Source organism: Typha angustifolia, chromosome 1 (assembly GCF_048772165.1).
Source record: "Typha angustifolia cultivar Huaian chromosome 1, ASM4877216v1, whole genome shotgun sequence".
Taxonomy (NCBI): domain Eukaryota; kingdom Viridiplantae; phylum Streptophyta; class Magnoliopsida; order Poales; family Typhaceae; genus Typha; species Typha angustifolia.
The window spans coordinates 9,102,604-9,174,692 of record NC_133239.1 but is presented as its reverse complement, the minus strand read 5'-3'; the positions used below and the strand labels follow the sequence as shown (position 1 = coordinate 9,174,692).

The 72,089-nt window shown below is 38.0% G+C and overlaps 4 protein-coding genes across 6 annotated transcripts in view; 2 read left to right on the top strand and 2 right to left on the bottom strand.

Annotated features, from left to right (window-relative positions):
• LOC140765925 (protein PUTATIVE RECOMBINATION INITIATION DEFECT 1) overlaps positions 1–8,288 on the top strand; it is a 9,204-nt gene extending 916 nt beyond the window's left edge. The window contains exons 2-9 of one of the 2 annotated variants that reach the window (XM_073105262.1): positions 435–547; positions 622–806; positions 3,874–4,182; positions 4,313–5,279; positions 5,356–6,055; positions 6,365–6,645; positions 6,712–7,381; positions 7,880–8,288. In XM_073105262.1, the coding sequence (XP_072961363.1) occupies positions 435–547; positions 622–806; positions 3,874–4,182; positions 4,313–5,279; positions 5,356–6,055; positions 6,365–6,645; positions 6,712–7,381; positions 7,880–8,098 (3,444 nt within the window). In that variant the 3' untranslated portion in view covers positions 8,099–8,288. The remainder of the gene's footprint in view (positions 1–434; positions 548–621; positions 807–3,873; positions 4,183–4,312; positions 5,280–5,355; positions 6,056–6,364; positions 6,646–6,711; positions 7,382–7,879) is intronic. The other variant, XM_073105270.1, reaches the window with a different exon arrangement.
• A 10,481-nt stretch (positions 8,289–18,769) lies between these two features.
• On the bottom strand, positions 18,770–22,355 carry LOC140763617 (putative disease resistance protein RGA3). Its single transcript, XM_073101896.1, has 2 exons — positions 19,561–22,355; positions 18,770–19,494 (listed from the first exon to the last, which is right to left on the bottom strand). The coding sequence occupies exons 1-2, from the start codon at positions 22,312–22,314 to the stop codon at positions 19,018–19,020; spliced, it is 3,231 nt and encodes a 1,076-aa protein (XP_072957997.1). The 5' UTR covers positions 22,315–22,355; the 3' UTR covers positions 18,770–19,017.
• A 16,816-nt stretch (positions 22,356–39,171) lies between these two features.
• LOC140765753 (uncharacterized) lies at positions 39,172–50,865 on the top strand. The gene is made up of 5 exons (XM_073104979.1): positions 39,172–39,511; positions 39,855–40,015; positions 40,450–40,480; positions 44,257–44,359; positions 50,475–50,865. Exons 1-5 carry the CDS (start codon positions 39,215–39,217, stop codon positions 50,579–50,581), a joined length of 699 nt encoding a protein of 232 aa, XP_072961080.1. The 5' UTR covers positions 39,172–39,214; the 3' UTR covers positions 50,582–50,865.
• Positions 50,866–54,168: 3,303 nt separating this feature from the next.
• The window catches only part of LOC140765178 (prolyl 4-hydroxylase 1), a 23,028-nt gene continuing 5,107 nt past the window's right edge, over positions 54,169–72,089 (bottom strand). Inside the window, exons 4-10 of one of the 2 annotated variants that reach the window (XM_073104133.1) lie at positions 64,039–64,113; positions 62,948–63,022; positions 56,787–56,857; positions 56,653–56,704; positions 56,493–56,582; positions 54,579–54,671; positions 54,169–54,458 (exon numbers count right to left, since the gene is read on the bottom strand). In XM_073104133.1, the coding sequence (XP_072960234.1) occupies positions 54,351–54,458; positions 54,579–54,671; positions 56,493–56,582; positions 56,653–56,704; positions 56,787–56,857; positions 62,948–63,022; positions 64,039–64,113 (564 nt within the window). In that variant the 3' untranslated portion in view covers positions 54,169–54,350. The remainder of the gene's footprint in view (positions 54,459–54,578; positions 54,672–56,492; positions 56,583–56,652; positions 56,705–56,786; positions 56,858–62,947; positions 63,023–64,038; positions 64,114–72,089) is intronic. The other variant, XM_073104128.1, reaches the window with a different exon arrangement.

The window sequence follows — 72,089 nt, the reverse complement described above, 5'->3', positions numbered from 1 at the left end:
CACACATTTATACATGAGAACATCAACTCCAAAGTTGCTAACCTAATCGTATACATCTGGACTAACTTTTGTAATGCATTTCTTCTGGAATAACATGGCAATCTTTGTTTATAACATACCCTTCATCCCCAAGAGGTAGGAACGCTATATATGAGCTCTCTCTTTTTTTCTTCTTCTCATCTTCTTGATTAAAATAGAGTGGGTTCTATTAGATGCAATACATGACAATCTTGATATAATTACAGTCATCACTATATTCACCTGTGTAATTGTGTCATATTATAATTCTATAATTACTAACTTAAAGACTTCCATGTATAGCATCTGATACTGCAGTGATTTTTATATTTTGGTACTATGAGTTCTGTGAAGTGTGGACATTTTCAAGTATTTTATTTCTCCACTTATAAAATGGTTTTTGTTTTACAATGCAGCTGCATTGTTTCGGTGTCCTGCTATCTTCTCACCAAAATGCTAACCCTGCAGCACACATAGGAGATAAATTCAGTCTGTTCTCCAACCTTTTAGATGGTCTTCAGCTACCAAGGTGAAATATAGTGCTTCTGCGGTGCCCTTTTAACCAACCTTTCCTTCTAATTCCCTTTGTTTTCTTTCATGCAGTGAAGAGATTCGTGGGGAGATTTTTTTTGTGCTTTACAAAATGTCTCTCCTGCAAGCTACACCATGGGATGATATTTATGATGACAGTGTTGCTGATAGCTCAGCTACTGGAGAGAGGTTGTTACACCTCTCACTTGAAGCTCTGCTAAAATCCCAAAGTAATGATGTGCGCATGAACTGTGTAGGTCAGTGCCACTTTATGAATTATTTGCAATTTAAAATTCCTTGGTTCAATCTTATCAGCTTATTTTCTCATATTAGTAATTTAGTCAGTTACAGGGAGATGTTTCTCGCGGCTGCATTCATTATGTAGATCTTAATTAATTCTATATTCCATACTATTGCTTAAATCTATATATATTATTGCTTGTGGATTTTGTACCTTAAACATGGCATTTGTTTGCAGTTTAGAGCTAAACATGGTTATAGCTACTCTTATTTCTTTTATGCTTAAATACTACACTTCTACTTGGATTTAATTGCTTTGGGTGCTTAGTTGTAAATCATGGATAGTAGTGTTATTATTCTTTGATAAGACATGCATTTCAAATTAAAAGGGTTCATAAAACTAAAATAAGAAGTGTTAATTCAGGATATCTTATATAAATTGATACAAATACCTTTTGTAGTGGATGGATGGAGTACACCCAAATAATATAATTAAAATTACCCTTCTTTTCTGCTCATTTTCTTCGAAAAATGTGTCTATTTTCTGATCTTATGTGTGCAATGTTGGCCTCTATATACAAAATACGTATTTACACTTACGTAATACAGGTAACTCTATCAGCAATGCCTACCTATAGGTTAGAATGTGTGGTAGTTTTTGCAGATTGCATGGTTATAAAGCAGCAACGCATGGTAGTTTCTGCACAGTGCATGGTTATAAAACAATAATGTGCATTACTACGCTAGCAATACATACCTATAGATAGGGAGTGCAGCTTACTAGATATGAATGCCTATTTCTAGTTATGCATGCTTTGAAATGATAGTTACATTGCCTAAGGATATATTTGGTCTTATCATGGGCACATTGGAAATTTCACATTACTAGCTAACCATACTCCAAAAGGGTTTGAAACATGGGCTAGGCCTTGTCAGTACACTTGATGTGACATGGCTAATGAAGTATGGATACATTCAACACGATACCAACATGACGGCACGGTAAATTTTGAAAAAATAAAGGCACAGACATAGCATAGGACATAGTGGAACAAATAAATAAGTAAATAAAATATATCAAATTATTGATAAATCATGCAAAAGTTTGCAATCTGATAGTGTAAAATATTAAATACACATACATTAGGATATAAGAAGTATTCATGAGAATATACTAATTTAGGGATAAGAAAAACTTGAAAGATAATGAAAGGTGTACAAAATTCGAAAAAGCCATCAAAACTACAAAAACATGTTTAAGTAATTGAGTTCTATAAAAGTTCAAAAACTAACAATCATTAGAAAATAAAAATGTAACATTAGGTAGATCATTCATCTTTAGCCGGTGGTGGATCCTCATCATCAATAAATATTATAATCTCCAAATACAGTTCATCAATTGAGAGATCAACAAATGTTAATACTTTAGCACCATCAAAAGAATCATAAGAATTTTTCCTGTCGTCTCATATCTTGGTTTCCTCTCTCAAATAATCTAAAGACCTCCTTACTAGAGGGCGAAGATTATTATGCACATATACTAAATCTTCAACTTTAAAACTCTCTCAGCCCTAAATCTCACTTATCGGAATACGATAGTGCGATGACAATGAGTGGCTGAGCACGGCGAGTGCGATGAAAGATTGAGCAAATCGAGGGTGATGGACAAGCAGTTGAGCAAATTGAGGGCGGCAAACATCGACTGTGTTTCTTGAGATTGGGAAGCGACTTTCTCTTTTTCTCTGCCTCCCTCCCTTCCACCCCACAAGTAGCTTCTTTTTCATTTCTTTTGATCTCCAGCTGTGCTTCTTTGAGACCAAATATACTTCTTTTCAATTTCCATTAGAATTTCTTCTTTGAAATCTCTCTCTCTCTCTGCCTCTCTGCTCTCCTTGAAAGCCTTTCATTTTTTTTATATTGATAGGGCCTAAATTGAAATTTTTGTTTTTATAATGTTAGACTGACCGGCCTTATTTTTTTTCCTTCATTTTTTTCTTATTATGTTAGAGCATTTCAATTTGCAGCAAATACTAATATTTTCTAAATTTTTGTCCCTTAGCTATAATATGTTGAGAACTACATTACTTTAATAAGAAAAAGCAAATATTGAAATGTTGCTAAACCCTATTAGTGCATATGGGGAGAGAAAAGGATGAGCATTATATATGATGGTTAGACTGATGCACAGAGGAGATTGCTTTTAAATTTTTTAGCAGTGACTGTAAGTGACCCTATGGTTTTGATGGCTGTGAATATAAGAACAAATTTTTATTTCTAATTTGATTATTAAAATCATTGAAAAGGTAGAATCTTATAATGTAATTCAAGTAGTTATGAATAATGCACCTATTTGTAAGACAGCAGGAATGCTTCTTGAGGTAAGATTTTCTCATATTTTTTGGACTCTATGTGCAATTCATACTCTCTGCTTTGAAAAACATATAAGTAGCAAAACATGTTGAGGTAAATGAGATTGTGTTTGATAAGTTTAGCTAGATTTCAATAATTGTAAGGGATGTAATGTGCATAAAAACTTCATCATGCAATATTCAATGAGGTTAGTTGTCTTTAATAAATTCGGCAATTTAAAAATTGATTGCTATTGCGAAGACTTGCTTTACCTTAATGATTATAATGTTGAAAAGATTAAGAAAGATCAAGAATAGTCTTCAATCAATGGTATTCAATGATAAATGTTGTTCCTTTAGGGATGATGATATTGGTAAAGCACAATTTGTCAAAGATAAAATTTTCGATGACCTTTCATGAAATAAAATTAAACATATACTTGCATTTACAAAGCCTCTATATATTATGGATTGTATAAATAAATAAACTATGTTTACATTTGATACATGAAATGTGAGATACTATAATTGAAAAGGTGAAGACAGTCATCTTTATACATGAAAACAAGGTGAAGACAGTAATATCTATCATATGTTGGTTCTTGGCCATGTCAGAATATGAATCACTGTTCAATTTAATTCTGGCATTTTCACATGTACCGGTCCTCTATTCAATTGTTTCATTTTGAGGCTACATATTTTTCTAAAATTTGACTAACTGGGTTTTTCTTCTCAGCATTCCTTCTCGTTTTAACTAAAAGAGGTGTCTTTGAGAATTTTTTTGTGCATGATCAGAACAATATTGATGTTAGAGAAGCTGATGATTCCGTGCAATCAAATGAGACATCGTTGCCTACTCCTCTTATAAGTTTGTTTGCTGAAGCAATCAAAGGATCCTTGCTTTCTTCTAATACAGAAGTCCAAGTTGGCACATTGGACTTGATTTTTCATTTCCTATCATCAGATATGAGTTGTTTCGGTCAAATCCAAGCTCTTCTTAATGAAAATATTGCAGATTATGTATTTGAAGTACTGAGACTATCAGGTAACGGGGTCAGAAGTTTTCTCTGTCTTTACCTAGTATATCTATAGAAAGATCTAAATGTTACCCTGCATATTGAAGTTGCAATAGTTGAAGATGCTCACAAGGTAGAGCTGTTCATTGCTATTTGCAGGAAACAATGATATCTTGATTGTTCCTTGCATTCAAGTACTTTCTCTTCTAGCAAATGCAGTGGAAATCTTCAAAGAAAGACTTGCTATAGGATTCCCCACACTGCTTTTTGTTCTTCATTACGTAGCAGAGATACCATTTCATCCAGTTCAATCACATGTGTTAAAGCTCATATGGACTTGTATCTTGAACTGTCCTGGAATCATGTCAATCTCTCAAGCAGAAGAAATAGCAGTTTCCTTGACAGAAATCTTCAGAAGGCATAGCACTGGGGAACTAGGCATGAGTTCTGAAGCCTTCACTCTAGCCTGCTCAACATTTGTCGAGATTTTGAAGTCATCTTCTTCTTTTGATATCCAGAAGTTATCATTGCTCATCAAAGAGGCATCAAGAAATGCAATTTCTTCATGTACCAAGTCTCATGAATACTCCGATCTTCTCCTGTATTCTCTTTACCTTCTGAAAGAAGCACTCTTGTATAGTCGGGAAGAATATACCAATCCAAACTCTCACAAAACGGACATAGAAAACAGCATCATAGAAACATGTGAAACCTATCTTTTACCTTGGCTTCAAAGAGTTTCTTTTGATGGGCAACATGAGGAAGCATTACTGGGAGTTTTTGAAAATTTTCATATAATTTTGCTCAAAGGATCTGACATCAAGGCACGGAAGTTTGCTGACATGCTTGCTTCATCATCTTGGTTTAGTTTATCATTTGGATGTCTGGGTCTATTTCCATCAGATCATATGAAATCAAGGGTATATTTGATGCTTAGCTCTGTCATCGACAAAGTTTTAGGTACCGACTTTGGACAAGCAATCAGAGATGCTTATATGTATCTTCCATCAGACCCTCTTGAATTGATATATTTACTTGGGCAGAAGAGCTTGCAAGACATTAACCTGGTTTCGTGTCAACATGCAGCTCTCATAATCTTATATGTTAGCTCATTGTATGGTGAAAGGTACTCTATCATCTGCCACTTTGCTCCACTATTTAAGAAATCTCAATATAACTTTACTGATTGTTAATCCCATCAGGCTTGCTGATGAGAACCAAATGCTCGCTTCGATAGAGCAATATATCCTTATTAAAAGCAACAGCTTCTCATGTGGAATTACTGATTCCATGATGCTGACACAACTGGTGAATCTTTATGGCTTTGTTAGAGGTGCTCCATATGGCTACGCAATACCATACAGTCCAGAAGCAGAGAAAGCAGTGTTTCGTTTGATAGCTGAAAAGGAGTGGGATTTATTGGTAATGCGAATCCATCCAATAGCACTTAAGTGGCTCTTTCAGCAAGAAGAAATAATGAAACCAATGTCACAACAGGTCTTGAATTTTTGCAAATTCTATTTTTCAAACAAGACCCAGAGTTGTGTATATTTGGATGGCATTCAGTTATTGGACATCCAAATGATTGCAGGACTGGTTGTTTCTGGAGATAGCTATATATCATCAGTACTGGTGTCATTGTTGAGGCAGCAAATAGAAGAAGGTAGAGAAGATGATTGCATATGTGTGCTTAATGTCACGGCAGAAGTCTTGAGCATCTTTCCTAATGTTTCTGACCAGTTTTGCTTGTGCAGCATTGCTGATGCATTTCGTTCTCTGCATCACTCAGTACACTCTTCAGAGATCTTTGTGTCCTGTTCCCGCTTGGTTTTTAATGTTCTGTATTCAGCAAGCTATAGAACACTCTCCCAAGATGATGACTGGCTTGCAGTTACTGTAGAGGTACTCTAGAGTCTAGTCTTTGTATCTTAGAAGTCCCACTTGAAAGTCAATTGTCCTCCTAGCTATGCTTTGACACTTGGTGAGAATATAGTAAGTCATTAATATCATCAAGAGTAAAGGACAAAAGGTACATTTTATTTACTAGGGAATGGATTGATTGAAATCCCCTGGCTTTGACTAGTTTATTTTGGACCAGAACTTCGTTGCAACTGATCCAACCAAAGGCAAACTTAGACTTAGATTAGGTTGAGAGAAATTTACACAATATAGAAATATGTTGTTTTCTCATATTAAGACTTTTTTTTGCAGTTTCTGGAGTATTTAAACCCTAAATTAGCTTCCCAGTCATGCAGTCAAGAAGACAATGTAATATTGGGAATTTTTTGCCTCATCTTGCATCATTCTACAAACAAAGTTCTCCAAGAAGCAGCAAAAGCCATAATCTTGAGCAGCCCTCTGGTTTCTTTGATGGATAGTGTAGTCCAAACAGCCTGTTCAAAAGGTCCTGCTTTGGTGGAACACGACGAGGAGACAGCCCTGGGAGAGTCCTTGGTGTTTGTTCTTTTACTATCTTTCTTCTCTTTAGAAAGGTTAGTAATGTCATCTTAAACCTTGAAACGATTTGTGTCAGATGAGCTAACATTATCTCTTCTCAGTTTACATGTGATTTTCGAGGAGAATATGGACTGGCAGGACTTTCTTGAATTCTCAAATGAGGTTCACTCTTTATCAGTTCTTGGCATAGCATGCCATGACTTGTGCAGGCTGATACACTTCGGTTCTTCTCTTATCAAGCTAATTGCTTCACAATGCCTGGTGGAACTGCTTGCAAGAATTTCAGACCAGAGGATCCACCAAAATTATGACCTAAAATGCTCCTTTAGGTACCTAGAATCCATAATGTCTGTAACAGAAGGTTTCCTTTTTTATGAAGACATTAATGTTGCAAGAAATTGTAGCATCTGCTTTGGTACAATTTTATGTTGGGAGAAGCTTGGATTGCAAGAGAAGAAGGCAATTAAAGGGACAAAGTGGTGTAGGCTAGTCATGGAGGAATTGGCAATAGCCTTGACTGCTCCAGGTTTGGCATCAAGATCTTTCACTAATCAGCAGAAGTCTGCAGCTCATATTGCTGTGTCGTTGCTCAAACTGGACCAAGTACCTGGGTGGATCAAAACTTTGTTTAACAATTCCTTTATCTCTGGAATTATTAAAAACATTTCTGCTAGAAATGTAACTGCAGAAGTTGTCAAGCTTTTCACGGAGCTGATGGCCAAGAAATATCTCAGCCAAGAGCAGGTTGCTGCTTTACATCACTTGTTCCAGGTGTGTACCTTATAGTTCTATTCTTAAAAAGGTTAGTTAGCATGTACTGTTCCAAATAATATCTTATTTTCCTACGTCTCCTCTCCAAGAATAAGCTAATCTAAAACCAGTCTATAGTTGAATAAATTTGAACAGTCAGCTATCTTTTATATTCATGATTGTCTCCTACATATCACAGATTGATCCATTGATGTGCAGTACCGCATGCATTTTGCCTCTCCTCTTGTATAAATAATTATTTTCTTTTCTTTATTAAATGAAGTCCACCATATCGACATTCTAATTAATAGCAAAAACATACCAATATATACTGTGATTTTCAACAAGGAAAATTAGGAGTCACTTGTCAGTGTAGAGTTAAGACTGCAGAACGGTGGAACAAATCGAAATTTTATTTGGAGAGATAGTGTCACAGCATGGCTATCTTAGAAATGTTACTTATACTTTCTTTTCAATCAATTAATTTTGGTTAGTAAAAATTTATTTATGATCTTTCAGATTTGCAGAAAGCAAGTCTACAAAGACAGTACCAATATGCAACATGTGGAGGAGAACTCTGGAAAGGTGGTCACTGCCCATGATGATATAGGTAAAATTTGCAGCATGCTCATTCATATTATGCTGCACAAGAATCTAGATTGCAATGACCTTCAAATCGAGCATAAGAAACTCTTGGACGAAATCGAAATTTTCTTCCAACAGTCAAGTAGACAATAGTAGTAATTCAAACTGAGGTTAATTTCCTAGTTTTCTACTATTCTAGTCATTTCAGAATATAGCCTTTTCTTCTGTTAGTGTTAAGAGGATGGAATTTCAAATCATATTGATGTTATCCATAATCCTTTGTTATATTAACCGTGGCCGTCTGGGTTCATGTATTTGAAGAAACTGCAAATGTATAAAGGGTAATATAAGTATCAGCTTTTAGTTTATGAATGTCACCGGATGTCCTTTCTAAGGGCTAAGTTAAGCTCATATTTTGCTTGGAAGAAAATAAAATTTGTATATAATATCCAGTTTTATAATGTAATTATGATTTACACTTTATAATTTTACTATTTACAAAGTAAATTCTTTAATTTAGTGAATATGTGCAAAAGATACTCTTAGTTAGATTTGAATTAACACCATCAGAATATTCTATTAAGTAGAGATATTTTATTTTTAAAATGACTAAAATATTCTTATTTTTAAAATAACTAAAACGTTCTTAGTATGACTTAGTTGAATGTATTTTTATAATTTTTTTAGTTTAGTATTTGAAGAAACTGCAAATGTATAAAGGGTAATATAAATGTCAGCTTTATAGTTTATGAATGTCATGGGATGTCATTTCTAAGGGCTAAGTTACGCTCATATTTTGCTTGGAAGAAAATGAAATTTGTATATAATACCTTGCTTTATAACATAATTATGATTTACACTTTGTATTTTTACTATTTATAAATTAAATCTTTTAATTTAGTGAATATATGCAGAAAATATTTTTTAGTTAGATTTAAATTAACAGCGTCAGAATATTCTATTAAGTAGAGATATTTTACTTTTAAAATAACTAAAATATTTTTATTTTTAAAATAACTAAAACGCTCTTAGTATTAGTATGACTTGGTTGAAAACATTTTTATAATTTTTTTAGTTTAGTATTTGAAGAAATTGCATATGTATAAAGGGTAATATAAATATCAGCTTTTAGTTTATGAATGTCATGAGATGTCATTTCTAAGAGCTAAGTTTGGCTCATACCTTGCTTGGAAGAAAATATGGAAGATATAAAACATTCTTTCACATTGGTTTAACATTATATATGCTGCATTTTGAAACACATGAAGCCAAACAGCTTCTATAAGTATTTAGATGGTCGAAGTACACTGTCAACTAGATAGTTATACTACTTTTAATAATTCATACTACATACATCTAATCAGAAAGCCTTTCCAAGAAAAAGATTAAGTATTTATTATAGAGGTTTATTCTACATGAAAAATTATAGAGGTTTATTCTATATGGAAGATATAAAACTTTTATTTACATTGGTTTAATATTATAGATGCTGCATTTGAAACACATGAAACCAAACAGCTTCTATAAGTATTTAGATGGTCGAAGTACACTGTCAACTAGATAGTTATACTACTTCTTAATAGTTCATACTACATACATCTAATCAGAAAACCTTTACAAGAAAAAGATTTAAGTATTTATTGTAGAGGTTTATTCTACATGAGAAATTATCTGATCTTAAAGACTAAAGAATACAATTTGCTCCTGAACTATTTTAAACCTAACAATCGTCATCAATTCAGAAAGATGCAGAGTAATTACATTTCAAATCAAGGGTAAATTGAACGATTTTATTCTTCAGGTGTCGTGTGATGTCCAGTCATATTTCATGAGGTAAAAATATAATTAAATCTAAATAAAATAACAACTAAATCCCAACACTAACACTACTTGTAGGGGCAATTCTTGATAGGCATAAATAAAGTTTTTGACCAAACTACTGCTAGGGGAAAATTAATTCTCAAAAAAAGAAAAAAAAAAAAGCACTATAACTTTTGTCAATTTGGCGCCACTTGGAAAATGGGTCTAAATTAATGATCCTTAATCGATTTTATTAATACATTAATATGTTGGAAAACTGTTGTTTTATATATAAAATGCTATATGGGAAACTACTCATGAACTTCTTTCTTTAGAGGTGATTTATAAAATGCTTTTCAGGAAAGCGATTTATTTAGCAACTTACCAATATGTTAGGAAACCATCTTTTGTATATAAGAAGCTTTTAGAGATAGAGATTAATAAATTGCTCCCTCGGAAAGTAATTTAAAAATCACTCTTTGGGAAGGTGATTATGATACAGATCAAATCCTGATATAAATTAGATTCTGAACTTTGAAGAGCCTGTCTATTTGGCACTTAGATGTAAAAGACTATCACTTTAGTAGAAATTGTAGAATATTGAAAGCACAAAGATAAGCTATAACATAAAAACAGTAGCAAAATTTCTGAACAATAACAAATTAAAATAATATCGTCAAATATCATGTAGGTCAACAACCTATTTGTTAGGAGTGAAATCTTTGCCCAGTGCTGGAAAAATAATGCAATGTGCATTCTGGTGTCCATTCTTCCATGCAAAGTTGCCACACTACGACATAATTCTAAAATCCAAAGAAATCTTCTCTATGTTTGTCCTTTTGATTGTCACATTTTCCGATCTGTTACGATCCAATTGCACAAGTTAAGTCGAGTAAAGTTAGTTATTTAGCTTTATTTTATTATTTAAAATTTAAATAAATCGAATAATCCGCATATGGATCCGATCCGCTAGGGATTTCACTATGGGTGGACATGTGTTGATAATGATCATTAGAATAAATCTGAATTTAGCTAATTATTATTTTCGTCCTTATCTTTTTTCTAATCGTTAGATCGCTTTATCTTTCTAGGAGTAAATTATAGCCGTAGAAACATCCTAACCTTCCAAACCCTAGCCACCTCCTATCTCCAGCAGCCACCCTATAATACGGCCATCCACCACCACTATTGGTCGTCCGCCACCCTCCGACGACTGTCACAACGTCGGATATTTACCGTTCTGCCCTCTCTGATCTATCTCTATTATTTTATTTTTAGCTTTTCATTCCAACATCTAATTTAGGTGAAACCAGAGCCATTAGAACTCTAACTCATAATATTACATCCACCTAAATTTGTATAATTCTTTTATGTCTGGATTAATCTAAATCTGGTTCGTAACACAATCCCAATCTATGGAAGGTGCAAAACCAAGTTGAATTATCAAAAAGAAAATGTCAAATAACACATCTCAATAGGTCGAAATACCAAAATAGTAATCACATGCTACTAAAGGTCAATATCTATTCTACCTTTTGCATTGACATTGTTATTATACCATTCCAACCCGTGAAAAAACGCCTCATAGAAAAAATGAAATTACATTTTTACTCCCCTATAGTCAGATTTAAATTCACTTCACACTCCTATACATTCATTTGTGTCACTTTATCCCCTTATAATTATATCTAAACTGAAACTGTTATTTTGTTTATTATTTTGACCGAACCAAAGATCGAACTTAAAAATATTTATTAAATAAAGGACAAAGTATCATCCAATGTACTACTTATTTTTCTCCATATAGGGATTAATATATCGCATCAATCTAATTTATGGGCCCTATCTACTACATATGCTTATAAGTGATAAATGCTCTTTCCACACTTATCGACCTCATAAAGTGCATCCTTCGGATTATATGGAACTAAGATCCTATGTATGTGATCAAATGTTGCATAACATGATCTAGAGGATACCACTTCACCATAACAAAGCATAATAGGAGAGCTTTTATCCTCCAAAGGACCATATGTGACTATTCGAAGCATATATGGCAGGTAAAGTAGCCATGACATCTTAAATATATAACTCCCTGCATTCAAGTATAATAATTAGTCAAAAAATAAAATAAGCTTACTTTCTAACTTATAAATATATTATTAAATATCAATTATTTAATCATCTCTCTACTAGTGATCTTTGTAGTATACAGCACATGTGGTGTAGAATTGTGCTCTAAAATAGAGCGTTACTGCCCTTCTGCACCAAGTGGATCAGCATACAAGAGCTCCTAAGAATCTACAAGTATGAGTGGTGCTACATAGTGATGGTCACCCTCTCACCCTAGGCCTCATGTTGGTCAACCTAATAATCAAGTTCTTATTCAAGAGGTGGGAGTTTGTCCAATCATCAAATATGTAGGTGTTCTTATGCCTAAACCTAGTTTACAAATATAAATATAGCGTCTCATAAATATATATAGAACAAGCTAGACAAATAAAAGTAAATTATACGTGTAACAAAACTAGAGGCTAGCTATTTCTAATGTATCGAAAGTTTACATGACTTAACTAGACTTACTTTAAGAGCTTATAGAAAAGATAAACATGCATTAATTAAACGATACATACATTGAATCCATCGAGCCAAATATCCTTATATTAAAAAATTATTTTTAAACTGCATTGAAAATAACTACTTTGAAAGATAAGTATGAAAGCCACGTTGACAAGAGCATTCAAGGAAAGCTTAACTTATTGTGGTTTTATAGAGTGAAGAAATTACTTCATAAAAATAATTCTTTGAATTGATAAATTGTTTTTGCATGAAATTATTTTGAAAAGATTCAAACCTAACCTTATGAGTGTTAAAGTTATCATTACAAATTTAAATTATCTTGATGCATCTTGTTATAGCTAGATTTGACTTCTTGATTGATCACATATTGACCTATTTTTATAGATTAGTGTGCATGGTTGATTTTCATTGAATTTGGAACTTAAAGTCATGGATCATAGGGAAGTGCTTGATCGGATTTTGACATCTCTAATAGGATTCTAACTTGTACCTATTTGAATTACAATATTCCTTTATTGAATTTGGATCATATCAAATTGACAAAAAAAAAATGGAAAGTTTCAAATCTCATAGTTTTTTGAGTTTTCTGCAGAATTCTTGACCTTGAATCTTTCTGAAATTTTTAAATGAAGTAAATTATGAATGTGATGCATTCCTGGAAATCTGAAAATAAATTGCTGATATTCTGTTTGTTGAATATTGATGGCTGAATTCATTTTCCGGAAGTTTGAATTACTGGTACGTAGGAATTTTCCATCTCCGAAAGTCGAGAATCTAAAAGCTGAAATCTGGAAGTGATGAATTTCTGAATTTTCATGCCGAAATCTGAAATCTGAAATTCTAAATATTGAATTGCATTAGTTTAAATCTGAAAAACATAATTTGTTGTGTTGGTTGGTGAGCTTGATTAAAAGAATTTCTGAACTGCATCTCCTTGGAAAATTTTACTTGACTTGTTTCGAATGTTAAGAATTTTATGATGTTTTATTTACCTTTCATCCAAATTTGACGATTGGTGAACATTGCATAGAATTGATTTTTTCTTTTTTTTCTTAGGATTGAATATCTCTTACTGTGTATACTTTTAAAATGCTGAAAATTATGTTCAATACATTGTGACTTGAGAAAATCGAATTGAAGAATTGATTGTTTATTGTTTTATCAAATTGATTTTGCTTTACATGTTTACATTATACAAATATGTTACGAACCAAATCTGGAACGATTTGGACGTAAGAAAATTATGAAAATTTAAGTTGAAAGCCTCGGAAGTTAAGGTTCTAATGGTTTCGATTTCACCTAAATCGGAGGTCGGGATAAAATGATATAAATAAAAGAATGAAGCAAGACCAGAACGAGATAGATTGGTAAATATCCAACATTGCGGCGGTCGTCGGATAGTGGCGGAGGGCCAATGGTGGTGGTGGATGGCCATATAGTAGGGTGGTGGCTAAGGTTTGAAAGCTTTGGAGGTTCTACGATTATAATCTACTCCTAAAAAGGTAAAACGATCGAAATGGTTATAATAAAATGATAAATACGATAATAAAAAAAAAAACTAAACTCAATTAATTTTCAATACTTGGAGACTTAGATTCCAAAACAAAGAAGCTCAGGCCCTTTATATTTAGAGGTCGGGTACAATGAGTCCTATTCGGACTTAGTCCTAAAGGCTTATACGACTCGAACTAGATCTTGTGTTAAAGGTTTACATGACTTAATTGAAATTGCCTTAGTGGCTTATATTTGTTAGGAACTAGATCTAGACTGATTCAGAAATAAGAAAATTGTAAAAATTTATCTAAGGTAGCCTCGGAAGATAGGGTTCTAATGGATCTAATTTCACAAGAATCCGACGTCTAAATAAAAAGATATTAATAAAATAGTGGAGCAAGGTAAAATAGGGCAGAACGGTAATTAACCAACGTTGTGGCCATCGTCGGAGGGTGGCGGATAGCCAAGGGTGGTGGTGGATGGCCAAAAAGTAGAGTGATTACTGGTGGAGGAAGGTGGCTAGGGTTTGAAAGATCAGGATGCTTCTATGGCTATGATCTACTTCTAGAAAGATAAAGGTAATCTAACGACTATAGTAAAAGATAAGGACGAAAATATTAATTTGGCTAAACTCAGATTTATAATTATCAACACATATTTACTCCTATTTATAGAAGTAAAAATCCCTAGTGGATCTGATTCATATGTGGATTATCCAATTTATTTAAAATTCAAACAATAAGATAAAGCTAACTAACCAACTTGACTTGACTTAACTCGTGTGGTCTGATCGTAATATAATTGAACTTGTTTTTGTGGCTTACATAAGAGATAAACATGAATCAATTAAAAATAAATAGACTCAACTCAGCCAACTCGACTAACTTAACCCACGTGGTCGGATCATAACAATCCAATTTCGACACCTTGTTCTCAAGGTGACTAGTACGCGAGCTAGTACTTCTAGCTTATGTAGTGCTCATGGGCCTATTGGTGTACATACAGATATAACTCAACTAGCTATGTGGGTTCACCGTGTCATCCTACTAGTCATCCTCGAGCTCATACTCAGGCCCCAAGTTGCGCTCATGGGTTCCCAAATATTCACGCGAGTTGGTCGAACCAAATAAGAAAAATTTAGCACACAACGAGATACTTGCACTTCATCTCTCCCATAGGATTGCCCTAACCCTAACCCTAGGGCTAAAATTAATTTGTGGCCTAGAGGTGCCACTATGGGCTGCATGGACGCTGGCGGTGGCTGGGCAAGGTCGCTTGCCGATGGTAGTTAGCATCCAATGGGTCCTCGCGATGACGAGTGATAGAGGAAGCCCATTATTTAGCTCGAGCTCGGGTTGCTGCAGAGGCGGCGACCTTGCATCGCCGACCGATCCCAAGGTGGAGTTGAGGCGGCAAAGACACCAGGTGAAGCATCATACCTGACATGGCTTGGCTCAGGAAAACTCCTTGTAATCATGGCTAATATGACTAAGATTGAATCTAGTTATCTCAAGCAAGTGTCTTTTGTTTTCTTTAAATAATAAAATTTTATAACTGTCACATTCGAACGCTTACATACGTTCGCAAATACAAAGAATGTATCTATCGTGTTTGACTGTGCTCCACCGTATTCGAACGCGATCAACGAAACTGCACTATTTCTAAGGCTATCTTTTGACTATTTTGCTTATTAGATTAGCCTTTAAATTTGTGAAAGACAACCTTATAATCATTATTGAATGAATTGAGTCTCTTCCCCAAATCTTCTTCTCTCCTCTCTCGTTCTCACCAACCATGGCTACGCCGCCTCTAATCTTCTCGACTAGCTTATCCCCCTGAACCCTTAGGGAAGGCCATCTTCTTCCTTTTCTTCTACTCTCCCTTACATCCAAATATTCCCCATTGAAACTAAGATCACATTAGTGGCAGTCGGATTTGGCCATGTTGTAGTCTTCGACCACTGTGGTGGCCACCATTGAATGGCAGTTGGCTCAAGGAGGTCAACCGTGGCCATTAGTGGTAGCCGTAACGCTGAACCCATGACCATAAGCCATAGTTTTGCTACAGCAAAGAAGCTTATCGATGACCCTCTTTCGACCTTCTATTGCGGCTACCAACGACCTGGCTTGGGTATGAGGGTACCATGTAGGGACCCGATATGGTGGTGAGGGCCGAGAGCGGCTGGATTGCCGCCGGTGGAAAGTTAGGTTTTTTGACCCTAGCCTTTACCATGGGTGAGGAAGACGACCCTGGGACCACCATTGGAGTTGCTCTGGCGATATAGCGGCTAGGAGGATGGTCTGTGGTGAAGGGGGGCAAGGCTGCGGTTTGGGTAAGCACCTCCACCCCCTCTCAATTTGGATTGTGCTCGCCGTGGGGGGCATTTTGGCCATGGCCAGCAGAGCTGGAGGTGCTGGCAGTGCGGGTTGGCTGTGCTGGTCTAGGAGAACCGTCGTCAAGGCCTAGATCGAGTCTTTGAGGGAGGTTTGCATCTCCTTTAACTCATTTGAAAATTATTTATATATTATCTTCGCCCACGCTGATGGCTTATCACTGGCGGCTGCCGATGGTGGTGGTAGAGACGGAGAGGCACTCATAGGAACAAAAATGAGTTTCTAATCCTCCACGATTGCTCCTTCCTTGTTCATCTTCTTCAATCTTATGCTATCATCGGCCAAGGAACGTTGGCTTTGATACTAATGTTACAAATCAGATTTGGACTAATTCGGATGTAAAAAAATTATAAAATTTAGGTATTTGTAGCCTTGAAATTTAAGGTTCTAATGATTTTGGTTTCATCTAAATCAGATGTTAGAATGAAAAGATATAAATAAAAGAGTGGAGCAAGGTTAGAACAAGACATATTGGTAAATATCCTACGTTGTAGCGGTCGTCGGATGGTGACGGACAGATAATGGTGGTGGTGGATGTCCATATAGTAGAGTGCCTGCTGGAGGAAAGTGGTGGCTAGGGTTTAAAAGCTTTGGAGGTTTTACGGCTATGATATACTCCTAGAGAGATAAAGATGATCTAATAGCTGTAATAAAATGGTAAATGCAATAATAAGAAAATAACTTTAACTCAATGCTTGGATAATTGGATTCCTAAATAAAGAAGTCTATCCTCTTTATATATAAATGTCGGGTACAATGAGTCATACTAGGACTTAGCCCTAAAGATTTAGACGACTCAAACTAGGATTTATCTTAGAGGCTTACATGACTTAATTAAACTTGCCTTAGTAGCTTAAGTGACTTAATTGAACTTGCCTTAATGGGCTACATGACTTAATTAGACATATTTTAAAGGCTTATATAAGAGATAAATATGACAATTAAAGAATAAATAAACTCAACTCGACTAACTTAAACCATGTGATCAAATCGTAACATAATATATTTTTGTGAGTCTAATCTTCATAGGAACTTTTTAGATTTGAAAGAAGTATTTCCTGATCATATGAATGTTGTATTCGGTCAAATATTGTTTAGGAAGTGTTTAATCACAAATTTGCCAAGGGGAAGATTATTTGTACAATTTTATATAATATTAAGTTTATGGACACAAAACACTTTGAAATATGTTGTACAATATATGTAAAATTAAAATATATGACTTGTAGAAGAGTCCACGCACGAAAAATGATCGAAGAACAAATGAAAAGTCAACTCTTAAGAGTACCTTTAATACTAAAGGCTAGGTGAGCACCGTAACACAAGAATTACATATCTATAAATTAGAGCTAGGTGTGCATCCGAGCAGTAGGACTGAAATAGGAAGTTATAAAACAAATTCAAATTTGGTTTTCTTTTTTTTTTTCCTTTTGGGAATATTTTAGTATGAATGAGAACTCAAAGAGTTTTTAGTTTGAACTTAGAAAGTTTTCTAGTTCTTCCATGGAGCATATTTTTTATTAATATATGAGGAGAGCTTCTTTATATATCTTAGTGCTTAAACATTAAGTGTGAATGATCCGAAAGCGTTGAAGGAACCAAAATGTTTTTCATCTACCATCTAAAAGACGTGATTGAGAGATATTGTCTTGTGGCTTGATGGCCAAATAAATGTGGAGGCTTTCTACTCACAAAGTAGTTAATCGAGTTGAACTTTGAGCAAGTGAGGTACTTCAATCAGAGCTGGTGCGATGAGTGTATAAGTGAAATTTATTTCTACTATTTAGTGAGTAGATTGATTAGATTTAGATGGCTTCATAGTTTGAGAGAGTTTTTCCGGATTACAAAATTATTGTCATGTATTTGCTTTGTTTTATTTTCCTAAGCTTGCTCAGTTTCGCTTTCATTGAAGCCTTGATACCCATTTCTTCTCGGATAGAAAAACAATTCCTTGGCTGTTTAAATGATCATAGATGACAGAGCAATTATTCTTCTCATTTGACGATCACAACAAGCCTTGTACGACGTGGAGAAACATATAGAAACTTATTATTTCCATGGAGATTTTAACTATGTCAAGTCTCCTGTAACTATTCTACACATGTCTATTCATTTTAAATTTAAATTCGAGACGAGGTGCCAGACTTCCATTTAAAAGTCGTTGTCTAGTTCAATAGCTTACATAGAAATTCTAAAGTCGTGTATTGGGAAAAGTCGCTGTCCAGTTTCTTGTGGGAAAAAGAACTGTCCCTCTAATACTTGGCCATTTTCTGGACAACTTTCGAATTTCTATATAAGTTTCAATGGTTTTCCAACTCTAATCTCGTGTTTAAGTTTGAGAGAGAGCTAGTTTGGTCAAAAGATCATTTACATGTGTCAAACTGGAAGAACTGGAGATTTAGTTGATGCAAATGTGTACTACGTTTTACGTGCAGAAATCTCAGGAACTCAAGAAGAAAGCCTTGCCACATCCAGATTTTATTATTAGAAAACTGGAGCAGGGAAAGGGAAAATATTCATCAATAAACCAAGTATATAACTGCAAGCATATTAATGTCCAAATTAATCAAAGCCATGGCTAGCTGTGTACATTTTCATGTGCTGAATACAACGAGCTCATGAGTTATGAAAGTCTTGATGCAGACAAAAATATATCATCAGAAGAGTCAAATACTGTAATTGACATATATATGTCTACTGCTATAAGCTAGAACAAGAAGAGCTCGAAGAGACGATAATCCTTCATAAGAAGACATGAGAATAGACAAGAAAAGAAACAGGGTGGAGGGAAAAGGTAACTGGAACTTAGATGATGATTAAGCGAGGAACATGAGCAATCTTGTGCCAGTCCTCGCCTTCCTCCTCCTCGCATCGACTCACTAGAAGAGGACATCTTTCAATGTGCAATTGGTGGAGTGAAGTAACGCGTTGCAGACCTTCGGGCAATGCTGCGAGATTCTTGCAATCTTCAAGTTGCAAGCACTTGAGGGAGGTGAGGCATCCCAACCATTTGGGCAGTGTTGTCAATCTATTGCATTCTCTTATCTCCAGACGTTGGAGTGTAGGGAAGCAGAGGAAAGGCGTCTCTTCTTGAGTTTCCAGATCCATCCCTAGTGATGTGAAGCTTGGAAGGTTGCAAAGAATCAACGTTCGGAGTGAGGAGAAACTGTGCTCCATGATGCTCATTGGAAGGCTAACTAGCCCCAAAACTCTGAAGATTGTCAACTCTTCGAGGGCAGTAAGGAAAGGTAGTCCATCCCAGTCATTGGATTCTGACGGTGCCTGGCATTCCGATATGTATAAGATTTTTAGCTTTGACAACTCTTGCAAGCTGTTTGATGACAATACCTGATCACTGCTTTTATAAATTTTCATCTGTGTGATTGCTGGCGGAAGACACGGCTGAACCGTCAACAAGGGACAATTAGAGATATCAAATCTACTAAGGTAGGGGAATGTCGCCGTCTCTGATATCGTGCACCAATGCTCCAAAAGAGGCATCTCGTCTAAGATAAGGTTCTCCAGGGAAGGAAATGAGCCTCCATCCCCGTAAAATTCACGTCCCATTTCCGTCACAGCATCCATCCCATATATTTGAAGAGACTTGAGCTGCGGCAAGTTGCCCAGCGGCGGTAGGCATTTACATCTCTCTAGACCCCGCAATGTCACCTTCACTAGATTCTGGATCCCTGTTATCCAACTCGGAAACCTGCTACCATCGTAATAGTCGATCTCCAATTCCTCCAGATGAGGAGGTGGTTGCAAGCTTTCCAGCACATCGTTCTTCACATCTTCTGTCAGCTCCGGCAGTGCTGCCTTTAATGAGGTCATGCGGCCTGTTGTGCCACCCAAGTTTCTATTGTCCAAGTTCCAGCTCAGCTTTAATGACTGCAACCTCTTCTTTGCACACAAGTTTGCGCTTCTCGCTTCCTCTGCGTCCTTCACTATATTGAGACATTTGATTTCCAGTTTACCTCTCAGCAGATTTAGTTGCTGCAACTCAACAATGCTGCATCCTGGCTCATGGCGAACCACGAATATTGAAAGTATCTCAAGTTCTGTTAGTCTGCCCATCCCAGGGGGCATCTGAACTAGCCAATGACAGTTAAAGACGTCTAAAATTCTGAGGCTAGTCATCTTCCTCATGCCTTGAGGCAGCCTTTTGAGTTTCCAGCAGTCAGCCAGTTTCAACATCTGCAAACTCCGAAGTCTACTTATAGATTCAGGCAATGTTTCTATCATACTACTTGATAGGTCAATAACCCTCAAATGTTTTAACCTTACAATTGAGCTAGGTAACTCTTTGATGTCTTGATGCCCAGTTAGATCTAGCAAACGCAAGTACGAAAACCCTGATAGTATATCCAAGTTTATGTTGCGCCTTGGTGGACGCATTGGAAAGAACAATGGTGGGTGCACTGAAAGGAACGAACGCAACTTCTTTGCTTTAGCAATGGCTTCCATTTCAATCCTTGTTTCAGAAGGAGCACTGAGATCTACTGAGAGATACCGCCATTTATCTTTCTTTTCCACCATTTTACCTCTGGCTGAGAATTCAGGCCCTGCAATATAGCACGCAAGGTCATGGATCAAATCATGCATATTGCACGTTACGTCACCATGCTCATATTTCACTTCGTTCTGAAAGAAGGATCGCCGGAGCAGATAGTTAAAATAGCTATTGCCGGTGACCTTCGGATGCATGCCTTTACTTGATGGAGAAATAAAGCCTTCACTGATCCATAACTCAATCAGTTTCTTCTTATCCAACAAGTAATTCTTTGGAAACAATGAGCAATATAAGAAACATTGCTTCATATGTGATGGCATATGCTCATAACTCAATCTTAGTGCTGGCAGAATTTTAATTGCATTACAATGATCATTTCGAGATATTTCCCAAATTTCACTGTCTCTAACTTCAAGCCACTCATCTTCCCCATTTCTTGAGGCCATTAGAGCTCCCAGAGCCTTCGCTGCTAAAGGTAACCCTCCACACTTTTTGACAATCTCCTTTCCTGTTTCTACCAACCTTGGGCTCTCCTTTTCTGCCCCAATTTGGAATGCCATGTGGCTGAACAACTTCCAACAATGTTCAAACTCCAAAACATCCAAACGATGTGAATTAGTGGTACACGTTATCCTCGCAACTTCATCGCTGCGGGTTGTTACTATTACTTTACTCCCTGATCCAGCACAAATGATCAAAGATATTAGTCCCTCCCACTTAATGACATCTTCATTCCAGACATCATCTAATACAAGCAAAATTTTCCGTCCGCCAATTAAATTGGTGAGTTTACTTCTCATGGGCTCAATTGCAGAAAGGTCACAACTTTCTAGTGTTACACATTCAATGATTTTACTTGCAATTTCCTTTGCAAAAAATGCTTCTCCGACACAAACCCAGAATGGACGTAGGCTACTAGGAGGTTGAAAGGCCTCCCTAATCCTCTCATCCTTCAAGACCATTTGAACAAGTGATGTTTTTCCGACTCCTCCTAATCCAACTATTGGATAGATAGATAACCTTTTATCACTCTCCGTCTCAAGTAAGAAGCTTATAATCTTCTCCTTGTCCTCATCTCTTCCATATAACTCATTGGCCTCGGTAACAGTAGCCGAGGAAGACTCACTCTCCGAGTAGGACACTCCAGTGTTCACAGAAACCTCAATCACTGGAAATTGAAATCTATTCTTATCCTCATCAATTATCTTTAACCTCTCATTAATTCTATTAATCTGTTTGGCCATTTCATAACGGAATGCAATTTGATTGTCAGCTGTGAAGAAGTCACGTACCTTTCTTGTGATATAATGATCGCTGCTTCGCCGCACTGACTCAACTTGGAAGCTATCCAACACATCATCTGCATCGTAAGCGAGATCCTTTAGTTCCTGCAGCCATATTTGAACGTTTTCGTCAGTTTGAGACCTCCGTTCAGCGGCATGGAGGATGCCGTTGATGTTTTTGAGTGTGCTGTGCAAGTTGTTAAGATCTCCATCAAGACCGCAAAATAATTCAAGCTGTTTCCATGTTTCAGAGGCCAATTTGTCGATCACAGGCCTCAGTATGGCAGAGGCAAGAGCAAGTTCGGCCATGACAACTCTTCTTCTTGAATCAGAATTGGTGGGTGCAGTAGCCTCTCTTTCTCTCTTCCTCCTGTGCCGTTTTGCTGATCTTCAATAGAAATCACTTTTTTTTACCAAGTTGATGTGCTGTCGGCATCATGCCAACTAAGAAAATTGACTGTGGTGTCACTAGCAAGTTACTTGGCCTTCCTAAGCTCGAACAAGCTTACAATAAAACTTTAGTAACAGCTGTATGTATGATTAAAAATGTTTAAGAGAAATATTTTCTATACAAGTAACTGTCCAAGGACTTTATCGATCTTCTATAATAGTTTCTTCTGTCACGAAACAGAACCGACCTCTAGCCTCTTTCTTCCTCTTTGCATTGCAACTGCCCCAACCTACGGCAGCAACCAATAAGGTAATGAATTGTTTAAGTATGTTGGACTGCTCAAATGGCTTATAAAAGTACGTACCGAAAGCTAACTTGCTGTTATGGACCTGCATATATAATGAGCGTAGGAACGTACCTGACAATTTTCCATGTGATGTTATAAAATAAAAGCCAACTACTTATTATTGTTTGTGCATGACAAATGTTCACCAACCAAAGAATTTGGTTAGCCTTTGTTGTGAACCAGCTATGGGTTGGTCTAGTCGAGTCATGATTGGTGTGGTCGGGGCATGAACTCACTTAGTGGGTTGGTCTAGTTGAGTTATGAGTTGAGTCTAGTCTAAGTTTGCTTAGAGAGCAAGTCACATAAAATAGGGTAGCCACTATAAATGAAGTGTGGTGAGCATCCCAATGGTATGAAAAAATTATCCTAAATTTCTCTCTCTCTCTCTATTATCCTAGTGGCTCTCCTACTGAGAACACCACTAGCTGACGTCTCCCTTCTTCCCCCCATTTCATTAGGCTCTTCCTTCTTCACCACTCTACTTCCCATCTCTACTATAAAGCTCTACCTTGACTGCCACTACCTCCCCTCTAATTCCACCACAACCACAGCCCACCATCTCACAGCAACCATACCTTTGGCCCCTTCCCTCGCAGCACTCACCACTCTTTCCCCCTCTACCGAATTGAGTCAATTGTTTGATCCCCAACGTCTCACACAACAGTGGTATCAAAGCCACTCCTTCCTCGACCATGACCACCATGCGTGCCATGGCGAGTAGGAGAGCTACCGCAAAGCCGCAAGTAAGGGAAGAGCTCCTAACCGCCACCAGCACTATGGTTCTAGTGGAGACCAAGGCCTTCTCGAGTGCGCTGAGCACACCGTCTGTGGGAGGAGATTTACCACCGAAATCCCTCGTAGCTCTTCTTCTCCAAAGGTTGCTTGACTTGCAAAAGAAATCTTAGGAAGAAATGGGAGGATTGATGGCTGATTTTTGGGCCTTGGTGCTTGGTGGCTAGCTGCAAGACCCATGCCGATTGCTAGAACAGCTCATACCTCCGATAGCGGCAGCTTAGGAGGCTCTGCCATCCACAACCCCCGTCCCTCCCTGGCCGCCTTACACGAGAACCCAGCATCCTAGCTTGCACGAGTTGGAGAAGGGTGAGTCAAGTTGGGAAGCCAACAGACCATCAAACCTACATCCCATACCGTTCAGTTTAGAGGGGTTCTCATCAAAGCAAAAATCTGCATGGGTTGCCGCCGGTTACGATAAGCTGCTACTACCACGACCCTCAGGCCTACGACTATTAGGGGCTGCCCTCCACAACAAGGAAAGCATAGGACTAACCCATAGCCTCCCTCAAGCGTATATGATCGGACCGATCGACAGCCTTCTATCACAGTTGGCTTCTCTTTCGAAGATAGTAGTGAGGCTGAGAGGGAGTCCACCTCCTCAACTCGATCCAAGGAACTATGGACTAGATGGTTGGAACCTAGATAAGGAGGGCAATAAGGGGGCAGCCCCTTGGATATGGTGTTTGACCCCAACCACAATAAGGGGGCAACCTCCTCAACTCGATCCAAGGAACTATGGACTAGATCCTTTACCCACCTATGATTAGACTGGATATGGTGTTTGACCCCAACCACAATAATGGTCCATTGATGCACTACAAGGTTTGACTTTCCAAAGTTCCAAGGAGATAACCCATTAGATTGAATTTTTGGAGCTAAGCAGTTTTTTGAGTACTAGAACACAACGAAAGATGTCAAGGTGTTATTAAACAGCTTCCATTTAGAAGCGGCAGCCCTAAGTTGGTACTAGATGTGGACCAAGTTCAGCGAGGGGCTCTCAAGACGATTTAGGACCTCTGGCTTCAAGAACTAGAATGCTACACTCTCCAAATTGGTTCAACAAACATCTATAGCCGCATACCAAGAGGAGTTTGAGCATGTAAGTAGTTGGTGCCGACCCTTTGACCGCAGTAGCTATCAATCAGCACGTTCATCTCTAGGTTGCACGAGGAGGGCAAGGCCAACGTCCTTCTCTTACGACCTCGGAGGTGCCACGCGGATGGAGCAGAAGCACGCGACCTTGAGGAGTGCTTTGAGGGCTTCATGGAATAACCGAGACGGCAGGATTACCCCACATGCATTAGGTATGGATGACAAGTCGATAGCTAAGCCAAGGACCACCCCTGCCCCCTTTGGGATGAGGACAGCACCGAGACCAATTGCAAGTCCAAGAGAAAGAGGGGCATGATCATAGTCTGCATTCTCACACCTACATGAGTGGAAGAACGATGGGCTAAGGGTCTTTTTAGTGTGACAAGCGGTTCACTCTCAGCCATCATTGTGCTAGAGCCATCGAGAGTGTGATGCTGATCGATGGTCATGAGGATATATATGAGGAGGTGAAGGAGGATGCCATGGCCATTAGGGATATGATAGAGGCCATGGATGAGGGCCTCAAGGAGAAAATTGCTGCCACGATCTCCATGCATGCTTACTCAGAGACGAGCACCCTGAAGACCTTGTGGGTGGATGGGGTAGTCAAGAAACACAGCGTAAGCATACTCATTGACACCGGTAGTACACATAACTTTTTGGATGAGTAGCTCGTGCGAAGGATTGGATTGGAGGTCGAGCCCACCATTGGCTTTGAGGTGACTATCGGGGATGGCACGAAGCTCTAAGCGGAGAGTGTATGCCGTGGGGTCTCCTTGGGGATGAAAGGCCACAACTTTATAGTGGACTTGTATCCCTTGGCACTCAGTGTGAAAGATGTGGTCTTGGGCACCTAGTGCCTCCAGAGTCTTGTCCCTATTACATTTGTTTTCTCACACATGCGGCTTACCTTTTGGAGAGACGGAAGAGTGGTAAAGTTGGATGGAGTCGGACTAAGCCACACCCTACGTAGTAGCCACTGATTGGTGTGCCTGACGCTGGAGAGATTTCCTACTTCCTATAGCTAGCCCTATGTAACACCCGCCACCAAACTTGTGCCCCTTACGTGGGTAAGACTCACGTGATTGCCACGTGACCAACTGGTCAATGTTTCAACATAATATATAAGCAAAAGGCATATATTTTCACAAATAATACAAATAAAAAAGCCCACAACACTAAGGCCATAATAAGCCCAAAATACATAACTATAACAAAAAATAAGACAAAGTCCACGCAGGAGCTACAAGCCATTTAACTTAATTTACATAAATAATATAAGAATAAGAATTAGAATAAGAAGGCTTAAGCTAGTCTTTGCCAAATCTGCCATGAACTCTGGCTCATCTACTAATCTAAAAGTATTTGCACTAGAAGGTGGTGAGCATAAAGCCCAGCAAATTTCTACTTCTATAGTCTAAAAGTAGTGTAATGAAAGATGCAACAATAAGTAAACATGAATATAGGTATTATGAATAATTAGAATGCACTAGTACCACATACGCGTCATGTTCATCCAATGCGCACATACATTAGCAAATGATAACCTACCACACATCATTCGGACTATCAAGTCCTCAAACTCGAGCTCACACCAAGATCCGCCTAGAGGCCATTTTAATGCTACACCACATAATATGCATCTTCTTAGACTATCAAATTTATAACGTAGAATCTTATAGAGCTACGCCCATAGGCCATATCATTACCTTCAAATACACGTGTAAACCGCGTGGGTAAATCCCCCCCCCACACGTGATGCATCACATGATTTGTTAGTATAAGGATTTCATAAGGCACACAACAACACAATTTCACCATAAATAAACTCAACTATAAGAGTCCGGATACAAGTTCCACAGGCCACAACAAGCCTTTCAAATATACATCCAAAATACAACATCATCATAACGCCCTCGTAAGGGCCTAATACAACTAACATATATACTGAAAAAAAAACCAGCTACTCCTTGCTACCCGCACCTGCGTCCCCTAGCTCTGAAATAATACCACCACGAGGTGGTGAGCTTACAGCCCAGCGAGTAGGATCCATACAATCTAAAATAATGAAATCACATATGTATATCTAATGTATGCCTATATTTGCTAACAATAACGATATGCTTGTTGAAATGACTTACCATAAATTACTAAATCAATACAATTGATAAAGATTACCAGTCACTATCCTAGAACATGCTAGTACCCAAAATGTATCACGATAAGTTCACACAGATATAAAGCTTGATACAATCTCTTATTCGTACACATCTTAATCATAGGTTTTACATGTTATGCATAAAAATAAAATAGCAGTTTAGTCATCTCATGTCTACCAAAGCATTAAGCATATTTATCATCGCTCACCGAGCTATTCACCACACAGGGTAAATACCCTCAAGAAACAATCATCGATCATATAATCATCCATCATCTCATACATCGAGGGGGGATATATACACATCTAGCGGTAATGTTACCAACACGTGTATGGCGACACTACATGTGACCGGTTGTCTGTGGCCATCAGACTAAGGACCCCGGTCGTAAGCCCATATCTCAATCTCTCTAAATCATCATCGCCCTCGGCTGGAGAATCGGGAGCCCTCGGCTCATCCACAGACGCCCTAACCCTGCGTCGTCGGATACCGCTAGAGTTATATCCCCGCCTTACAATCATGTTCTTCTATCATCATAATCTAGTCCTAACTATGCAGTATAACTACCTGAATGCCACACAGGCTTCCCGACCTCAGGTGTAGGCCGCTAATAGTATAGTCATATAAGGTACACTCTACCTTTAACCCTTGGCTAAGTGAGTAAGGGTACTGCCTAGTCAGAACTCGATTACTAATAATAGATGGAAGTGGTGCAGTGTCTATGAGTGTATAAAGCATGTCATAGTCATCATGATCGTTACATTCTATATTCACAGCAATTACACATTTATGCAATGGTATACCATACAGGATACATGTAAAGCAGTATCACACTAATGTTTATGCAACATTAACATTCTCATAATATTATGATAAGCAAGTTATCAATAACTGTATATGCAAAGATATAACATGGTGTACTAACTGTATGCATTAATACCGACATTTCCTACAGTGTCATGACAGGTATAATGACTGTAATTATGTTATTCTAGATTTGTATAACTCTACTTGCCTGGGGGGTCTCCACAGTATGGTAAAACTCGTCAGCTAGCCGGCTCCTCCGGAATCTCAAAATCCTCCCCACGTGGTGTCAATCCTAGTAATTCACACAAGTAACGCCATACTTAAGATTAGCGAACTAATAGAATTAATTATCTTGTTAGCGCATTTATGCTTGACAAATACATGAGTCGGGGTCTCCTAGGGCGAGTCTTATGTCATCCTAAAATTCACATGATACTAAATTGTCATTACGACGGATCAGGCTAATTAAATCAGGTGAAAAAGATAAACAGGGTTATAGAGTCCAAATGGCCCCAAATGGGTTAGACTAGAGGCAATGGGTAGGCTCAAACCCAACCCAAAAAGCAAAAGGGCCTTGGTGGGCTGGGAGCTCAACCACAGCCCACCAAGGTTGGACGTGGGCTGCAGACTGCAGCCCACCCAACATTTGGGTTAGAGGGCTGCAACCTGCAGCCCATCCGAGTCCAAGACCAGGTGGGCTGTGGCCTGCAGCCCACCCGAAACCACTCCAGGTGGGCTGCGGCCTGCAGCCCACCAACACCCATCTCCCACCCCCATTTCTTTCGGGGGAGGGAGATAGAAGGGAGACGGAAAGCCCGAGGGGCTGCGACGCTGGCGACGCGGCACGAGGCCGACGGTGCCAGCGGCACAGCACGAGGCCGGCGGCGGCGCAGCACGAGGCCGATGAGGGGAAGAAAAAGGGGAGAAAGGAAAGAGGGGATGAGGGCTTACCGGAGGGGGGGAAAGCTAAAAGGCTCTCGGTCCGGGCTCCGTCGGCACCGGCGTCGGCAACCCGAGAGACAGAAGAGGCAGAGGGGTACTGAGGTGGAGAAGAGAATGAAGGGGGCTACGGGATGGCTGCGGTGAGGGGGAAGAGATAAGGGAGATGGGGAAGGTGGCGTGCACGGCAAGGGAAAGGGAAGAAGAAGGAGAAGGGAGGACGGGGTGCGTAGGCTTCCGTGATGCACGCGCTTGGCGTGTGCATCGGGGAAATTTTTTTATTTTTTTTTATTTAATTATTTTGGGGTGTTACATCATCACTCGGCAAACAACATGACTAATTGTCTACCATCGAAGACTAAGAACCTCAATCATAAGCCTATCACATAAGTCAGTATCGCACATCGATACTACCATCCCAACCCTTGGCCTCACATTATCGCAGCACTGTGCAGAAATTATAAATCGTCGCTTATGGACGTCCTTACCCTACGTCATCGGGTACCACTAGATTTACATTATCATTCCCTTTTCTCTCTATCTTAAACACCCTAAAGGGTATGACTCTCGTAGATTGATAGCAAATCACTCATCGCCCTATAATACGGCTGCATAATTGTCTGTGATCAATAGACTAAGACCTCAGACGTGGGCCCTAATATATATATAACTATAATAGTATCCCCCTGCCTCTAACTCTAGCTAGGAGGTATCAGGTACTATAAAGACATAGCAATCATCCTTTCTATGGTCGTGCATGTGTGCAAGTGGTATGATATTATACAACATAACAAGCATAATGTAGCACCCATCATTATCATGTTTTATGTGTTAAACACATGATCATGCCTAATAAATATGCATAGACATCATGATATGTGAAATCTTACCGAACCGCAAAATATAATTACCATGCATAATGTGCAATAATAACGGTAAAAAAAATATATGCACATGCATGATATGAATGTGATGATTTCATAAGGTACGATATTTCATTATCTATATTACTCCTAGATTATAGAAGTTTCACTTACTTTAGCTGCAACTACATCATGAGATCATTCTAATAGGGTATGGAGTCCACCTCAATAAAAAAATGTTAATAAAAAGTATAAGCATAATAATCCTATCACTAATTAGTTAAATAATCTTATTGATGTTCACTACAGGCTTGGGTAGGTCCATCTGCAAATTTTTATATTTATTAATTAGGTTGAGCTAGCATAGCTTTACTAGAGCCTAACACGTGATTAAAAGTAATTTAAAATAAATTACCTCAAATTTTCGTTCCACTAATTATTATCATTTAGGTAAGTCACATAGGCAACACTGAATAAATCCATTTTGCTAATTAAGATAATCTACTTAATATACTTTTTCTACATAAATCTATATTAATTCTCTTGTAGGAGCAATTAATATAAATACACCTAGATCATCAACTCAACCTATTAAAATTAATTTAACCAAGTATACATGACCATGCTAAATCCTAATTAGAGTTAACTTCTGTTATGTGTTATTTATAACGATACTCTTAGGCCATGATCTAATTCATTAAAATTAATTTATAAGATACTTAATAAAGCGAACACTACTATCTACTAAAAATGATTAATTATTAGAGCTTAGGTTGACAAGAATAAAAGAATAAGATGACTAGCATAAATTAAAATGATTATTAACCAACTAATCGATTTGGCCAGCTCAAGGCCAAGCACAAACACACTAAAATGGGCCCAAAGCCCCCAAGGGAACTAAGCCTAGAGGTTCATGGGTTGGGTCGCAGCCCAAACCCAACATAGCTTAGGCTGGGCTACTAGTGGGCTAAACCCACCACATCGGTTGGGCTGCCTGCAGCCCAAACCCAACATAAAACTGGGCTAGTCTACATATAGCCCAACCACACGCAAACTTGGGTTGGGTTGCACCTAACCCAGCACGGCCCATAGGTTAGGCCACTCCTATCCTAGCTCGGCATGCAGGCCTTGGGTTGGGTCGCACCCAACCCAGCCTGAAATGCGAGCCTCGAGCTGGGCTGCACCCAGCCCAACCTAGAGCACAACTCGGCACGCAGGCCTCGAGTTGGATCGCACATAACCTGACCCGACGCTTTGGCTGGCTGCATCTAGCCTGAGCTTGAGGCACCCCCTCCCTCCTTCCTCACCTCGACCGAAAGAAGGGAGAAAGGGTGGCTACTAGAGGCCACCACCATCGGTAGCCAAGGCCAACACATTGGCCAATGCCCCATCGGTGGAGGAAGGCGTTCAGTGTGCCTACTTGACTGGTGGGAAGAAGAGGACCATCCACCAATGGCAAGAACCCAATCGGTGGGGGGTGGAGGGCTGTCGGCTAACCTAGCCATCAGCAACCCAGCCAAACCCACCAACATATCCCCTCAACAAGCAGGAGCCAGCCGAGCTGCTAGAGGCGGCCAACGGCGAGAACTCACCTCGCCTTGGCTGTCGACCAAGGCAAGGGGCCGCCCGACGGCTTTGGCCACGAGGGCACAAAAGGAAGCCACCAGAGGCATTCTAACGAAAAGGGAAGCTCATCAGATCGACACAGCAGGGCACGAAGCTGTCGGTCGGTCGGATCACGGCGAGATTGAGAGGTGGAGAAAATCAAAGAAAATCCTAATTAACGAACGAATTGCAAATCAAACTTACCTAGAGGGTGAGGGAGCCCCGATGCTTCGATCTAGGAGGTTGGCAATTTTGGTGGCGCTCTAGCACAACAGGAAGGAGATGGAGGGGGACGGACTGCTGGCGAGGAGAAGAAAGAAAAAAGAAAGAAGGAAAGAAAGAGAAGAAAGAAAAGAGAGAGGGTGAGGGAGGGAAGGCAATGCACGTGCCTCGCACGTGCACACCCTTAAGCTCAGCTCATGTGTTGGGCATGTGCATGAATTTTTTTTTGGATGTTACACCCTAATTTTTTTTCTAGACTGTTTGAGGCCTCAAAGGGATTACCCCTTGCCAAGCATGTCGACCACAGAATGAGATCGTGCTAAAGGCTGAGCAAACCAACATTCGGCTCTATCGATACTCGCACATGTAGAAGGAGGAGATCTCGAGGTTAGTTACCAAGATGTTGAAGCAAGTCATCATCTAACTGAGCTGGAGCGCGTATTCTTTGCCGATGAACGCCATCACCGTCAATGACCGATACTCTATACTGGTTATTAAAGAGTTGGTGGATGAGTTAACTGGGGAATCCTACTTTAGCAAGCTTGACCTCTATGCTAGCTATCATCTGATCTAAGTTTTAGCGAAGGATGTGCATAAGATAGTATTTTAGACTCATGATAGGACTACGAATTCAGAGTCATGTCATTCAGGTTAACGAATGTGCCATCGATATTATAGGAACTGATGAACGATATATTCTGCCCAATCCTCTAGCAGTATGTGTTGGTATTTTTTAATGACATCCTTGCATATAGCAGGACCTGGTCGGACCACATGGAGGACTTGTGAGCCATGCTGAGCCTATTAGCCAAGCATTCTATGAAGGTGAAGTAGCAAGTGCTTATAGGGAGAGTGTGTGGTAGAGTACCTTAGTCACATCATTTCAGCTAAGGGGGTGGTGGTTGATCCAGGCAAGGTTGCTTACATGGTCGGCTAGCCACAACTGAGGACAGTTTGAGAGCTACGCAACTTCCTTGGCTTGACAGGCTACTACTACTAGTTCGTGACAGGATACGGCAAGATAGCAGCCCCACTCACATCATTGCTGAGGAAGGAAGCCTTCAAGTGGACTAATGAGGCTACTGGGCCTTCGATGAGCAAAAGGTGGCCATGACCACCGCCGTTGACTTAGCATTACTAGATTTCACATAGTAGTTCTTGGTTGAGTGTGATGCCTTCGGTGTGGGAATTAGTGTCGTACTTATGAAGAAGGGAAGGCCTATATCTTATCTTAGCAAGGCCTTATCTAGGAGGTCACAGTAGCTATCAACTTATGCATGTGAAATGCTCGCCATTTTGCATGCTGTAACCAAATGGGGGCCCTACCTGATTAGATGGCGGTTCATGATTTGAACAGATTAGTGTATCCTTCCCTATTTTATGAGTTAGCATATACATTTCTTTGCATAGCAGAGATGGGTTATCAAACTACTAGGGTATGATTATGAGCTATAGTATAAGAAAGGGGCAAAGAACAAGGCAACAGATGCATTATCCCGACAACCCACACCAGCGGAGGTGGCAACTATATCTATGCCATTTTTCCATTGCTCAAGGACCTCCTGAGAGTAGGTACAATTGACCCCAAGATATTGAGGTTGATGCAGGAGCTAGCAAAAAGCCCTATAAGCCACTCGGAGCTAGAGGGTCGTAATGGATTATTGTTGGACAGAGGGCACATCTAGGTGCCCATGGATGATGAGTTGCACACTCAGCTCATGGACCCCTTCCATTCCACTCTAAATGTTGACCATAAGGGCACATTGAGGACTTACAAACGGCTTCCGTGGAGCTGTACATAGGCCGGGATGAAAAAGGTAGTGATAGAATATGTGAGGGCAGTGTGCTAGCAGGCAAAGACTAACTCCCTCAGACCAGTAGGATTATTACGACCCTTACCGATTCTAGAGCAAGATTGGGAGGATATCTTTATGGATTTCATCGAGGGGCTACTAGTAGTGTGAGGGTACTCTATCATATTTATGGTGGTAGATAGGCTGAGCAAGTATGCCCACTTTTCAACCCTGACACATCATTCTCAACGAAGACCATAATGGAGGTGTTTATATGTGATGTCTTTATTAGCGACTTTTGGACGGAGTACTTCAAGCTGTAGGGAACATTGTTAGACCTTGATTCAGTCTACCACCAATAGGATGATGGCCAAATTGAGGTGGTGAACTGAGGCATCGAGCAGTATCTTCGCTGCTTTATTGAAGAGCATCCCAAGAGATGGCTTGATTATCTACCTTGGGCAGAATGGTATCCAGATGACCCCCTTTGAGGCAATGTATGGTGGCCACCATCGACTTTGCTGAGATATATCCCATGGCATCTACAGCATGGATAGATAGAAATGCCACCCTAAGGAGGCTGAGGACTCACATGGCAGAGATGCAAAACCGCATGAAGCATATCTATAATCGCAAGCAAGAGTTCAAGATTGGTGATTAGTGTTCGCACGTGTTCAACCGTATCAAAAAGTGACTCTGAGATCGGTGAGCAACCAAAAACTAGTGGACTAGTACTTTGGGCCATTTCGAGTGACTGAGTGACTAGGTCCATCTAATGTTCCATATCCATTCCTAAAGGCTCGAGTCGAGGCGGACTAAATCATGGATGTTGAAACACCCACTTTCAAAAAATCATGTGTTCCTCACGTGGAGAGATCCATGTGACTCTTACATAACCTGTTAGTGTAATAATCTCACAAAGTATTTAAGCTAAGTCTAGAAATACCATAATAATTCAAGCAAATAACTTAAAGTTATAATTATCACATGCCTCAACAAGCCTCTAGAAATACATGTCCATACATAAATTTAAAGCATACTAACCCTCTTAGGGGCTAAAGTCCAACTAGGAATAACAGAATAAACAATATTAATAAAGAAAATAAATCTGCTATTCCTCGATATCCGCGTCCTCCATAATTAGCTTTGAAATATTTCCACCAAAATGGCGATGAGCGCAGGGCCCAACAAATATAATCTAATAGTAATCTATGAATTTTATATTGCATGATAAATAGAAATGCATAGCCATAATTATCAACATATCAAGGTAAATGTGTATAATGCCATTTTCAATAAACTTTTATCATCATAACTCAATATATCAGAATCCACATTGCAACTGAGTTAATAATGTCTTATTTCACAAAGCAACATAGTAATGAGGGAGGCTAGTCATTTAGCGGTATTATTACCCATACATGCCTGGCGACGCTACATATGATCGATTGTCTATGATCATCAGACTAAGGACCCCAGTCGTAAGCCCATCATCACCAATATCATCACCGCTCTAGTAAATCATTGCATAAAGCAGAATCATCGCATAGAGCAGAATCATCGCATACAGCGGGAAAGAGCTCACAGCTTAATAAACGCCCTGACACTGCGTCCTTGGATACCGCAGAGCTATAACTCTATCTCTCAAACATCTTACTAGTATCATCCTAGGCTAGTCTTCAAATATGGCAGTGTAATCACTTGAATGCTCCACTAGTTAACGATCTCAGGTGTAGACCGCTAATATAATACAATATAACACACTCTACCCTTAACCCCGGGTTAAGTGAGTAAGAGGGGCACTGGCTAGTTGGACTAGACTAACAATGATACTTGCATGTGGTGCCATGACTTCTATTGTTTATTATATTATGATCATCAAAGTAACATGTATTTTACTAGGCATGGGGTCTATCATACATAAGCGATAAATAGTAATTAATGCAAGTAAGAAATGACATATGTAATGATCACCATAACAATAATATTATTCGAAGACTAATATAGGATCTAACTCGTCTGAAATATCCCTAGAATCTATCTCACTCTCCTAAACAGTCGGCTCCTCCTGAATGCATAGTAATGGGTCTAATAATTTATAAAATAAAACATAATATAAGAATTATAAACTTATAGAATTAACTAACTTATTGCATAAATTAAGTTTGATTTTCTAGGTCCAAGTAGGTGACTTGGTCTTGCATTTATTCTTCCCTATTAATATATTATTTTGTATTAATTAAAAATGGTCATTTATGGTAAAATTCAAATGCCTAATTTAATTATGTATTATCCTAAATTATGTTAATAACATGATTGAGAAAAATCTAGAAAGGTAGCTGACATAAATTTATCAAAATATTAAAAGACTAAGGGCTAACTTATGATTCACAGGTTGGGTTGGGCTCAAGGCCCAACCAGCATCATTGTTGAGGAAGTGGTCTATGGGCTTACCCATAGCCCACTAGGCCAAATAATAGGATGGCTACAGGTGTGGGCCACGGCCCACCCTATAGCCTACCTAGAGATTGGGTTGGCTAGGCTTACGAGTCCAGTCCACCACTACAACCACCAAAATAAATTTGGGTGGACTGGCCTGAGCCCAATCCACCACTAGCTACAGGCGTGGGCTGTGGCCCACCCCATAGCCCATAGAGATCAAGTGCACATGCATGAGCCCAGTCCACTACTGGCTACGGGCTTGGGCTACAGCCCAACCGGTAGCTAACACAAGCTGGTGGGGGTTTGATCCAATCCCCACCCAGCTCTGTCTTCCATTAGAAAAGAAGACTGAGAAAGAGAGATGGAGATGGAGCTGTTGCTGCCGGTGATCACCGTCGTCGGTAGCAAAGCTCCACCGACTCTCCAAAGTCAACGGGGTCAACTAGGGTGAAGCCGATGTTAAACCATCGACTAGTGTGGTCGACGGTGAGGAGTGAGGAACTCCATAGCCAGAGGCCATGGAGCTTCCTAACTTAGTGAAAATGGGCTCGAAGCCCTCATCTCGAGTACTCACCTCTTCCACATAAAGAGGTGAGTCAATCAAGACTGATGTGAGAGGCCACCACCGCCGGTGGTGACCACCAGTGACCAAGGAACCTGACGGTGGGAGGCTACATGGCATTGCCTCCCACGCAGCCCATGGGTACCCAAATTGGGTACCCACGACAAGGGGCTGATGTGAGAAAACTTCCTAGACTAGTGGGTAGTCGACTCGAAGTCGCCAACCAACGAATTTCTCCGACGAAGATAGAAATGGATATACTATAATTAACTATGATTTACTAAGCAATATTCAAATTAATTTAAAGGGGAGAAGGAGGCTGACCCGAGGATTGAGGTGAGGGGGTTTTGATTAGCCGTCGACGCTCTAGTGATCCACTATCCGCGACAAGATCTTTGGCGGCTCAGAAAGAGAAAAGAGAGGAAGAGGTGGAAGAGTGAGAGAGATAGACAACGGAAGAAGAAAGCACGAGGGGGGTGGAAATATATATAGAGACGAGGGGAAGAGTGAAGGCAGAGTGGAGTCTAGCTCCACTTCGGCATCTCTCCCACCTCTCACAACTGCCTACGAGAGATGGGGGAGAGGAGGACTAGGTAAATTTCTTTTTTTTTTGTCATGGGTGTTATAGACGTGGACATACCTAATTTGGTAGAGGAGCCAGATCCAATGGAACCCATTAGGATTTTGGCCAGGAGGTGACAACATAGAGATGGGACACTACAGATAGAGATTTTGGTGGACTGGTTATGCCAACACTCCCATGATTCCTTATGGGAGCTTGAGTCTGAGATAGTGGAGTACTTCCTTGGTTTTACATCTTTAGGAAAAGGTGGTGGAAGCGTGATGGATTGTTGTGAACTAGCCTAGAGCTGGTTGGTCTAGTCAAGTCAAGGTTGGTCTAGTCAAGTCATAAACTCACTTGGTGGGTTGGTCTAGTTGAGTTGTGAGTTTAGTCTAGATTTACTTGGAGAGCAAGTCACATAAAATGGGGTAGCCACTAGAAATGATGTGTGAAGAGCACCCCAAAGATATGGAAATCAGACTATTCTAGTAGCAGTGCTCCTATCGAGAGCGCTGACACCTCTCTTTTTCCCATTTTCATTAGCCTCTTCATTCTTCCACACTCTACTTCCCCACTCAACTCCATTGCATTATTTTTTTAAAGATCTTTTTATCACCTAAATTTCTGATATGCATGACTTATTATAATGTTGGATAAATACATGTGATCTATTATTTAGAAAAAATTATGATAGTAGTATAGCAAAATGGTTGATGGAAAATATGGGGATACATGAGCCATATATATGTTAAATACATTGCTCGCTATATGCGAGGGCTAGCTATATAATAAACATTGCTCACTATATGCGAGGGTTAGCTATATGAAATGTATACATTGCTTGCTATATGCGAGGGTTATTTTATATGATACATATTGCTCGCTATATATGAGGGTTAGCTATATGATATATACATTGATAATGCAAGAGTTAGCCATATATATATATATATATATATATATATATATGTGTGTGTGTGTGTGTGTGTGTATATATATATATTGCTCGCTATATACAAGGCTTAGCTATATAATATACATTGCTCACTATATACGAGTGTTATCTATATGATATACATTGTTCACTATATGCAAGTGTTAGCTATATGATATACATTACTTGCTATATAATATAGATATTCTATTTTATAGTGGAAGGGTAATTTTGATATTTTAAAAATATTGAATAAATTTTGGTAATTAAAATAGGTAAATATGTAAAAAAGGAAAATCACCCAAATGATTTGTGTTAAATATGTGAATAAGACGTCATAATTTACTAGCATTACAATTTATATGCTCTTGTCCACTTGGATTCTCTCCTCTCTTAGAAACTACAGATTTAAATCTAGAAAAATTTGCATATAACATCCAACCTTTTAATGAAAGTAACGTATACACTCTAGATTAGATTTAAATTAACACCATAAAAATATTCCATTACTTAGAGATATTTTATTTCTAAAATGACTAAAATGCTCTTAGCATAGGTTGAGTAAGTTGAGTTGGGCTTTAGTTAGGTTGACTTAATATAAGTTGGGTAAGTATAACTTGGCTAAGAGTATTTTTTTTTCATATTTATCAGATTCTAACTAGACCGGGTGGTCGAATAGGTGAACCGGTGAACTAACTACTAGATCGGTTCGGTTTTGTTATTAGACTGGATAAGCAATCAACTTGATAAACACCAACTAACTCGATGGTTGAATCAGTGAACCGTGCAACCCAACTAGTTTCTAATGAACTAAATGAGTCAACTATTTTTATAAAATTACAAAATTATCCTTAATATTTAATTATTCTATTATATTTCCTAATGGTATTTTAGTCCTAAAATTTTAAAAATATTTAGTTTATAACATATCTATTGTTTTTAAATTAGTTTTTGTGCATAATACTCTTAAAAAGTTTTTTTATTTGAAGTTCATATTTACATATATATCTCTCAAAATACTGATATTTTGTATATATACCTTTTAAAATTCTTATCTTTTGTGTGAATACTACTTGGATAAACTACTATTAAAATTTGAATAATTTAAATATAGAAAGACAAAAATATCTTCATTCTTGTTTTCAAGTATTTCTCCTAGTTAATAGTATTATTATCTTTTTATAGTAAATAACTTAACTTGAAAATAACCATGGTTATTTTATATAGAATAACTTAATAGTTCTTCGTATTCATAACTAGATATTGCAACATTTTTGCAATAGAGATTTAGAGAAAATCAAGCAATTCAAATTGAGCAATTCGCCCTTTTTGGAAGATAGATTATAGCTTAACTAATTCTAATTATTTAATATTATCTTCAATTAATTTTTTATTTTATTAATTAAAGAGCGGTTATAGAGTATAAAATAAAAGTAAAAGTATAACAAAAAGAAGTCGAGCAGGAGCAGCAACAACAGCACCAACAACAACAACAACAACAATAATAATAATAATAATAATAATAATAATAATAATAATAATCTCTCTTATATTAAAATGATAAAATTGAAAGAGAAATAGGGAAAAAGCTTTCCGGTGCAAAATCCAGGTGGATTTTTTATGCAAAAGACTCAAATGTATTTAACCCAAACATACATATTGCTCCACCAACAGGCAACCTGGCGGAGTTTTGCTCCATGCTACGCTCCATCCTTAGGCGGCAGCAGCCGTTCCCTTCCCTCTATTTCCACTTTCATCAGCGATGGGCGCGGTTGGGGCCCCCGCTGCCGAGGGGCCGCCGCGGCGCCCCGACGCCGCCGCCATCGTTGGCAAAGTCGGAGTGGTGGGCGGTGGACGGCGAGATGCACGAGGTCGGAGAAGGAGTTCCCCACCGCGAGCGGTTCGTGATCCCGCGGGATAACCTCCCCAACAAGCGCCGCAAGCAGATGCGGGAGCAGTTCATGCGCCGCACCCGCCTCGTCCTTAAAGATTCGGTAATCGAGAACCTTCTTTAATCTCTAATGTTTGGTTTCGTACTGCCTTTTGGTCAAAGATGACGCCCTTTTTTTGTGCCGTGACGAGAGATGCTCAAGCTTTGTTCACATTTTACTGAATCGAAAATTTAAATGATTTATTGAGAAATTTGATATTATGTGTGCATATTTAATTGCCCTCAGATGACATCTTTTCTATTTGAAGGGTTTCTCGAGAAGTTTGGTCACTCTTCTCATTTTTGTTCTTTTTTCAATTAGTTGTTGTCTGAATAGCAAGCAACTCGATGCCAAACATTAGCTCATTTGGTTTAATTATTATGAGTCTAAGCTCATGAACTGACAGGAGCATGAGCCTTGGAGTAAAAGGTACATGGAACTATATCAAGAACTTAGGGAGAACTGGGAGAGGTTGTATTGGGATGAAGGCTATTCAAAAAAAATTGCCCAAGATCATGCAAACTATGAATCTGCTGAGGATGACGAATTGGATTTCTCGCCATACAGGTAATAAAATTATTGAATTGGCTAATGAGATTACTTTCTTTTCATAAGGTTGTCATGATACTCCAATAATTCTACTTAAGCTTACTTGGCCTGCTTAAATTTTATATTTTTATTCTGTAAATATGCACTACTAGAACGGACAAGTTGGAATAAGTTCTCACTGTTTAATGAAGTGATGTAAAGTTATGCACAGTTTTTGAATTTCTCTTCTCTGTCTTTCTAGTTAGTGGCTGAAAAATTAGAGGAGCTTGTGTATTTTCCATGAGCTCTACAGTGGGGTTTTACTGTAGTTGTTTTGAAATTTACATCTTTTGCAAAAGTAATTTCAACAATTTACATATTGCATTACTATTATTTAGCATTTCTTTAAATATTTGATATTAGGGCTTTGGTAATGACATTCTAACTTTCTAAGTATTTCTTTTTTCCTGCAGGAGGAGGCAATCACGTTCTGAGATGAATAAGGTACTTTTATTGGTTTATGATCTCAATTCCATTCCTTTTAAGATATGAGTTGCATATTCATATTGTGTGTTTAAGGAAGTTTGAGTGAAATTATATAAATCATAAAATGGTCATTCATGGGCTGTTTCAATCTAGTCAAAGATAGATGAGGAAGTCTGATATTTCTATGCTACAGAATCAGACTCTACCAGAACAACTATGGTATTACTTATTTTCATGGGGCCTTGTGTGCAGTTTCCTTTTAACGCAGGATTGATATAATGATGTCAATTATCAAAAGAAAATCTACTCTTGATCACTTAATATCTAGAAAAAACCACTTGTGGAGAGATCAAGGATGAACAGATACTTTCATCATCTTCTAGGGATAAAATGATTATTCTTTTCCTCAATAGAAGCTACGAAATCTATTGGTTTTAAAGAGTGACGATAATAAACATATATCCCTTTGGTTGATATTCTTTGGTAGTTGACTTATATAGAGTACTTACTGATGAAGCACTAATTTGATGGCGGATAGTAGGGGTGACAATCAAGCCGAGTTACCCGGGTTTATCGGGTTAGGATAATGCTAACACGAGCACGAACTGTTTATTAAACGGGTTAAACTTTCTAAACACAAACACGATGCAGGTATTAAACAGATGATCTGACACAACCAGATTAACCCATTTATCATATATAACACTATAATATGTTAATCCATCCTACATTTTTAACCTGATAACATGACTCAATAACACGACTCAATAACACGATTACTCATTTATAATAGTAAGACATTTTCACAAGATAATATATATAATCTACTAAATGAACATTCAGGGATCTGCAACATGGCTGTGCACCTGAACATTTGGGGTAGTTGATCATTCAACCAAGGTCCAAAGCATCCAGTTTAATCTCTTCAGTAGAAGAATGGCCACAAATATCGATTTCCTCGCTTGCATTTGTCTTAGATGGTAATTGACCGCAATCTGAAGCTTTAGAATAAGCACTTGAAGATTGTTCTGGTACTATGATGTTTCTACAATGTTTGTGACTCCAAGTTCGACTAAACATGACGAGTGGGCAGAAGACTGGAAGTTGCCTTAAATGAGTGGGCAGGAAGTTGCCTTAAATTTTCGCACCTTCATTGCCACCTACTTACCTACAGCAATCTACAACACTTGCACAAATTAAAAAGGTAGAAATTTGGCAATCATCCCAGCCCATTATACTAGTGCCTCAAACTAACCACTATCATCTTCATCAAGACCAGAAATTTAACATGGGTTTCTACTGCGATCAGAAGTGCGAAGTACCCACAATCGTCTTCATCAAGGACCAACTACCCAAAAGAGAAATGCCAACATCCAGGAAACCTTTCCACCCTGCTTTTTAATGGCTAGATGCTAGAACAAGAACCTATCTCCAATCTTATTAATAAAAAGAAAAAAAAAGAACCTCTTTTAACCTATCACTCTAAACCCAAACTCAAACTTCTTTTAATCCACCATCTCTAGTTTGAAAGTTACTCGGTCTGATGTCATTAAAAGCATAACACTATCGTAAACCTAGATGATTTAAGATAAGGGAGAGAAGCAGAGTCCATTTTAGGATTACCTTGTTGTGATCGGTTGGCTCTGTAGAGCTTTGATTTGGTTCTCCACCTTAAGATTGAGCAAATGAGGAAAAGGGCAGGTTAGGAGGAAGATATCAAATGAAATGTGGTGGAATTAAGTTTGGTTGAAGGAGGGGTTTGGGGCAGTGGAAGAAAGTGTACATGCATGAAGAAAGAAAATGGAATATGTTACTTTGGGTTTATGCTGAGTTGCCGGTTCACTATCTCTGTAGAGGAACTTGGGAGCCTCTTCGCCTCACTATCTCGAAGGGAAGAGTTAGAATTTAGTGTTTAGGATCTTGGTCTTGGATAGGACATAAGTTATATATATATAAAATGGGTTACTTAGGTTAACGGGTTGACTTGACCTAGCTAACCCGATTATTAAATGGGTCATGTCAGGTCAAACGAGTCAATGACTTAAACCTAAACCCGATCATATTAGTAATCGGGTTAGGCAAGTTGATCCATTTATAAGTGGAACTCGATTAGACTAAAGTCGCTAAACCCAAACACATTTAAAGGTCCGGTTATTGTGTCAATTTTTGCCATTCTTAGTTGATAGGCCTAAATCTTGGACATTTTACGGCATGATAGTGCATAATTGGTTAGTACCAGCTTGGAATATTTTTGATTTTAAATGCTTACCTGTTTTACTTCTAAAGTAAAATAGAGTTAATAAAAGACCTGGTAGGGTTAGCATTTTGTGAGATCAAATCACGACCTTGTTTCTTTTAATGAATGCCTATATTTTCATTTGATACGATAGATCAACTTTTAGCAGTTGCAGTCCTTTTCGACATAACTCTATCTTTATTTAACCAAAACTTTGGAAACTAGTACGGTTGTTGTCTTTTGAATCAGGGATGCATGAGAATGTAGAAGAAAGGGAGTTGCTGGTGTTTCAGCCAGCAAATGAAACAATGGCAATTTTGTCATGACCTGTAAACCTAAACAAAGCAGGAAAGATAAATCCTGACAAAAGAGTATGCTGTATCTGGGTCACTGTATGATATGGTATGATTTAAGGAAATTAAGCAGCAATAGAAAAGATAGCAAGAAAATGCTCTATTAGATTCTCTCTGATGCTAGGATTCAGTATACTAAGAAGTCATCATATAACATATCAAGCTATACATTCAGTTGGCAAATGTGTTGTCACTTGTCGCTTCTTGCTGATGTTGCATTTTTGGTTTCCTACTATTATGCAGCAGTGCATAGGGTTACACTTGGACACTTCTGGATTCTGCTAAACATCTATTGTTCACCTTTTCTGAATATCTTTTAAGTTAATTTGCAATACTTATGCTCAGTGTGTAAGAATTGTATGTTATGGTAGGTATCATAACCAACACTTGTTGTACACTCTCATGTCATTGACATGGTGTGCCCCAACATGATGGGGAACAAGAGACAGTTCTGTAGTCTTTAGAGGGGGAGAAAGCTCCCCTCTCACAATCAATTCGTTCTGCCAAAAGAAGGCAAATAAACATGACCCGTCTTCACTCTTCAAGCTGTCCTGCCAATCACAGTGACTCTCTCTCTCTCTTTCCTAGGTCCATATGGCTGAAGTGGCTTGTATGATGGGGCCTGCATAGAGACTGAAATGTAAGGTTGTCCACTTATTTTGTGGCAGAAAATAATCCTTCTTACAACATTGGTCTAATGTATTCAGGACTAGGGAGTACTAGAAAGTTGAAAGTGCTCCATATAAAGGCAATTTTTTTGCTGATGTTTGAAGTACAAGTATTTGTATATTGATCTGAGGTTCCCTGGCAAACCTGATAAAGCCATCTTGTGCAGTGATTATTAGTTGCATTGCGCATAATTCTTTATTAGATTTATCTGAGACTTACTTTATTCCCATTGCCAAGAGTGGAATCTATTTTCATTGGGTCTATTTGCCTTTTGCTATTTCTTTTGGGTTCAAGTCTTTTGTGAGAATTCTATAATTCAGCATAACAAAAGTCGGATCAGAATGAAAAATTCCTTTTCTCATTGGTTGACCAATTACCTTTGATTAGGTCCCTAGTTAAACTGATCTGGTTTTGCTTCAAAAAGGAGGCTGCCTCTGAGTAATTACAGCTTACTAATTCTTGTAACTTGTCTCTCTTAGGAATGAATTTTAATTTTACACATTGTTTAATAGAGTAATGAGAAATTGTTGTTGCAGGACCAAGGTTTTGGAGGAAACCCTCAGGGTGATACATGGGAAAGGGTTAATCAAATTCGTGACAAGTTTGAATATGATCGGGAGAGAAGAATGAGGGAGAAAGGTTGGTTGTATCTTTATGCTTTTCTTATTTTATTTTGCCATTTTGTTGTTATTTGAAAGGCTTACTACATACGTGGTATTATTTTACCTTTAATTTGTTATCTAGTTGGCATACTATATACGATTATCCAGATTATATTGATAATGAATGGATAGTGAATTTAGTTACTATATTTGCTAAGTACAACCACATATACAGATCAGATATCAAATATATCTATATTTATTTTCTAAATGTATAAGAAGTTAAGAAATTGTGATATAATTACTGAAATTTATAGACAACTAGTAAATATATATGAAAACCAAGGTTTGAAAAATTGGGATCGGGACCGGGATTGGCATTCTGGAAAAACGATACATTTCGACCACATCGGCCATATCGGTCGTATCGGTTGCCTGGATCAAATCAGACTTTTTAATTATGTAAAATTCTAAATATTATTTAAAAATGTAGTAAAACTTGTAAAAATTTAGAACTTTTTTTACCAAAAATAAGAAAATAAAGAAAGAAAAACTATGGTGTAATAAAAATTGAAAAGAAGAAGAGATTAAAAATAGAGTGAGTGGAAGAAAATTAAACAAAAGAAAAAAAAACCATAGTGTAGTGAAGAAGAAGAAGAAGAAGAAGAAAAAGAAGAAAAGGGAAGAAAAAATGAGAGAGTGGAAGAAATGAAAAAAAATTGAGAGAGAATGATAGCTCTAATACCAAATTGATAGGTTCTTGTACCAAAAGATCGGCTACGAACAATTTCTTAAGATCTGAATTTATTGTAGAAAGTAGTTCGTGCAACCGTGGAAAAATATTCGTCAGATATTCTCCGGTAGTTAGAAAATTATGCAACCAATTGGGTTAGATCCGTAACTTCCTGATCTTCAATTTTCGTATTTACGTCCTTCGCAGATTCGAACTGTAGCAAGGATGAAAACACGAAATAACGTGGGTGATGGTGATGGTGACGGGCCCCCAAATGAGCTGGTGTGCCATTTGCGCCCACTTGATTTAGTGCGTCGGTAGCGCATCACTTCGACGAGGAGGATCCAAGGGCTAATATGGTTGAACCGGCACCTTACAACCATTCCAGAGGTCCCTAGCTGTTCCTCAACAAATCAAGACAGAACTGGAGGCGGGGGACACCTATCGTCCATCCGAGGCCATAGTAGACGCAACATCATGGTGGCCCAAGTCAATCTTTCATCAACTTGACTTGGCTTCTCCTTACAATTTAGTTTTTTTTTTCTTTTTCTTTTTCTTTTTTAGAGTATAGGGAAACTCAATTGGGGGGTCTAGAGATGGTTAAACTCAAGTTCAAGAAGAAAGAGAATCAAGCCACTAAGGAAACAGCAGAGATGGTTCCACCCGATCCACCTAAATTCAAGCTAGAGTTGAGTGAACCTACCGAGCCAATTTTCCTTTTACAGCCGGGATTTGGTTAGCTTGGGACCAAAGTCGGGGCTTCGTTGGATCCTTTTCGGGTCATCCCTTATCTAGATTGACCATGCACTCACCTCAGATGTGTTTCTCAAAGATTTAGGCAAGCCTCTAGACCATCTAGTCTAGCAAGGGCTGCACATGCATTTCTCGACCAGCCGGATCTTTTCTTGCATTTGGACCTTTGCCAAGTTTGCAATGGGGATGAGTCTTGGTCAAACCCTTGCCAGGGTCTTCCTTATCTTGGTTGGCCACTTCCTCATCATGAAAGTGCCCTTGCAATCGTTGAATGCGCTGCTGGTCCAATTAGTTTGAACTACCCTGCGTGCACACCCACAAAGCCCAAACGGGGTTTCTCCTAGCATCCGTGTCTTGCTCAAGCTTAGACCCAAGCCGAGCCACCAGGGTCCTTTTTGCCCGAGCCATTCTACTACTTGGTCTGGATGCACCACCTTCGACCTTTGATGAGCCAGAGTCCCAATCTGTTCGCCCACGCACAAAGCTTAGACCAAACCCAAGTCTACTATGGATTGTAAGTGGGGCTAGTCCTCGCTTTGGACCGAATGATCCAACACCAACCAATAGGTCATATAGAGCTATACTAGGTCGAGCCCTAGCCTTTTCTGCAAGTCATGTGCTCTTGGACTTAGCTCGAATGTTAGAGGAAGTTTTTTAGAATTAATGGAAGGTTTGAAAATCGCCATGAACAACCGCAGACCAAGTGACTTGGGAGCTTGAGTCGGACATGATATAGCGTTTCCCCGACCTATCACTTTGAAGACAAAGTGAGTAGAAATATAGTAGAATGATGTGATCCGGGTTAAGACCAAACCACCTCATGGACATTAGGCTCATGGCTTAAGTCACTTATCCAGTAAGTTGTTTAACTCAGCACTAAGTCTAGTTTAATTTTAGTTTGTAATAATCAGTTTGGTTTAATTATGGTGATACAACTTGGGTCAAGCTATGTCGCCTCATTATTATTTTTAGCTCTTAAAATTCTAGTTGCTTTGGGATAATCAAGAGTCTCTCTTTGGGTTAGCCAGAGAAGCCTCATCTTTATTGCTTGCATCTCTTGGGATTTAGCTCTCATTGCTTGTATTCAACCCAAGAGTATGTCCCTTTTTATTTGTTGCTTAGTATTTCACTCATGGGGTAGCCAAAGGATCAAAATAGTTTGGGTAGCCACCTATAGAACATTATGGTGTGCATCGTAATGAAGTATGAAATGAAATGAATTGAACTTCTTGCCTTAAAAATAAACCTAGTGTTGAATTAAACAAGTAACTAGATAAGTGACTCAAGCTATGAGCCTAATGTCCACCTTCTCCCTCTTCTTCTCTCTTACTTTATCATGTTTAGCCACTACCTGATGTTATCCATGTTTTGACCAATTTCACTATGTTCCCGTCAGCCCATCTATCTCATGCTTCCCGACCTCCGACCACTGACCTGAGATAATCTCCTGATGTAGCCATCCAATCTCGAGATATTGGATTGCATTAGAAAGCTCTCTTTCAAAGCTACAAAATGTCCAAATTTCACGAGGTTTCAACGAGTAGATCGTCCGGAATATCACTCAAATGTCCGGCCTAGAATCTGCCACTAGCCAAAGCCACTCATCTCCACCGCTGCCACTATCTCCATCGCTGGTCCTTTTTCTCTCTTCCACCACCACTCACTCACCGTAGACCTTCATCCCTATCCTCTGAACCACCTACCATAACCCTCATCACGTTTTGGACTCCATTAAATGCCAGTCTCCATCACTAATCTAGAACTCGTCCTAGATACTCGAATCCTAATCATCACCTCTAACCTCCCCTCCACCAAACCCAGCCACCATCTCTTGTTTAGGACCCTCTTACCATGTCCCATATTTGTCCTAGCTTCATTACCCAAGTCCAAACCATTGAGCCCCACCAGAAACCTAAATCCACCAAAACTAACCCAAACTGCACTGATCTCAAGCCTATTCCGGGATTGGTCCATAACATTTGTATCACTATTTTTGTAATATTTTAAATTATATACTAAAGGTGGATGAAAGGCATCTCATCATTCAGAATGGTACTTTTCAGTGGCTTGAGATTGTAGGAACTTCAAAGTTCCTATTATCTAGAACTTTTCTTCCATTGGATTATCTCATAAATTTATAGGCCTATTCTGTTAGCTCAGAGTGAACAAGCAGTGCATTGTTTACCTCTTTTTCTTGGTCTCTGCTAAAAGTTGCTCTTTCCCATGGTTTATACTTTTATAGGTTTACAAACAAGTTTTTGGTAATAGTGGTTTTTATTCCCAGATTAAATACCTAAATGGGTATGTTTTTGAAGTATCTAATTAGATAGGTGAGTTTTTTGCCACCTCATTCTAGCTTGCCTATTCATCTGCCATGTCACCATTTCCTTCCCTTACCCTCTCCCTATTGTCTCCTTATCCTTAATAACTACCACACGTATTGGTCAGTTTTGACCACTATTGTTAAGTGGCCCAAACATGAGAGGTGGTCATGGTCCTTGAATCCCTCCCAAAACCCTTGCACAACCTCTTGATACTTGATAGTGCTTCAAGGAGAGATGACCTTGACCACCTCTCAAGGGTCGGCATGCCGGCAAGGTTGTGGTTGACTCACTGTGGGTGAGGGAGGTGAGGATAAGGAGTCAATTGAGAGAGAGGGGGGAGGGGGGAGGAGATGGTGGCATGATAGGTGACTAGGCAAGCTAGAATGAGGTGGAGAAAGCTCACATCTCTAGGTAATAGTTAAAAAAACTCAACCACTTGGTATTTAGTTAGAGAAGCAAAATCATTTTGGGCAAAAACTCATCATTTTTACCATAACAATTTCAATCTACAAGCCGAATCTCTATATTACGGGAATGCATAAATTACTCAATGAAGATCTGCTAGATAGTCATCCAAATTTACTGCATTTTTTCATGGCTGATTTTCAAAAAAATTCCTTCCAATTATATCGGATTGATAATTGATTATACTTTTACACTTACAATTTTTTTTAATCGCTAGATTGTGCCTAGTATTTGTTGGTCCATATCCTCAAGTATGAAATGCATGAAGCTAGGTTACGTTTATCACGCGATTTTATAGCTGAATTAACCTATTTATAATCTGAATAACCCTAATAAGCTAGGTAAATCTGAATAACACATGAAAGCAGTTTAACCCATTTATTAAACTGATTATATGAGTGACCTATGTAACTTTTTTTAATAAATGGGTTATGTTTGTAATTACTATTCCAACACATTTGATAAATAAGTTGTTTTCGTGTTGGCTGGAATTCGTCCCAAGCCGACCTAGCACAAATCTAACTCTATCTGGCTCAATTGCCACCCCTACTATAGGTTGCCCCATATAGCCTATATATAGCCACAAAAGGCGAACGAGGTGCCTAGACAGGATTTGGATGCCATAGGTAGGTTGGACCCCCTAATTGGTATTTCGTGGCCTTGTAGGTGGGCTATGTGCCTTAATGTGTTCAGCAGCGACCTTTTATACTAATGGGCCCCATTGCAACATTGTTTTGTAGAGGAAGAAAAACCTATTAAGTCTCTAACTATGCCCAAAATTTCTTCTCTTACTCAACGTGAGTTTTCAAATATGATGTTTGGTTATGTTATTCACTATTTGTGTGCATATAAGTTGGTCAACTATACACTGTTTAGTATATTAACACATATATTAGTTTATTATCAAATTTTAATATGATATATATTTTATATCATTCATAATATTTTAATATTTTTTATTGTTAGATCACATAGGTGTTTTTCTGCGTAACACTAGTGCTTTTCACAACATCAGTCAATACTATACTTTACACAGCGATCTAATAAGTAATAAATCATGTAGATTTTTATTGTACTTTTTACATTCTCAATCCAATTTCATATAGCAATACAGGTTTGCCTTTATTCTTTATGAAATTGGGTCATCGTTAATAATCTTCTGATATGCTTACTAAAGTGACTTTTGTCTTCGCAATCATTGTCATTGTTTACTATATGGACAGTGTCGATATGTTACCTAGACAGTGTGGATATGTTTGTTGATTGAATCTTCATATATTATTTTCAAGCATCCCAGTAGGATTTTCAAGCTGCTGACAAATATCACCTGGGCCTTCATTCAGCTCCAAATAATTAAGCTCTGCAACTTGACTTTCTTTCTTGAGGCAAAGATGGATAATAACATCTTCTGTAGAAAAGAAAATACATCTCTTTTCTCTAGTACATTAACATTCTTCTGTATCTTGTACTTGCTATATAAATTGCTTTATAACTATTTTCACTAGTATCCTCTTTATGTACTACAATAAGCGAACTTTGATCTATGAGTTTGGACAAGTTTGTTGATTAGACGTGATTCAAAGCTCTGAGTAGATCGGATTTATAGTGAACATGAGACAAGTAACACGCTGCTTTAAATCTTTGACCTCCATCAGCTACAATGGAAGGAACCTAGTATGTTAAGGGAAAAAAATGATAGTATAAGCTAGTGCATTAGATATTATGGCCCTCTGAGATTGCTTGCAGTTCTTCTCAAGATATTTGAAATATCATGAAAAATTACAATGCCATCATCGTTGTCAAACTATCAATGTGTGTATATCATTCATATGTTCTTTCTATTTACTTGGTGTCTCAATTGATTTTGTAAAATGCAGCATTTGCTCCCATGAACATGGTGAACAACTTTAGCCCGCAAGATTCAAGTACTAGAATCCAGCCATTTGATGCCCGGAAATTCTTCCCACAATCGGACAGGGAATAAAAAGGTTGGCAACTTACTTGCGAGGAGTGAAATCGCGAGCAGCACTCTTAGCTTCAATTGGCTGTTAAGCTGGTAAAGGCTAAAGAATTCTCCTCACAGGAGAACCATGTAATTCCTTCTCTAATAGCTAGGAAAAGAAAATTCACTGGTGTGTGCTTAATGTTACATTTATTAAACAGAATCCTGAGCCCGGATTGGGGGCGGGGGGCAGGGCGGGGTGGTTGTGTCACGGTTTACAAAAGAATGGATCTTTAGATGTTTAATGCTTTGATGTCATTTATTTGCATCTCACAGCTATCCTGATGTAGCGACAAGCAAGCTAATGATATCATGTGTGTAAATTATACTTACTTGGAATCTACCTAGTTATATAGTTTCACCAGTGTTGGAATTAAAATTGCCACTAGATTGCCACTAGACCATCTATGACGTTGTAGATTCCTCAAGACACTCAAAAGAATTATGTTAGTCAAGAAATTTAGATGAAGACCGACTAATAATATGTATTTGCTGCATTACTCATGCTTAAGTTTCCATCATGGATCTTGATTGAAAGAATGATTATAGTCGTATTACCTTGCATCAGTGAGATGGATATCGAATTACTAAACTTAAATATGAAATTAAATGCCTTCTCATATTTTTCGCCAGGTCTGTCAGGAGATGTGGGTTACTTATGAAATATGAAATAGAAGATTTCAGAAAAATATGAAATCAGAAATCCAAATTATCCTTTCAAAAACATAATGAGATTTCAATCACTGTAGCCATATTTATCAAATTAATGTTACTTTCAAGCAATTCTATAGTCTTTCATGAAATCGTTTTCATTACTTTAAAAAAAAAATCTACGATCTGATATCTGAATTTGATTTGTATCATCTGAGATTAGTATTTTATAAGTGAATTAGAAAAATCCGATATGAACAACTACATTGAGGGGAGGGAAATAGAATTCATGAGATTTCTTAGGAATTAAGTTACCAACCATAAATGTCCCAAAAGAAATCTGTATACAAAAATCACGAAAATCATCACAGCTTCTTAGTTCACACAAAATGAAAAGAACATATAGAACAAAGAAAAACAACTATGGAACAACCGAACTTATATACATATCTACTTACCTTTTCCCACGAATTATGCTTCTATGTCTTCTATCTTTAAGTTGTTACGGTTTGATACCCCCTTATTTTATTATGCCATCTATTATAGACTAGTTTAGGGCTTCTCTCAATATTTTTTTTATATATCAGGCTTTATAGCTCTTTGATATTATGAATGAACTTCTGTCTCCATACCTTGCCTTCAAAAAAGAAAAGAAAAAAAAAAATCTCACCACCTTTTATGTACAATCCCTACCCTATACAAAAACCAAGAAGACACAACAAAAGCTCTGGTAATAGATATTTTCTTTTTCCATTTTTTTTTACTAAGAAATGGAAGGAGATTTGGGGCAATTTGCGTGAAAATTCTCTTTAGTTATAGTATTGGCAGTTTTGGGCTCCTCAATTTTCATATCACATTTTTGGATATTTTTTACCCATTTAATTCTAACAAGTTAGACAAAAAAGACCGTCGGGTTCTATAACTATACACAAAGGCAATGCAAAAAGTATGCTTTTAGTTTTGTCAAGGTACGCTTCCAAAATTAGTAAAAATAGTAATATATATTACCTATGTAAATTATATACAAATAGTATGCAAAATATATGCTTTCATTTTACTAAGGTATGCATTTAAATATATGTTTTCAATAAGAGCTAAATGAGTAAAAGAGTGTGCATCACTATCCAAGCTTGAACTCCTTTTAGACCGGTCCTTCCTCTCGGTTGTGTGGAGTCAAATGTTGGTGTGTGTCTCATGGTTCCACCCTTGGTTCTCCTAGGGTCCCACGATGAATTGGGGCCCCATAAAAAGAAGGTGATGTGGTTGGCCCGTCCTAGTCTCGTCCCCGGGTCTAAAGCCAAATAGTTTGGTCCATGCCCTAAGTCTTGCTTTGGGTTCACATATCCATGGTCCTCCTCTCTTAGTCTCTAGATTAGGTGGAGCTTGTGGGCTAGGTGCGAGCCACAATCCTAATGGTTGGACCCAAGGTTTAAATAGTTTGGCTTGATCAAGAACCTCATTAGGCACTAGGGCTCCTTACGCTCCTTGTTGGCCATTGGATGGAGCACCCCCCAAAAATAGTGATGATCCTTCGGTGGTGTGCCCTAGGTGCTAATTTGAAGTTGTTGCCACATGAGGTCCTTGGGCGACAGCTGCTATTGGGGAGGCTATCGCCACGTGTGACACCGCGACAGTAAGCATATCATGCCTTGTGGCTGCATCAGACTCTGTGCCACCAGTATCATCATCTGCTCTATTGTTCTCTCTAACACTTCTCTAGTCCTCCTCATGTCTTTCGCCGTGGTTGCTGTCCACACCAGTGGTTGGAGCACTTCTAGCTCTTAATGTGTGTGTGGTCATGCTTCTCGTATAGGCCATTTGCCGAGCAATGTCAGCTCTAATACCAAATTATTTCGATCCTCTTGGGTTTGATCACTACCCATGCCAGTGGATAGTTGGGTTATGGTTGAAGGGGGTGGAGGTGGTGGTACACACCCTCAAGGTGATAGAGTTGGTGGTACTCGGCGATGGTGGTGGTTGGTTGTAATATTAGTTAACTACTCCTATAGTAAAAGAAAATGCAATCAATCTTCAATAGCCCACCAAATAGGATGCACACCACATACATAGGCAGCTATCCTTTAATGGATCAGTAATCCGACCCATTACAACTTGTCCAATATCCACCAAGATGTTATTATTATTATTACAATATCCGAATATGCTGAAAAAGGAAAGATAACCAGGCCTAATGCCATGTGAACCGAGTAGGTAGGTGGTGTGCCCAATCGAATCAAGTGCCGTTCATATTCCGTCCGTTACAAAGACCAAAATTTGCTATTCAAAAATTAAAAAGCACAAAATTGCCAATATCATAACTAGGGGATCCTTTTATGCAAATCGCCCGGAGATTTGGGATCCACCGTTTTAGATTTGGGGTGACTAATGCTCTCTAACCATACTAGTAAAATATTATATTATTGGTGCATTGGGCATTTGGAAATAACCCTTACTTCGGTGGATTTGGATAGAGTAAACTAGGAGTTGGGGGTTTTGGGGAGATGTATTCATAAGATTCCATGTATGTTGGGTAATAACTAAAAGGATACTTACATAACTCTCCGTTACTGGTTTTGACTAATTATGAAGGAACAGAACAGATTATTTATTATCTGAAGCGCATGCAATTGACTACAAAATGCTTCTCTAAGAAGTTTCTTCTTCTCCTGAATTTTATTAGCTTCTTCTTGCATATAGTATTCATGTGCATATAATTTCATGATCAGAGTGAAATGATAATGAAGGTGAGTCCTCATCAATTCTCATCACTTAGGCAGGATAAATTATTATTATTATTATTATTTTTATTTCGTTCAGCTTCATAAGCATTAGCTAACCTTTAGGAACATTAGAATGTCTGTTTTTTCCTTTCCTCGTCTCTTTCTTTTGAACATTTAATATTTGTAATGAGGAAAATAACTCCATCGAATAATGTAAAATGTTCACTCTATGCCAATCGAGGTTCTGAACTGTTGTAGAATAACAATAAGGTTACATTATAAATACAACACTAATCTGCATTAGAATGTATAACCTTCTGATCTATAATATGAAGGAAGAATTACAAAGATTAGCTGGTATGGAAAAGAATAGATATCAATCAAAATGTAGTCTTTTGCCTCATCCATTTTGTGGCTGACCATTTCTCTCCTTTCAAAACTGCACATCCACCATGTATACTTTTTGGGTCTGATTCACCATTTAATCCCTGAAAGAATTTCATAATTGTATCAGGGAACTTTTTTTTTTTAGTTTTATTATAATTCTTATACTTAATGGTAGTAGCAACTGGGAGAGTGTTTCTAAGACATAAGACAAGAACTCTGACCATGCTCCAGAAGAGCACTGCATCCCCTTTAGTAGGCTTTACGCACAGCCCTTTCACCATCTTTCCTCCACAACTGCATTCACCATTTCCAGCCTAGAATCGAGAAGATGACAGGAAAATCAGGAGACAGATAAAATAAAAGAAAGAAAGAAGACAAAAGAAAAGCGATGCAACAATAATGACTTCAAAAGAATGAAAGTTCTCTTAACCTTCAATGCAATTCATTCATTGCTACATCAATTAAATATTTTAGAGTATAAATATTGCTTACATTGAGATATTGAGATTGTTTTTCATCTGGCAATACAATTATTTGTGACTTAGATAGAAAGGAAAGTTACCAGAAGTTATCTAATTTCTCTTTACGTAGTCAGCTCTCATAACTTCACTAAAAGAATAGCTGCACCTGACTCTTACGAGCTCAAAGGAACCAGTAAGGTGAGGCACTTATACCTGTCAATTGGTGCTCACAAATTTCTTATCTGCCAAGCCAAAATTTTTGCAACATTTTTCTCTTCAGAAATAGATGGAAATATGGAATCCTAGTTCAATTGTGAAGCGCGCCTGACCTACCAAAGCGGATTTGGCCAACAGGGTGTACAGAACTTTGCAACATTTGACTTCGGCAAATCAGTATCAATTTAAAGAGGGTTGATAGAGAAGGTGCTCACTAGTGGCAAATTTAAAACTTTTCTGCTGGTACCTTGTGAACTTTGAGAACCCATTATTTGGTGGGAGAAGGGCCGGATGATGATTTAGAAATATTGGTGGTTGTTTAGAAAATTATGTTACTGAAAAATATGGTTGAGGCATTCAAGAAATGTTTCAAGCATGACTGCATGAGAAAATTGGGGAAACTCATAATTAAAAATAAAAGAAAGAAGAAAAAAGAATTGAGCATACACAAGAATGCGCCATACAGTTGAATATGCAGTGGGAGGAAAATGCGTTTCAATGCTAGTTCAGAGTAGAAAATTCAATAAATAAATATGAGCGATGCAATCAATTCAAAACAACCTACTAGATTAAAATCAAGTCCTTATCACTAAATTAATTGGAACTAAAGGAACCTATCATCAATGAGGTACTAAAAGCAAGAACATATGCACACACACATCCACAAAAAAAAGAAGGAAAGAAAAGGAAAAATTGAAACATAACAATAACCAACACTATTTTCCCAAGCAAATATATTTAATTTTTGAACACCGGTAGTACAAGTAGACTCTGACTTCTTATATCACTGGATCGCAGCAGATATAATATATGAAAGATTTATCCATGGAAGAACATAACATCATGCAGAAAGAGGGGAGGTAACAGAATATTAGAGACAATTCTTCAACAAAAAAAAACAAGAATTTTTTTGTAACAAATAATCCAAGTGAACCATTGAAGAGCTCAAAGCTTCTAAATTATATCAGATTCCAAAAGGAGGTGTAGATTAGCTATGAGGAAAGTCTTGACTAAATCTTGATCACCGTTTTAGGAAAGTGAGGTACAAGATGGTTGGCGAAGTTCTTTTGTCTACCCATCAAGGATTTGACTGAGGGGATGCTCTGAGGTTATAAATGAGGATGTTTTAGATATTTCTACAGATTGGGCATCTAAGTCAGATTTTTTTTAAAAAAAAAAAAGATGTCTAAGTCAGATGTTAAAGAAGAAAATTGTGTCATATATGATCTACAAGAATCTGGTAGATACATTAAAAGCTGAGTGATACAAAAGTACAGAATGTCGAATAGCAAGTTAATCATACTTCATCAATAGAAGCAATCATGAAAATTGGACTAATTTATAACAAGCAAGAACTAGCCAGAATAATTATGCTTATCAAGTAGAAAAGGAAGCAACTGACAACATTCCAATATGACATTTACGACTAGTATATGGTATTCTAGAGACTGTACTAACCATAGGAAAGAAAGTTTCACCGCCTTCAACATTGTCACTTAAATACATGAGCATTGTTGCTATCCGCTGCCCTCCTCTCTTCAAGTTAAACTGCAGGCAGAGTTCCATATCAGCATACTGAATTTAAATACAAGAGCATAAAATGTAGAAGAAAACTTACAGTGTCAGCAAAGTAATCATGATGTGGTCTGTAATATTGGCTTGGTTCATACCTGTAACTTACTAGGTATTAGCTTCATAGAGTCAACTTGAGCTTATAGTTCTAGTCTACGAGAAGCAAAGTTCAGAATTTACCGCAGTACTTGAATGAGCTCCCCATTTTCCGGAGGTATTTGAGAAAATACAGAAATTCGTTTCTCAATAGCCTGGTAGAAAGAAACAAAGAAGCTGTTGCAATGTCACTGTGATCAGCACACAATCTCTAGGATTTTCTTTTGATAGGTATAGATAGTACTTCTAAAATGGTACAGATTGGATTATATTCTGGGTCTTCAATAGAGAACATTGATCATGCTGACACAGTGGAAGCAGATTGATGTTGTCAAAGCTAGAAATATCTGGAATCCTTGTAAGTTCCCAACTAAATCTAGCAACAATGACAGCTCTGCTCTAAATTTCCTGAAACCCTGCCTAACATTCTGTTCTCAACTTGAAAGAGGCACCAATGAGAAACATATCCAGACAAAAGCTGCCAAGGGATTAAAGTGAAACTACAGCTGCAATTTCAATATAAAGAAAGAGATGCTTCAATTGTTTTCCTCCCTTATGTTCATCGTAATAAATTCTTCCTCAATTTGGTAGGAACAAAATGGTATCAATTTACTTCAAGAAGAAATATCATTCCTGTAGCAAATAATGATCCAAGGTAAGTGCCATGTCTTGGGATGTTCCACCGGCTTATCGGCCGAGTTTTATTGACACAAGGTACATGGCATAACCAAGGGGCCTTTGTTTTGCTAGAATGCCCTTGTTACTTTGTATCATGACTACACTGGGTGTCAAAAACTAAAGATGGCCATACCATAGGCACGGATCGTGCCGACCACTGGTCAGCATGGGACATGAGGCACGGCACTTACCAGCCATGCCACAAAAGAGGGAAATAAAAAGAGAAGGGAGGTTACTCACATTCACTCTTCGACCTTATTGTCTCCACTCGCCGCTCGCTACCGACCTTATCATCACCCGTTGAGGTTGGTAGCAACAGAAAGATCTATGGTCGTGACGATGGCAAGCGGATCATTGATAGGATGGGTGTTGTGCGGTACCCCCTTTGCCACATGCCAGTACACCGTCAGCATAACCATTGTTGCCCAAAACTACATCTATCATATCAAGCAATTTCAATACTTTAATTCTCTTTGTTTACAATAATGGAATCCTCTCTTTGTTACGATTGCAACAAACCTATTGAAGCCAAATGAATTCGTGGAAGAAATATATAAATGCTATAGAACATATGTCCCTGTTTCACAAAGTGGGATATAGGGTTTCTCCGAGTTAAACTCGGCTATCCCAAAAATTAGTGCCAAGCAGGTGCTATTTTTATTATCAGAAAGTCGCTTTGTTAGGATAGAGGGCCTGCTTGTTGGGACAAAAATAAAAAGATAAACAGGGATTTTGGATTAACATTATCCTAGGTTTTGGTTGAGATAAGAAATGGGTTATCTCACTCTTTTATCCCAAAGAAAAAATAGCCAATTTGCCCTTATAATATATTATAATGACTAATCTTTATCCCAATTTAGATTCAGGTACCCACATTATAATGTGACTATAATATACTTATTAATATATTAGAAAATGTTTGTAGTAAAAATGTTTAATATGGAATGTTCATTTGTGATATTATTTGTGATGATATTTATATATTGTATTAAAATATGGTGAATTTTAAACGTATTTTCCATATTTCTCAAAAAAATATATTTACATTAAACTAGGAAAAGGGCAATACGTTCAATTTGATCATTTTTATCTCTTGTCTCAACCATCAAAACCAAAAACCATTCTTATCATATATTTTCTCTAACATTTGTCCCAAATTTTTCAACCAACCATGTAAAAAAAAATTGGGATAAAAACTACCTTTATCTTGAGATAAGTTTTCATTTTATTCCTGTTAACTCATCGACTACTCTAAAAAATAAAGTTACTAGAGAATGATGATTTTTATATTTTATATTTTTACATTGCCCCCTCACTTCTAGGTTGAGACATTCTGATAAGCTTAAGAAGTGAATATAATTTAAACATGTAGAGGTTTTATATTTTAAATAGCAGATGAGTTTGATAGGATTCAAACTCAAGACTTCTGCTCTGATATTATTTAACTTACCAGTTTCTCTAAAAACTTAGATGTTAAATAATAGTAATTTTATATTTTATATTATAACAATCCCTATCCCAATTTTTTCTTATCAAATTGCCAAATAAGCCCTATAATTAATGCCACCAACAAACAACAAAGATTCCGGAGGCGACATAACTTATAGTGAACAACGATAGAAGTCTGCCATCAAATAACCATAAACAAACAAGGGAATTTGAAGTTATCAGATCCAAAAGGACTCCATTTGCAATGCAGTGGCAATGGATTATATATTCCAAAAGGACTCCATAGCAACAAAAATGCTCCTACAGCAATAACGGAAAAACAGACTGGAGGTAGCATCACTTGCTGCTGCAGAAGTAGGTGGCACATCAAGCAAATAAGCCTGCCTAACTTGTGGCCAGCATGCAATGATATAGCCTTGATAACAGTGGCAAGTATGGCAATTTCTAATTCAACAAGACAACTCAACACGTCAATCTGATACAAACCAGAGATCTTCAAATTTATCTTTGTTTATCTTAAAAGGCTCACCGACCTAACGTCATTTTAGGTGGGTATGCTCATGTTGTACAATCAATAATTTATCCTTATTCAACATATACAAGTTAAATGGGTTGTGCCCAGGGTTGACATGGCCAAGTGCATGATAGTTACATCATTGACAGGTATGTGTGATTCTATTGTATTTATTAGATTATTAACTTAATGCAAATTATAGATTTTATTAGTTTCAGTTTAGACTTACACGAACTATTGATAACTTGATAGTTGATATACAGGTTAAAGAAATGAACCCATGTAATCCAATACAATTGCCACCAATAGATGGCGGCAAATCACGACCAGCTCCATAGCATGTGCCACATTGGAAAATCTTTTACCTGGATAGAAAATGACATGAGCTCTAATAATTCAGCAGAGAAATAATAAACAATATGCTTCATGGCCGAAGCCAAATGCTGTTTGGTTCTAATATATTCCTGGCTCTTGCTATATTAGCTTGTCTCTTCTATAGGGAGAAGGCACAGGAAACTGCTTAAGTTAATAGATTGGTCTTGTACAACTACTTGGGACACATGCAGCTTGCTACATTCAATGAGCTAGGCCAAATCTCTTAGCGCCCGTTTGCTTTAGAATTCTCTTTTTCCCTATTCTAGAGAAACACTACTCTAAATTAGAAAGCAAACATCAAATTATTCTTACTCTAAATTAGAAACACTATTTAAATTATTTCACACATAAGTCTAATTATATTTTACCTTTGATTTGATCAAAGTTATTTTAAAATCATCTCTCCTCTCCTTACCACCCACATATCTCATTGCACAAATCAAAAGTTCCCCCTCAATTTTTTCATCTATCTCCTCTCTCCTACCATCCATCTATCTCATTACATGCTTAAAAGTATATATTGCATATCTATAAGAAATGAGAACATTTGAACTTCTTTGAAGATTTTTTGATTGTTGCTACCACGTTCATATTTGAAACAAGTACCTATTGTAAGAATCAGAAAAAAAATAAAATAAAATAAAATAAAATAAAATTTAGGGGTTGAGAGAGAGGAGGGTGCACGTGCAACCCCTCCCCTCTCCCTCTCCGGCACGCGACGAGGCGCAGGGAGAAATCACGCCTAATCCAGATCGGATTAGATCTGGATTTTTCTGTTAATCTATAAATTAAAACCCTAATCCCCTCTCTCTCTCTGCTTAACCATCTCAGCCCCCCCTTCTCTCTCTTCTTCTTCCCCTCTTTCGTTTTCTTATTTGCTCTCACCGTCGAAGTCGTCGCTGTGGAATCGGATCGCCGGAGCGCCGCCGAAGCAATCAAAGAACACCATATGACTCGTTGGTAAGCCCTCCCCCACCCATAAATTTTAATTAAAGTTTAATAGGGTAAATCGAAAATACCTAATTTGGGATGTCAGCTTCACCGGCGAATCAGGCCGGCCGGCGGCTTTGGGTCGCAGCCGCTCCGTCTGGAAGGGTCTTGCTGTTGGCCTCGTGCCGTGGGCGTTCACCGTTGGAGCCCTCATGGCTCCGGTCGCCATCGGTCTTGGGATTGACCACCGTTCGCGGGTTCTCCTCCACCTCGCGAGGACGGCGGCACCGTGTGGGTGTTGGGGAGCTGAGGGTGCGGCCGACGAACCGCCGCCGTAGTGGCCGCCAACGTTTTCCTCTTTCTCTTGTCCTCTCTCTTTTCCTCTCTCTCTTTTCCTCTCTCTCTCTCTCCAGCTTGGAGAAGACAGACTCGGGCAACCCGAGTCTGGCCTTCTCCTATTAGGTTGTTGGATTCGGGTCGGGTTGGATCCGAATCCAAGGAACTCAACCCGAACCAATTTAAATTGGATGGGCTGCAGGCTAACCCGCAGCCCAATCCATTTTCTTGGCTGGGCCTTGGCCCAGCCCAATTAGCTTCATTTTTTGGAATAGGCCAGGCCAACAGTAGCCCAGCCCAATCCAATGGGTAAATTAAACTCATTTTAGTTCTTTTTAGTTTTTAAATTTTAAAAATATTGATACAATTCAAATTAAAAAATTTATTATTATTTATTATTTAATGAGGTGATTTTTAGTACGTGAGCTAGAGATTTGAGATTTCGGTTGTCTTGCCTAGACTCAGGTGAGTCGGTTGACTCACATATTTATTTTATTATATTTCGTACCTTTGTTAGACCATGTAAATTTTCTGTGTGCAAATTATTTATTTCACTCTTACGTGCAAAAATTTAATTGTTACAATTTCTGTGTGCAAATCTATTTATTTCATCCGTACGTGCGAAAATTTAATTGTTATATTTTTAGTGTGTATTTAATCATTATACTCAGTGCATCACCATACTTCGTGCAAATATTGAAATTTGTGAAAAGAAAAAATAAATGAGACTAGTATTGGTACGACTTAGAGAACAGTCCTTAGATGAATGAGAAATTTCCTAGGTGACTCTAATTTCTCTCAACGGTTAGTGAAAATAACAGAATGTGTTGATCACATATTAATACCATCTGATGACCCTAATCGGATCAGCTATGAAGAAAAGTCTCGAGCGTCATCTCGATGTGACTTCTAGTTGATGTGGATCCACAGGGTTTAGACCCATTGAGACATATGACAGTATAAATATTGAAAAGATGTTAATATGTTGAAACCGTGTAAAGTTACAAATTGCAACTCTCTCTATTGTTATCATTGTTATTATTTAAAGAGCATGCCTATTGCATATTGTTATGGATATTATTGCTTTTAGTTTAATTTTATTTAGCATTAATATGATTTAAAATTTATTTGGTTTCGAGTGAATTCCACTCACTGAGCTATAGTTATTGGCTCATGGATTCTTTTTTTTGTATTTATTTATCTATCTCAGATAATAGTCAGTGGAGCAACTGAGCGAGATGTACCCGGACTTCACCTCCACTTAGGATTCACCTATTTACTTTTCTGCTCTTTTGGATTTTATGCTTTAAATTAGAAGTTCTATTTATTTAGTTAGAGACTCAAAAACATTAACATTATTTTATGTTTATTACAATTAGTTTTAAATTTAATAATGCAGATTTTTATTTTATTTATTTATTTTGCCATTGTACACGTAGAAAGTATTAATAAGGCTTCGTGTATCTCAAACATATTGAGATGCATGGCCGGTCATGATTCCTATTTCGGGTCGTGACAACTATCTCAAAGGGCACTAAGACATATTAATTTGATCTCGAGGGTCACTAAGATTAGATTGATCAATCACAGAAAGCAATTCATCGTAAGTTCTCACGAGCAAGAGAACTTTTGATATAGTTATAAAATTCAACGGATGATCTGTAAGTGGTTCTTATATTTGCACGATATTAGTTGTTCTATAGCAGTATAAAATGTTTGCGTGCACCTCTGAACGGTTAAAAGAAAAATAAGAAAAGCCCTGTGAGTCTTTAAGAATTGTAAGCTAACCAATGCTCATTCTTCATAATTCATAACTCTATATAACTTCCAGTTAATGTCATTGTGTAAATTATGACTAAGTATGTCGGTGCAACGACAATGTGAAAAGAACATCTTGAGTATGATTAAAATCAGTCTTGCAAACCAATGGGAAAAACTGCAATTAGCAAACAATGTAACCAACCTGCACAATTGGAAACTTTCTCTCATCATTATTCAGAAACATGCCAGAACTTGTTCGAACTTCACTTTTGAAACCCTGGAGGAAGTACAGAAAAGTTGGTGCAAAGATATCAAGAAGTTTAGGATTTTCCAGAACAATAAATAATGGCAAAAGTATTGCTAATGGGCTTCTTCCGGTCCACTTCAGATAGAAAGTCAAATAGCAATGACATATTTTCCAGGATACTTGCTACCAACATAGGATTGTGGGCTAGTTCAAAATAGTGCGCTCAACCAACAAAAATTGAAACATCATTGATATGTCAACACAAACTTGTTAAAAGTAATGATTAAGGTTGTTTACAAGTTACTTGATTAATTACTTCTGACTAGTTGGACAGATAATAAAGTTGACGAAATTCAGTTCAGAATAGTATTAGTGGAAGCTTGGTATCCACATGTCCTAGTTGCATGCGGGCATATGAGCGTCATAATTAGTATAAAACAATAAATAAGGGAGCCATTGTGCACAAGGCCCAACCGTTATTGGTTTTGAGATACGAAAGATGTACTCCTTGCCCCAATTGATGGAGGGGTTGTTTCTCTGACTTGGATCTGTGACATCAGAGTGCATTTTGAGAAGCCTTACCATAACATTAGGCGAATCCCTTTGAAAGTCCTAATAAAAACCGTGGTAGGTAAATTGTAATAGAACTCTAAACTCACTTTCCATCCTTATACAAGAATTCCAACCAAAATTGCAAATAATAGTGAATTGAATGAAACTAACAAGATGCTAACCATCTAGATCTATAAGGAGCTAGAACAACAAAAATCATTTGAGTCCCAGTTTGGACATTTTAAATAAGAACATAATAAAGGAAGACAGGATGCATACAGAACTGGTCTGACTTAGGTTACATATAGACTACAATAATAAAGAAAAAAAAGGCATTGCTCTACGTCCCAGCAATTTAGGTCTTATACTTTTCTTCTCCACAAGTTAGTCTATAAATGGTTCCATCCTCCATGTCAAAGGCATTGTTAATAACTAAGGCCTATTACGAGAGAAATGCAGATATCAATCTAAGTGTTTGGTAAATACAAACTTGCCTTTCCTGTCTTGGTATCTACCACGGTGGAAACTTGGAGACGTGGTCTAGCAATTGCTTTGAGAGTATCACATTCCTGCAAATATGCTCAGGACTTGATCATTTCAGAAGATCTTTTGCAGATTGCGCATTACTAACAAAATTGCTTCATTACATGAATACTGCTAAGAGAATTATGCTTGAAATGAACTTCAGAGTGGAATTTTAAAATCAAGATTAGAAAATTTTAAAACTAAGATATCAACAGTGCACATCAGGTAGAAAAAAAGTTAAATTCTTCACTAATGAGAAACGTTGGTTTTGTGCTAGACTTTTTCATGTTTAACATATGGGATAATATCTCTCTTTAGCTAACTCCATAATTATCTGCAATCCAATGGATAATGCTATGAGTACTGAAGGGCAATATTTGAAGATCATAGAAGTGATTTGAATCCATTTAATAAGGAATTTCATGTGGGTTCAAATTTTATTTGTAGCTTCTCACTAACCAATCATATGCTTTTTCTCACTCCATTTTTTATCATAATATAAGGAATTTTCATTTATATTCTATATAGGATCTATTTCCTGGATAACAAATGATTATAAGAAATACATTTATCCACTGGAGGTAGTGTGTTCAGTACTTATCAAGATCGAAAGGAAATTCCTATTTTAATTTACTCGCATTTACCTAGTAATCTATAAATGACATTATACAGAGCTAGATATTAGTCAGTAGAAAAGTAACCTAGAAGGGTTCAACCTCTTCAAGGTATGAGATATGAAGGTATTGCCCCATTGAAAAAAGAAATACTATGGTTACAAACAGTTCTACAAACTGTTTACAAATTCTCTCTCTCCATTTCACATGCACCTCCATCTACTTGCAGGTAAAGTTACATCTATATTGTATAATGTTTGTAGTATTTGTTGGAAAGGCTTTTCCCTTCTTTCCTTTTATTTTGAAGAAAAAGCTCTTGCCCTGTTTCATTGAAACTTAAAACAGGTAGTCCTATACAATACAGGGACCAGTAGAAGAATGTCAGTAGTACAAACCATACCCTGATCACTAACAAGCAAAACACAGCATAACAGAAGGCCAAAAACCTAACCCAGCCTCCAAAACAGTAAACAGAGAAAGTTATACAAAGTTACAACCCAACCAACCAAAAGATCTAAACAGAGGTCACACAACACAAGCCTTGAAACCAAACAACTGGAGAAAGTTAGCGTAGACACAAAGATTTCCAAACATCAGCAACCCAAGTCACCACTCCGGTAATCATTGTCTAAAATGACTGGTTCCTTTATATCACCACCATGGATAATTTTCCTAGCCTTGCTCCTGGGCTCCTCCCTGTGTATTTGTCTAGCACAAGAAAACTGATTTAATGCTTGAGATAAACTCTCTCCATGCCTTCTCTTTTTGCTGAAAAGTTCTTAATTTCTTTCCAACCAAACAGCCAAAGCACTGCAGGCTGCAACAACACATGTTCCACCAGGCTTTACCATCTTTGTTTTCCCACCTGCCTTTCCAATCAAACAGCTCTATGACAAACTTGTGCAGAGTCTGATGTTTAAATGCAGTTTTCATCCACTGGTAAGCCTGTCTAGCATGTAAACAGTTCAAAAATAAGTGCTTGACAGTTTCTTCCTTACAACAGAATGCACAAGAGGTATTTCCAGACCAACCCCCTCTTCACCAAATTATCTCTAGTTAGTGTTCTGGTATTGCAAGCTAGCCATAGGAATGCTCTGACCTTTTAAGGGATTTTAATCTTCCAAATACCAGTTAAAATCTTTGATAATTGCACCCATTGCTTAGAAATTTATATATGAATTTCACTGTATATATGCCATCCTTATTAAACCTCCAGCACACACCATCCCTAATTCCCAACAACCTAAATGTTATTCTTCACATAGTTGATCATGTTCTGCTCCTTTGCCAGCAGCCTATCATCCGAGGATCTTTTGTAATTCACATCGCACTCTACCCCCCCATTCCAAACCTCAACAACTAGGCCATCCTCATTCCAAGCTACATTCTAAAGTCTAGTGAACCTCACGCCCAAGATATACTCACCAATCCAAATGTCTTTCTGGAAATTGACAGATTTGTCATTACTCAAATTCCAACTTAAGCTAGCCTTGAACACCATACCAGACTATGTAACATATCTCCAAAAAGGAGACAGTCTACTTGAGTTTTTCAATTGGAAAGCCTCTACCTTGACCATTTTATAATATCTCTACAAGACCACAATCGTCTACATCTGATTATCAGAGTTTAGCAATCTCCATCACCATGTTGCTAGTAAAGTAATATTCATCTCCTCAATATTAATAATTTTGATACCCCCAAACTCCTTTTTGCACACCCTTTGCCAATTTGCTAAGGAGTAACCATGTTTTCCCTCATAAGCCCCTTTCCACAGAAAGAGTGTCATCAGCTTAGCTATCCTCTTTCTAACCCAAATAGACTAGAAAGAGTAGAGCTCAAAACTAAATTGATCAGAATGAGTCTGCATTTCTACCTCCAAAAGATTAGAGTTTACCTTTCCAACCAGCCAACCTCTTCTTTACATTCTCAACAATAGGAAAATATGAGGCATCTAAAGAGGTATCAAATATTTTCCCAAATGTTTTAATTGAAGTCTCTAATCCAGCCAATACATACATCTATCTGTGTATATTGTCCTTGACACAGTATAGTTAGAACCATGATTCCTAGTTTCGGCCGATCCCGAGTGGGATCGGCCGAAACGGATCTATTGATTGGTTTCGGTAGGGTATCGGCCGGATCGGTAGGGTATAAACATTTAAATAATATCATTATTGTAGTGAATGATACTCTTTAATATTTAAAAATGTGTGACAAATCTAGTGAGACAGGGTCTGATTATTTCCCTACCACCAATTATCTGCCTAAGTAAATTAAAATTCTAACTATGGTTGCACATAAAGTTTGTCGACCTTTAACCTTCTTCTAACCTTCTATCTATGACCATATCAATTTTAAGATTTTTGTTAAAATCCTCTAAAATAAGATCAATACAATATGCAGCACATGACATCTAATATTCAACAATATCCTATTCCACAAGTGAACAAGGGCTTACTTCTTAGCTTCTCTCTCGGTCTCTCCCTTCTCTTCTTGTCTCTTTATTTGCCTCTCTTCCTCCCTCTCTATTTTACTGCCACAAGCATGAATTTAACTTTCTTTTATTTATTTTTTTTCTCTATTTCTTCTGTCTCCTTTCTTTTTCCTCTCTTCCTCTCTCTTCCTCCCACTCTTCCTTTATCTCACTCTACACTCTCTCATGTCTCTCTATCTCACTGCTACTGCAGCACATTTTCTGCTATGATAACAGCAATAGAGAGATAGAGTTAGCGATAGGGAGGAAGAGAGATTAGGGAAGGGGCTCACCGGAGGTTGGCAGCAGAAAGAGAGGAAGTACTAGAGAGAGAATGAGAGAAAAACAAAAACAAAAACAGTTACTCACCTGAGGGCGCCAAATCTTGATCAAAAGATGTCTCCAAGCATTGAGGTCACCGGTGAACTAATCCAACGACGATGGGTTAGGTCAAAGAGTAGAGAACAAGAGAGAAAAGAGAAAAAGATAGAGAAAAAGGAGAGGAGGGCACAAGGACGTCAATAATTGATGTCCTCAGGTTAGATATAGGTCGGATCTGACCCGAGTTCGACTAATCCTATTAATATCATGTGGGATCAGACGATACGGTCGATCTTGACACGATAAGGATCGAGTATCAGCCGAAACCAGTCTGATACTGTGGGATCAGCATATACGGTCAATCCTGACTCGATAAGGATCGGGTATTAGCCGAAACCAGTCACTAGACTGGTTTCAGCCTTGCTTTGGGATTGGCTATCCCGATCCGGCTCAAGATCGGTCAAAACTAGCTTCTATGGTATTCTGTCATTATAATATATGATTGAGAAAGAAAAATTTAAGAAGGTAGAAAATGATTATTTGATTGATTTAAATCATGTTTTTGATGAAGAATAAAATAAATTATTAGATTATAGAGATAACCTATTGTTAGATGAGGTATTAAGGAAGACTACGACAAGGCCAGAGGCTAGTACAAGTCGTTTATTATCGAAATATTGTATAGCTACTAATACAAGTGATAACCCTAATAATCCTTATAATGTACCACGTGGTGAGATCATTCCTTTTATATTTGTTTAGGGAAGTCAAGAAGACATAAGAATTGCAAACAGAAAAACTGAGGATATATATATATATACTGGCAACATCGTTATGAGGATGTTGTACTTTATGATTATGGTACATCAAGTATTTATTATTTGAAATCGTTACAAAATCCGTATGCTGGTTACTATCTTTCTCAATATCCTCAAACACAAGATTCATACTAATTATTATCTTTTCTCAAACACAATAAGATCCATTGATATGGCTAGTATAATACAATCACTTTTTGTAGCACCAGGCCCTAGACATCATTATTTATAAATTTATGGTAATTATGATGATGACGACTATAGGAATTTATGAGAGCGAGTTTGAAATTTATAAAGTTTTGAGTAAGTTAATATATTTTTTTAGTTTTTAGGGTTCATATGTGAGTAATTATTACTTTTTTATTTTTATTGTCATTTTTCTAAGTTTTTAGAAAATTTTCCTGCATTTTAAATAATATTTTAAATTTATATAATTAAAATACAGTCTGATTCGATACAAGCGACTGAAATGGCCAATATGTATCATTTTTTCAAACAACTAATCTCGATCCCAATACCAAGTTTTGGAACCTTGATTTAGATAATACCTCTAACTTTAGAAGTTAGTTTGATAAAAAGGGGTTAAGGAAAGTCTAAGGGGCAATCGCAATCTAGGTCGAAGAAGAACGACAAGTGCCAATATTGTCGCAAATTTAGGCATTACAAGAATAAATGTCCCAAATTGAAGGATGAAGGGAAGGCAAGGAAACTATTTCATTTATTATAGGAGTTGTAGATGATAGCCTAGATGGATCAGATAACCAATTTGATGACAGATAGATCTTGGGCTCAGCGTGTGCATTTCATGTGTTCTCAGTGGGATTGGTTTGCTATATATCAGAGGAGGATGAAATCTTATATAAAATGACATGTCTTGCTCCAAAGTGGACATTGGTACTATCTAGGTTAAGATATATGACAAGTTGGTTAAGACACTAGAGTTTCACTCTTCGTCGTTGTTGCCGTCATCGTCGCCGTCAACCTCGTTGTCGCCCGTCGTGTGCCAGCACAAGGTCACCGATGAAGGCGCCCATCACAGCGTTGCGGATGCCCTAGCCCTTACTAGCTCGAGAAGGAAGATGACTCGAGTGGAGCGGGTCAGCTCGATTTCGAATAAAAACTTAAGTTGTGAATTTGGGTGGAGTGAAAAGCTATCGTGATTCTTTTTACCAACCAGGGGAACTGACTTTGAATCTAACCTTTTTGAATATACCGTTGGCTTGTTTGTATGGATTCGTTGACTCTATTAGCATTGTACTGACAGATGACGAAGACTTTTGTATTTATCTTGTCGTTTTTGCTACCCACCGGTGCTTTCATTATGGATCGATCGACTTGTCACCATTGATTACTCACGCATAAGATGATTACACATGCTTGATCCCTGTAGAGAATGAAGAGGGGCCAAGGATCTTCCTCAAAGCCAAACGGAGGAGATTTGGATATGATTGACAACTCCATTCTAGTTTTGGGTGAGATAGGTCAAGGTGGCATGCCAACCGGATCCGAAACTTAAGTTTTATTCGAAATTGACTCGACCCGCTCCACTCGAGTCATCTTCCTCCTCAAGCCAATAGGGGCTAGGAAATCCGCTACGTCGTAATGGGTGCCTTCATCAGCAACTTTGGACTAGCTCTTGACGGACAATAATGAAGGTCGGCAGCAACGACAAAGAGAGAAGCATTCTTAGTCTCCCTCCTCTTTTTCTCTCCCTTTCTTGCGGCACACGTAGTGCCATGCCGGCCGGTGGTCAACATGAGTTGTGCCATGGCACAGCCATCCTTGGTTCTAAGAGTCACTAGAGGTTCTTTAGTGATTGTTGAAGAGTGACAAAGTAGATGGATTGTATTTTCTACAAGGTAGCACAGTGATTGGTTCAGCTTCAGTGTCCTAGCAAATGATTCAAACTCAGATATCAAGTTATGGAATATGCATCTAGGGCATATGAGAGCAGGGGATTAAGATACTTAGCAAGAGATAGCTATTGTATGATCGAAAGGTTGGCAAGCTTGACTTTTGTAAAAATTACGTCTTTGGCAAGCTGTGTAGTGTCAAGTTTCGCACAGCAATACACAAGACCAAGGCCACATTTGATTACATCCATTCGGACGTGTAGTGATCCTCCAGTTCCTTCGAAGGATGGTGTGAGGTATTTACTTATATCGATGATTACTCAAAGAGTGGGTGCATCCAATGAGACATAAAAGTGACTTCTTCACTATTTTTGAAAAGCGTAAACTTTGATTGAGAAGCAGACTGGGAAGAAGATCAAGCACCTACGGATAGATAATAGCTTGGAGTTTTCCAATAGCAAGTTTGATGAGTACTCCAAAGATGAGGGTATAGCATGACATTGAACAGTTAGGCACACTTCGTAGTAGAATAGGGTCATTGAATGGGTGAACCGAACTCTTATGGAAAGAGCCTTTAATGTATGCTCTCAAATGCTCGGTTGTCCAAAGATTTTTGAGATAAGGCGGTCAAAATGTCATGTTAATTAGTAAAACACTCTCTTAATACAACAATTTTTGAGGTATGGTCTGGTGCTCCCATTGATTATTCAAATCCTAAAGTATTTAGCTGTGTGCTCCCATTGATTATTCAAATCTTAGAGTATTTAATTGTCATACTTACTATAATGTTAATAATTGGAAAGAGCCTAGCGTAAAGATATAAATTTTCCTTGGATATACCATGGGGTATAGGGATATATATTATGATGTCTAGATATGAAAAAGGTTGTAATCAATAGGAATGTTATTTTTCATGAATCTATTAAGCTTCACTCGACAAAGTAGATTGTTGTATCTATGAGAAACAAGAGAGGTGTTGTCAAAAAGGTGAAGTTAGATATTGAGGCTACTTAAAGGATGTCATCTAGTGTTTCAAATCAACCAACTTTAGAAAAAACATGTCTCAGTTTCCAAATCAAATTTTCATGAAGACCAGAATGACAGTGTGGTAGTTGGCAGGCCAAGAAGGCAGTTTAGGGAACTGCACCTATATGGATATGTAGACTTAGTAACTTTCGTGCTCAATTTGGTAGAAGAGATTGAAGTGCAGGAGCCGTCCACCTACACAGGCTATTAGAGGATTAGAGTTTGCACAACAGATTCTTGTGATAAATGAGGAGGTCAAGTCCATCTACAAGAATCAGACATGACAACCAGTGAAGTTACTTATTGATCTAAGTCAATTGGCTATAATGAGTCTTCAAGAGGAAGGAAGAGATCCCTGAGATTGGGGATGCAAGATATAAGGCACATTTGATCGCTAAGGACTATCGCTAGAGAGATGACATCAACTTAAGTTTTCACTAATATTGTGAAGCATAGCTTTATACATGTCTTGTTTGCCATGGTTTGCTCATTTTAATTAAGTGCAGGAAAAACTTGACATGAAGACTAATTTTCTACACTGTGAGTTGGAGGAAAATATTTACATAAAACAACCGGAATGCTTTGAAATTAAAGGCGAGGATCACGTTTGTAAATTGAAGAGATCGTCGTACAGCTTGAAACAGTCACCGAGGTAGTGGTACAAAAGGTTTGACAGCTTTATGCTTATGCAAGACGACTCTAGGAGTAACTATGACAGTCTTGTGTACTACAGGAGGTTGTTAGACAATTCTTATATCTATTTGCTTCTCTATGTTAATGACATGCTCATAGCCATGAAGGACAATAAAATATTGAGCATAAGTTGAGTGCAGAGTTTGAGATAAAAAACTTGGGTATGTGCAACAAAGAAGATTTTGGGTATGAAGATTCGAAGGAATACCAAAGAGGGAA

Excerpts from the sequence above, each read along its gene's own strand:
- LOC140763617 (XM_073101896.1), bottom strand. The coding sequence starts at position 22,314 with ATGGCCGAACTTGCTCTTGCCTCTGCCATACTGAGGCCTGTGATCGAC. Across the intron at positions 19,495-19,560 it reads TTTATAAAAGCAGTGATCAG|GCACCGTCAGAATCCAATGA; the intron begins GTATTGTCATCA and ends TCGGAATGCCAG.
- LOC140765753 (XM_073104979.1), top strand. The coding sequence starts at position 39,215 with ATGCTACGCTCCATCCTTAGGCGGCAGCAGCCGTTCCCTTCCCTCTAT. Across the intron at positions 40,481-44,256 it reads CACGTTCTGAGATGAATAAG|GACCAAGGTTTTGGAGGAAA; the intron begins GTACTTTTATTG and ends TTGTTGTTGCAG. Across the intron at positions 44,360-50,474 it reads GAGAAGAATGAGGGAGAAAG|CATTTGCTCCCATGAACATG; the intron begins GTTGGTTGTATC and ends TGTAAAATGCAG.